The sequence below is a fragment of the Xyrauchen texanus genome, chromosome 6 (genome assembly GCF_025860055.1).
Source record: "Xyrauchen texanus isolate HMW12.3.18 chromosome 6, RBS_HiC_50CHRs, whole genome shotgun sequence".
Taxonomy (NCBI): Eukaryota; Metazoa; Chordata; class Actinopteri; order Cypriniformes; family Catostomidae; genus Xyrauchen; species Xyrauchen texanus.
Window position 1 is genome coordinate 16,212,736 of NC_068281.1, and position 70,357 is coordinate 16,283,092.

General features: G+C 38.6%; 1 protein-coding gene, 1 pseudogene and 5 gene segments (V, D, J or C); all 7 read left to right on the plus strand.

Moving 5' to 3' along the window:
- Window positions 1–173: 173 nt before the first annotated feature.
- Window positions 174–812, plus strand: LOC127645154 (T cell receptor alpha variable 18-like). The segment is given in 2 exon segments: window positions 174–372; window positions 505–812. Coding segments are annotated over 2 exon segments (354 nt in total).
- A 10,846-nt stretch (window positions 813–11,658) lies between these two features.
- LOC127645155 (T cell receptor alpha variable 18-like) lies at window positions 11,659–12,130 on the plus strand. The segment is given in 2 exon segments: window positions 11,659–11,704; window positions 11,817–12,130. Coding segments are annotated over 2 exon segments (360 nt in total).
- Window positions 12,131–16,748: 4,618 nt separating this feature from the next.
- On the plus strand, window positions 16,749–17,389 carry LOC127645156 (Ig kappa chain V-VI region NQ2-48.2.2-like). The segment is given in 2 exon segments: window positions 16,749–16,833; window positions 17,046–17,389. Coding segments are annotated over 2 exon segments (384 nt in total).
- A 2,786-nt stretch (window positions 17,390–20,175) lies between these two features.
- LOC127645158 (uncharacterized) lies at window positions 20,176–30,790 on the plus strand. Its single transcript, XM_052128677.1, has 4 exons — window positions 20,176–20,329; window positions 29,351–29,664; window positions 30,273–30,348; window positions 30,429–30,790. The coding sequence occupies exons 1-4, from the start codon at window positions 20,290–20,292 to the stop codon at window positions 30,788–30,790; spliced, it is 792 nt and encodes a 263-aa protein (XP_051984637.1). The 5' UTR covers window positions 20,176–20,289.
- Window positions 30,791–40,400: 9,610 nt separating this feature from the next.
- Window positions 40,401–41,962, plus strand: LOC127645159 (T cell receptor alpha variable 3-like; annotated as a pseudogene).
- Window positions 41,963–46,079: 4,117 nt separating this feature from the next.
- On the plus strand, window positions 46,080–46,561 carry LOC127645160 (T cell receptor alpha variable 9-2-like). The segment is given in 2 exon segments: window positions 46,080–46,119; window positions 46,200–46,561. Coding segments are annotated over 2 exon segments (402 nt in total).
- An 8,828-nt stretch (window positions 46,562–55,389) lies between these two features.
- Window positions 55,390–55,905, plus strand: LOC127645161 (T cell receptor alpha variable 18-like). The segment is given in 2 exon segments: window positions 55,390–55,429; window positions 55,592–55,905. Coding segments are annotated over 2 exon segments (354 nt in total).
- Window positions 55,906–70,357: the final 14,452 nt, after the last annotated feature.

Below are 70,357 nucleotides of genomic sequence, written 5' to 3' on the forward strand. Positions count from 1 at the left end.
TAAGGGAAAACAAGATTAGTTCAAAATACTAATTCTTAAACACAGCCAACCATTGCAATATAAAACATTGAGTGTTATCCCAATTTTACTAACCACACCCACAATTTGAGTACACAAAAGAGCTTTACTTAGTGCATTCATTCTTCCACCTCCAACTCACACAATTTCATTAATTTTATAAAGCACAATCAGCATGATTAATTAGTTACTATATATATATATAGTAAAATAAATATAAATAAAAAAAAAAAAAAAACTGTACATTTAATAGTGAACTAACATTGTGATCTTAAAAGATTTAAAGTCACTTCTTCTTGACAATTGACATGGAGGAGAGACACATTCTACTCATGATCCTCATCAGAGTTTCAGGTAAATGAACTTATGTCGTATCTAACTAATTGTTTATCTGACAGCAATTTAACTGAAGATTTATCTTACTTTTAATTCAAAAATATTTGTATTTGATCATGATATATTAAAATATGATAAATTGCATTTCAGGTGGATTTGCTGATAAAATTGGTCCAACAGGGGATACTAATCTAATCAGGAGCGAAGGAGAGTCTGTGACACTGAGTTGCTCATATGATACAAGCAGCAATTATGTTTATCTTTACTGGTTCAGACAGTATCATAACAGAGAACCTCAGTATTTATTGTTTAAAGCAGCTCGATCATACAGCACTGAGGATATACCAGATGGGTTTAAGTCAACTACATCCCAATCATCCACTGAACTCACTATTGTAAAAGCAGCTCTGTCAGATTCAGCTCTCTATTACTGTGCACTTAGGGTTGGAGCCCAGTGATACAAAGTGCCTGAGAGGCTTTACAAAAACTCATATGAAATGTTTTGCTTTGAACACTATTTAATCAAACCACATACATTTTTTTGTAAAACCCAAAGGCTCAGTAAATTAAGAGAATGTGGCAACACCTGTGCATTTGTGGGATTGAGAGGTTGCATGGGGGGTGATTATTTTTCAGCATTTATTTTCTCATGCTTCTGATGTTATCTCATGATATATACAGTAACAGATGTAATTTAAAGTTATCTGAAATCAGTAAACTATTAGAAACTATAGAAACACACACATTCTAAGAGCAATTATGCTAGGATGTTAATTATAAAGAATTTTCATTCTTTTGGTCTTAAAATCCAAAACTGTGAACATAAAGCACTACTGATCAGTCCAATGACCTTCAGAATCAAAATGAACTTTACTGACATGTATTCTTACACATACAAGGAATTTGTCTTGGTGACAGAAGCTTCCATTGCACAAACAATACAGCAACAAGACAAAGAAAAATAGAATAAAAATAAAATAGAAATACACAATAAGTGCAATTATATATATATATATATATATATATATATATATATATGTCACGATTCCCTGTTGTCTGCCCTGTGTTTCTCCCTTGCCATTTCTCCCGGACTACACTTCCCACAATTCCCTGCCCTCATCACTGCCAGCTTGATTGTTCTCACCTGTTAATCATTATCCCTGTGTATTTAAGCCCTGTTGTTTGTTCAGTCTTTGTTGGTTGTTAAATGTCTGTTCCTGCATGTACCCTTCGTGGATGTTCCGCTTGTTTATATTTTGGTTTCCCATCGTGGATGTTTTGTTTGTTCCTGTGTTTTCCAGTGGTTTGTCCTTGTAAAATTTTCAATAAACATATATATATATATATATTTTACACAAATCTGTTATATACAGATGCAAGGGAATGTATGTCAGAAGAGTTATGGTATGTTTGATGAAGGGAGGGCATGGGGTATCCAATAATCCTCTCAGCAGTCCGAACTGTCCTTTGTAGTCTTCTGATGTCCAATTTCTTAGCTGCACCAAATCAGACAGTTACTGAGGTGCAGAGGACAGACTCATTGACTGCTGAGTGGAACTGGATTAGCAGCACCTGTGGCAGGTTAAACTTCTTCAGCTGGTGAAGGAAATACAACCTCTGCTGGTCCTTTTTCACAATGTAGAGTCAATGTTGGTCTCCCTTTTCAGGTCCTGTGAGATGGTAGTGCCCAGGAACCTGAATGACTCCACTACTGCCACAGTGCTGTTTAGAATGGTGAGCGGAGTCTATGCTGGGGTTTTCCTCCTAAAATCCACAATCATTTCCACTGTTCACTGAGTGAGTGTTCAGCTCCAGGTTTTTTTGACTGAACCAGTGAGCCAAACACTTACACACACAGTATGTGTTTACTATAACAAGCCATCTCTGCCAAACAGCATTTATTCCTTGTGTCCATCTAAATTCATCCTCTTCATAAGCATTGTTACATTGTTCTTTGAAAATGTGCCCTGTACAAGGCATATTTTAATGTACAATAAACATACAATGCACTTCATTCCCTCTTGTACAATAAGACAATTACCGAACAGCAAAATTAACCTGAACCTTAATAACAGGAAAGCCTATCCCATTTGGTATACACACATCTCCACAAAACCATCAAGGAAAAAAAACGTAATACAGGCCAACATGACTCTGAACTGCACTTTGTGCTAGTGTCCACATTAAAAGGTAAGTATAGGTAAAAGTTTGCTGAATTCTGCCATTTAATTCAGAATCAGTATAATGGCATAAACAGAGGAGGACCTTAGAACAGACACTATACAGCAAAGAGCTGATAATGATCAACATTACACAGTCCTACGTGGAGCAGCTCTGTGTTTAGCTTGGGCATGTTTAGTGAGTGAACATGTTGATCCATATTATGATACTGCTGTCATCAACTCAAAGCTATGATGTTGCAAAATTAAGGAATGTATTTAATTATGCATATGTTTTTTTCATTGCATTCCCTTAATGTCACACATTATGTATATTTTACTTGAGTGAATATACAGTGTATCAGATAAAAGTCAGTTCAGATATCAGTGTGAGTTTGTAATGTTCTCTCAAGAGTGCAGCAGAAGTGTTTGTTTACTATTTAATGACACATTTATGTGCAGGTTCCAGAGCCACTGAATTTGAACTTGAGGTTGACAGTGCTACACTCTCTTGTAACATCAGTTCTGTTTCTGGTCTTCACTTCAATATTCAGGTTAACAACTACAATTCCTCATACAGGAAGATTCAGGGGCAAATATTTCTGCTAATCCACTAGTTACTGCTGATACTATCAATCACTGGAAAGAAACCAATAGTGTAGATCTGGAGATCTCCTCTGCTGCAGTAACAGACTCTGCTCTGAATTACTGTGCACTGCATCCCACAGTTACAGGACAATCATTGACACTAGTGGCGTAGTGGGCTAAAGCACATAACTGTTAATCAGAAGGTTGCTGGTTCAATCCCCACAGCCACCACCATTGTGTCCTTGAGCAAGGCACTTAACTCCAGGTTGCTCCGGGGGGATTGTCCCTGTAATAAATGCACTGTAAGTTGCTTTGGATAAAAGTGTCTGCCAAATGCATAAAAAAATAAAATAAAAAAATAAACGTATACCCTCAATAGAAATGCACAAGACACAACTGGAATCAGCAACTTGGCTACAAAAAAGGACAATCTGCTTCTGATAGCCTACTAATAGCATTATCAAGTTACAGGCCTATTGATAGTGCACCTTACTGCATTGTTAGCTTATACTTTGATGGTTGTGCTGGCTATATTGGTACAAAATGTATCAAAAAATGTATCCTTATAAAAAATATTATAAAAATAAAGACTGCATAAAATGCACCCCCTACTTTTCTTTATTCTTATTTGTATTGACAGTAACACGTAGAAATGGAATAAGGTGGTATTTTTCAGGTGAATATCATTACACCCGTCCAAATTAAGGACAATGACTAAAACTATAAAGAATATTACAAATAAATGATAAACATATTTATTGATTCCTACAGGGGGTAGTTTGATTAAACAGTATATTGGCCTTTGCCTAAATGTATAAAAGTTTAATATAATACAAATAATTTAATGGTAAATATTTTCATCATTAACACATGCCTTGGATGACCCGAGAGATGCTTTAGAAATTCTGGATTTCAGCTTTAAGGGGAGGCGCTAGCTTGAGACATCCTCTGCTGGTCAAAACATGAATGTTGACTTCAGAACAGTTTGTGCTGCAGATGAACTAGTAATTCATTCAGAAAAAAATTATGCTTAGTTATTTGGTTTCTAAATCAATAACATATCTTGCTGCAGTGTATAATGGGGCGAAGACTACACCTCTCTCACCTTTCTGTTCACTTCAATACATCTTTAACTCACAAAAAAGCAAACACTCTCTTAATAATAAAGCTGCGTATTGCCAATTTTATTCACGATAAGAATTCATGCACAGTGACACATTTATTATGATTCAATAGGTCGTGAGCCATCGCGTTATAATCTAGCTTTAGTAAGTGCGCGCTCGAGGGACGAGCGTCCCAGTGAAAGAGTGTGCATCGGCCGTGTGCAGTTTCAATCTCTCTTCCTTAGATAGGGACATTCGTGCAGCTCATAGAAGAGGCGCTGACCGCACAGAGAAATGCCATTTTCGGAGTTTGTAAGGCAAGGCAAGGCAAGTTTATTTATATAGCACATTTCATACACAATGGTAATTCAAAGTGCTTTACATAGAAGAGATTAAAATAAGAATAAAAAAATAAGAATAATTGAAACAGTTTAGAATAAAATAAAATCCAGTACAAACAGTCGGACACACAGTGGCACAGTGCTCATTCAGTAAATGCACAGCTAAACAGATGTGTTTTGAGTCTGGATTTGAATGTGACTACTGTAGGAGCACATCTGAAAGCTGGTTCCAGCTGCGGCTGGCATAAAAGCTAAAAGCAGACTCTCCTTGCTTAGAGTGAACCCTTGGTATTTCTAGCTGATGTGATCCTAATGATCTGAGTGATCTGTTGGGTTTATATTCAGTGAGCATATCTGCAATATATTGCGGTCCTAGCCCATTGAGTGATTTATATACCAGTAATAATACTTTAAAATCAATCCTAAATGTAACTGGGAGCCAGTGTAAAGACCTGAGGACTGGTGTGATATGTTCATGTTTTCTGGTTCTGCTCAGAATCCTGGCAGCAGCGTTCTGTATGAGCTGCAACTGTCTTATGGTCTTTTTGGGAAGGCCAGTGAGGAGTCCATTACAATAATCCACCCTGCTGGTGATGAAAGCATGCACAAGTTTCTCTAGGTCTTGACTGGAAACAAAGCATCTAATTCTTGCAATATTTTTCAGATGATAGTATGCTGATTTAGTTATTGCTTTGACATGACTACTGAAACTAAGGTCTGATTGTAGAGACACACCAAGATTCCTGACTTGATTTTTAGTTGTTTGACACCTAGCGTCAAGGTATGCATTCACCTTGAGAACGTCATCTTTGTTTCCAAACACAATGACTTCAGTTTTGTCTTTGTTTAACTGAAGAAAGTTTTGGCACATCCAACTGTTTACTTCATCAATGCATTGGCACAGGGAGTCAATGGGGCTGTAATCGTTAGGTGATAGGGCTAAGTAGATCTGTGTGTCGTCTGCATAGCTGTGGTAAGCAATTTGGTTCTTTCTCATAATTTGGCTCATTGGGAGCATATACAGGTTGAACAGGAATGGCGCAAGAATTGAGCCTTGAGGGACTCTGCATGTCATGGACGTCCACTCAGACTTATGGTCTCCTATACTCACATAATAACCTCTCCCTTCTAAGTATGACCTGAGCCATTTTAGGACCATCCCAGAAAGCCCCACCCAGTTTTCCAGCCTGTCAAGAAGTATGTTGTGATCGACAGTGTCAAATGCAGCACTGAGGTCGAGTAGCACCAGTACTGATAATTTGCCTGTATCAGTATTTAAGCGAATATCGTTTATTATCTTTATGAGCGCTGTCTCTGTGCTGTGATGCGATCGGAAACCAGATTGAAAATTGTCAAAGTATCCATTTGAGTTCAAGAATTTGTTCAGCTGATTGAAGACAACTTTTTCAATGATCTTGCCTATGAAAGGAAGATTTGAGATCGGTCTATAGTTGCTTAATATGGTCTTATCCAGATTACTCTTTTTCAAGAGGGGCTTGACAACTGCAGTTTTCAGGGAGTTTGGAAAACTCCCAGAGAGAAGTGAAGAGTTTATCACTTCTAGGAGATCTGCTTCTAAACAGTTGAACACACTTTTGAAAAAAGATGTGGGAAGTGCATCAAGGGCGCAGGTTGATGTTTTAAGGTGCTGTACGGTTTCTTCCAAAATTTTGCCATCAATTTCTTTGAAATCAGACATAGTAACTACTTTCTCAGGTTGTGGTTTGATTTGTCTGACCCAGCACAACTCAATGATGTGCTGATCACCTTTCTGATATTATTGATTTTTTCAGAGAAGAAAGAAGCAAACTCACTGCACTTGCTGTCTGAGAGCATTTCACTGGGAATCTGGCTTGGGGGGGTTTGTCAGTCTCTCTACAGTCGCAAAAAGAGTGCGTGTGTTGTTTAAGTTGCTGTTTATAATATTCGAGAAGAAAGTCTGTCTAGCTTTGCCTAGTTCCATATTAAAAGCATGGATGCTGTCTTTGTAGATGTTATAATGGACTACAAGTTTTGTCTTCCGCCACATGCGCTCTGCTTTTCTGCATTGTCTTTTCATATTTTGCACTGCTGTTGAGTTTCTCCAAGGCGCTTTTTGTCTGCCACTCTTCTTCCTGACTTTCACAGGAGCAATATCATCAATTACACTTTTAACTTTGAGTTAAAAGAATCAAGGAGAAAATCAACAGAGTCAGCAGATATACTTGGTGTTAAAGATATAGCCTTCATAAATAGTACAATAGTGTTCTCATTTAAGCATCTCTTCTTGACAGACACAAATCTAGCTTCAATGGCAGGAGAGATCAATATATCAAAGAAAACACAGAAATGATCAGACAGTGCTACATCCTTAATAACAATCTATGAAATGTTTAGACCCTTACTGATAAGTAAATCTAGAGTGTGTCCATGATTGTGTGTGGGTCCATGTACATGCTGAGTCAGATCAAAAGTTTTTAAAACAGTTATGATTTCTTTTGTCATATTGTTTTCTGCATTATCTATGTGAATGTTAAAGTCTCCAGCAATGGCAAAACAGTCAAACTCTGAGGTAATTGTTGATAACAGTTCTGTAAAGTCCTCAGCGAAGGCTGGAGAGTATTTTGGAGGCCTGTAAATAATGATAAGTAAAATGCGTGGAGCACCTTTTAACACACTACCCAGATATTCGAAAGACGGGTAATTCCCAAATGATATTTGCTTACATTGATAGACATCTTTAAAAAGAGCAGCTAAACCCCCACCTCGTCTACCTTCTCTGCAGACACTCAAATACGTAGTTAACTACAAGACCTGCTTCCGTATTATTTGAACTTTAATAAAGCTATAATGCATTAAATATAACTGCATTTAAGATGTAACGCCAGGGTGTTTCCTTTAAAGACCTCCGGCTCCACTTATTCCACAACGAGAGTGCTTCTGTATTTACTTATTGGATATTTCTGTTTAATTTTCCAATACTTTGGGATCTAAATCACCTGATGTGGGTGGGAAAGTTTAGAGTGCATCTGGACGGTGATCTGTGTAATTCTTACTCAGTCAGACATAGGCGTGAACTGCATTGCAGTTTATTGTGATCTCGTGTTATGTTAAATGAGATCCAACGACTATTCGACCACAAACATTTTTGTGGACAATTTTTTATTGTTGACGTTGTCGATAACGCAGACTAATCGTTCCAGCTCTACATCATACTCTTCATTAACATTAATTCTTCTAATTCTTATATTCACTCAATGACATATATAGCTGAAACAGCTTGCTGTGTAGCTGGATCCTTGACTTCCTGTCAGGCAGATGTCAGGTGTATAGATTTGGCAGCAACATCTCCTCATCACTGACCCTCAACACTGGAGCCCGCAGGGCTGTGTTCTCACCCCATTCCTGTATTCCCTGTACACACATGACTGTGTGGCAACACATAACTCCAATGCCATCATTAAGTTTGCTGACAATACGACTGTAGTAGGTCTGATCACTGACAATGATAAAACAGCCTATAGAGAGGAGGTGCACACTCTGACATGCTGGTGTCAGGAGCACAACCTCTCCCTCAATGTCAGTAAGTCCAAACAGCTTGTAGTGGACTTCGGGAGGAAAGACAGAGAACACAGCCCCATCACCATTAATGGAGCACCGGTGGAGAGAGTCAGCAGCTTCAAGTTCCTCGTATACGCATCACTGAGGAAGTTCACCGTTGTGAAGAAGGCTCACCGGTGCCTCTTCTTCCTGAGTTTGGAATGAACCACCACATCCTCATACGGTTCTACACCAGCACTGTAGAGAGCATCCTGACTGGCTGCATCACCGCATGGAACGGCAATAGCACCGCCCACAACCGCAAAGCCCTACAAAGGGTGGTGCGAACAGCCAGACACATCATCGGAGGTGAGCTTCCCTCCCTCCAGGACATATATACCAGGATGTGTTTGAAAAAAGTTCGGAGGATCATCAGAGACTCCAGCCAGCCGAGCCATGGGCTGCTCTCACTGCTACAATCAGGCAGGCAGTATCGCAGCATCAGGACCCGCACCAGCCGATTACATGACAGCAATCAGACTTATGAACACTTGATCTCTCATGATCAATAATCAGCACTGCACTTTATTAATCCTATTATCTCACACTGGACTGTCATAAATTATATTCTCTGTACAATACAACTACTGTATTTTTTTTATACACTTTATATACTTTTTTATTGTATGTGTATTCTATGTTGTGTGTATTGTTTACTGTACATTCTATATTATTATTGTGTTGTGTAATTATGTGTGCATTAATTATGTAAATTGTGTGGTGTAAATATGTTGTTTATTGTAAATTGGTATATGTCTCGTCACTGTCATGACTGCCATGTTGCTCGGAACTGCACACAAGACTTTCACCCACTGTTGCACTTGTGTATATAGTCATGTGACAATAAAGTGATTTGATTTGATTGATTTTGAGCAATAGAGCCTGCTGCTTCTGCTGAAGAACTACAAGAAAAAGTTTGATACATAAACATGTACGGTGGTTTGCAGACAACATTGTTTTGCACGACCGCTAGCATCTTGCACTGCTCCTAACTAGCTTAACGTTAGCTTACCGGCCCTCTCATCGCTCTTCATTTGGTGCGCTGGTGAAAAAGCTCAGTTTTGTACATTTGGCCACGTCAGTTTGAAGAGCTTTCTTTTTTAATCTTTCCTTTTAAGCGCCATCTTTGCGCATTCTATTGTCCATTTGAGCCTATCATCCATCAACCAAAACCAGCACTGACTGAAGTTTACAAGTGACGTTTTTTTTTAAAGCAAGGTGCCGCTGTCGGTGAAGTCAAAAGATAATTACGTCATTAACCTGCAGGCTGCACTCTGTGAGTGGGCTGCGAAAAAATTATAAATAAAAAAGAGTGGGCTACTGTAAGTGCAGGCAGCCTAGGGACAGTATCCATATTTCAACCTAGTGCCATGACATCACCGGCCCTCATGGCCATAAAAACAGATGCTCCCGATTAGCCAATCAGGGCCTGTTTACAGTAGATGTTAACATTTACAGAAGTTGCTGGAATATTGGAGTTTCATTTAATTAAATAATTAAATTCATTGTATTGAACATTTACTTGCAATAAACATTTTAATGTTGTATGCATACAGCAGCTGAGGTACTGCAACTCACTGTACAAAATCTTATTGTGGGGAAATTAACATATTCCTAAAGACATTTTCTTTTGTCAGTGGTTATAATGAAAAAAGGTACTCATGTGGTATTTCATTTAGAGATCATATTTTTTCTTATATCACGGAACGTGCAAACTCCACACAGAAAGGCCCAGTTGAGTCAGGATTTAAACTCTGGATCTTTTGCTGTGAGGTGACAGTGCTACCCACTGAGCCATCATGCCACCCTTTGCTTAATAATAATAATAATAATAATAATAATAATAATAATAATAATAATAATAATAATAATAATAAAACAAATAACACAAATAATAGTTTTGGTGCTCATTGTGAACTGAGGAAACTTTTCAAATATAGCAATATACATAAGCAAATTTCATGATATAAACACATTTTCCATTTTAGACATCACAATAGCATTGGGATGAGCAGAACATGGTATTCTGAGCTTTAACAGACAGGGGTACTATAATCTAACAAGTTATTACAAGTTAAGCAGTTGTAGACAAGTGTGTTAGACTAGCCCTGATGTCAAATCATGCTTACTCTAGGAGCGTGACATTAGCTCAAAAAGTCATTTCAAGCACTGAATGTAGTTAACGTACACCAAAGTCTTTCTAGCAATGAATACACTGTCAGCATCTTTGGAACGCTCTTGTGAGGGTATTTCCAGTCATGCCAGTCTTCTTGAATGGGGAAAGACCAAAGTCTAAAATATGGTTCATCAAGATTAAGATCAAAGAAAATATTTCAAATCAGCAATACAATTTGATAATATTGGAATCATAAATTGTGCTTCTTTACCTCATATTACTCTAAAACACATTATCCTGGCTTGTACAGCTTGTATAGTTGATTGACAGGTCACAGGTGATGTCTATATGTAAAAGGTTATTGGCTCTTTTACCTGTAAGGCAGAACTTCCTCTCTACATCTATTGATGATTGGGTGCTAGAGCTTCTCGGTTGGGCGTTCCAATGTCTCCCATTCATTTAAATAGAAGTGGCCTGTCTCTGTTAAATATTCTCTGATGTCAACTTATGGCTATAAAAGCAACAGACTATAGTCTGGTGACAGACTATAATTTATTTTGCTCTATGATATTTTGGTACATTTTAATTATAAATAAGATGTAGATGGGATCTGTTTTGAAATTTCATGAATGTTATACCATTTATTGTATCCTGTCAGAAATTACAGTGCAGGAAATTGTTTCTCTGTTTTCTGAAGCTGTAAATATATGAATGCGACATGGACACTGAGCTGTAAATATTACACTGATTTGTATTATAAGTGTTCTGTAACAACAAGTAGTTTACACCCCAAAATAGACACAATGATGAGGACTAAAATGCATGGTTTATTAATCATTTTAGATTTGAGCTTCATTTCTGAAAATTCTGAATAAGTATGTGATTTTACTGTTGTGTACTACTACACTCTGAGGCCTATGGAGTAGGCTTTGCAAGCTTTCAATTGAAATAGCTGTATTGATTTGTCGTGCCATGTCTATTGTACTAAAGTTGTTGAAAAGAAACCTGTCATTTGATCTTTTCTATCAGTTAAAAAAGTTGCATCTTCTGATGAATAAAAGATTAGTTCAGAATACTAATTCATGTCTATTAAGCACTGCCCAGCATTCATTTTAAAGCATTGAGTGTGCTCCTAATTTTACTAACCACACTCACAATATAAGAAGACATCAGAGCTTCACTCAGTACATGCATTCATACACCCACCACTCACATACTTTCATTCATTTTATAAAGCCACATTCAGCATAATTCCTTAGTGATCATTTCAAAATAAATCAATAGAATAGTATTGGAAACTAACATTTTGAGGACATCTGTATAATTTGTCAACATTATTAACCTTTTGTGGTCTAGAATATATAGTAAAACACAAAGTGACTTCAGTTCTTGAGTTGGGATTAGCATCAACAGTTAACATGGAGGAGAATCACATACTACTCATGATTCTCATCACAGTTTCAGGTGAGTATTTTATCACAACTAACTCATTTTTTACCTGAAAGAAATTTTTAATGGGGAAAACATCCTTACTAGAACATGCTACTATATTAAAATATAATGAATTACATTTCAGGTGGATTTGCTGATAGAATTGGAGCAAAAGAAGGGGATACTTCTATAATCAGGATTGAAGGAGAAGCTGTGACACTGAGTTGCTCATATGATACAAGCAGCAGTAATGTTTTGCTATACTGGTACAGACAGTATCCTAACAGAGAACCTCAATATTTACTGTATAAAGGTGCTCGATCATACAGCAGTGAGGAGGATATACCAGATGGGTTTAAGTCAGCTACATCCCAATCATCCACTGAACTCACTATTGTAAAAGCAGCTCTGTCAGATTCAGCTCTTTATTACTGTGCACTTAGAGTTGGAGCCCAGTGATACAACATGCCTGAGAGGCTTTACAAAAACTCACAAAATTTGTTTTGCTTTGAACATTATTTAATCAAACCACATACATTTTTTTGTAAAACACAAAGGCTCTGTAAAGAGAATGTGGTTACACCTGTGAATAGGGGGGAATGTTAGATTATTATTCAAAATTTATTGTCTCATAATTCTCACGTTATCTCATGTTATATACATTTCTACAGTTTAATCAGAAATCAATAAAACGACAAGAAACGCACACATTCTTGTAGAAAAATGTCTTCTGGATGTTAATTATAAAGAAATTCTTTAGCATTGAAATGCAAATCTGTGAACCTTACTGATCAGTCCTATCACTTTCAAACACTTTTTACAGTATATGAGTGCCATCTACACCAAAGAGCATTTATTCCTGCCAGGAGCCCATCTAAATACATCCCCTTTACTAGATAGGTAATGGGTCAAGTTTGTCAATCATAGGCATGTAACAAGGGCCAAATTAACTCAGAAAAACTCTGCCCACAATAAAGATAAAATGGACAGTGACATTTTTGCTGAATTCAGCCTTTCTAATAGATAATCAATGTAGCAGCATGACAAGAGCAGGAGCTGAGCACAGAAATTATAGCACAGAGCTGGTAAAGTTCAGCATTACACAATTCTATGTGGAGCATCTCTGTATTTAGCTTGGGCCTGCCAGTTTAGTGATTAAACATGTTGATCCAAATTATTATACAGCTGTCATCAACTGAAGGTATTATATTACCATGTCACCCATTATGTATATTTCATTTAAATAAATACAGCATCTAGTCAATGTCAAATTCAGATATCCGTGTATCTTCAATATCATTAACACATGCATTGTTGGATCAGAAAGATGGTTCTTTAGTAATTCTGGATTGCGGCTTTAAGGGCTTTACCCACGGAAGGCTGCTGGACCAGACAACATTCCTGGCAGAGTGCTCAGAGGATGTGCAGACCAGCTAGCAGATGTTCTTACCGACATCTTCAACATCTCTCTGAGCAGCGCCGTCGTTCCAACGTGCTTCAAGGCCACCACCATCATCCCCATGCCAAAGAAGTCTTCAGTGTCCTGCCTCAACGACTACCGTCCCGTCGCACTTACACCCATCATCATGAAGTGCTTCGAGAGGCTCGTCATGAGGCAGATTAAGACCCAGCTGCCCCCCGCACTAGACCCACTGCAGTTTGCGTATCGTTCAAACCGTTCAACGGACGATGCCATCACCACAACCCTCCATCTGGCCCTCACCCACCTAGACAATAAGGACTCATACGTTCGAATGCTGTTCATAGATTTCAGCTCAGCATTCAACACAATCATTCCCCAGCACCTGATTGGAAAGCTGAACCTGCTGAGCCTGGACACCTCCCTCTGCAACTGGATCCTGGACTTCCTGACTGGGAGACCTCAGTCAGTCCGGATCGGGAACAGCATCTCCACCACCACCACACTGAGCACTGGGGCCCCCCATGGCTGTGTGCTCAGTCCACTGCTGTTCACTCTGCTGACTCACGACTGTGCAGCAATGCACAGCTCGAATCACATCATCAAGTTCGCCGATGACACGACCGTGGTGGGTCTCATCAGCAAGAACAACGAGTCAGCATACAGAGAGGAGGTGCAGCGGCTGACGAACTGGTGTAGAGCCAACAACCTGTCTCTGAATGTCGACAAAACAAAAGAGATGGTTGTTGACTTTAGGAGAGCACAAGGTGAACACACTCCGCTGAACATCGACGGCTCCTCTGTGGAGATCGTCAAGAGCACCAAATTTCTTGGTGTTCACCTGGCGGAGAACCTCACCTGGTCCCTCAACACCAGCTCAATCACCAAGAAAGCCCAGCAGCGTCTCTACTTTCTTCGAAGGCTGAGGAAAGCACATCTCCCAACCCCCATCCTCACTACATTCTATAGAGGGACTATTGAGAGCATCCTGAGCAGCTGCATCACTGCTTGGTTTGGGACTTGCACCGTTTCGGACCGCAAAGCCCTGCAGAGGATAGTGAGGACAGCTGAGAAGATCATTGGGGTCTCTCTTCCCTCCATCAAAGACATTTACAAAAAACACTGTATCCGCAAAGCAACCAGCATTGTGGACGACCCCACACACCCCACACACAAACTCTTTACCCTCCTTCCGTCTGGCAAGAGGTACCGAAGCATCCGGGCCCTCACGGCCAGACTGTGTAACAGCTTCTTCCCCCAAGCCATCAGACTTCTCAATACTCAGAGACTGGTTTGACACACACGTGTCCTGAGTTGCACTTTAATAACTGTCGCTTTATAACTGTCTGCTACCTCAATAACTGCTATGTGCATAGAACACTATCTCATAGTATGTTATGTTTACATTTTTAGAAACTGTCATCTTTTTGCACTACTGAGTACTGGTCGGCGCTGCACTGTCTATTGTCCTGTTCATTGTCAGTAATTTGTTGTACTGTCCTGTACTTTTTGCACATGTTTGCACGTGCACTTTATATAGGTATATATAGGTAGTTTATATAGGTATTTTATTTCGTTGTGTTGTCTCATGTGGTCCTATGATGGTCCTTTGTTGTTTTTATGTAGCACCATGGTCCTGGAGGAACGTTGTCTCGTTTTGCTGTGTACTGTACTAACTGTATATGGTTGAAACGACAATAAAAACCACTTGACTTGACTTGACTTGAAGGGGAGGTGCTAGCTGGAGATATCCTATGCTAGACACACAAAAAAAGAAAATCAGTTATAGTTTGTGCTGCAGATGAACTAATACTACATTCTGAAAAACAAATGATGCTTTGTTATTTTGTTTTTCTATGTTCTCTTGCATGTAATTATTCTATTCCTAACACTCATATTGTATTTTTTTATTTTTTTTTTTGCACATTTGTTTTTGTTTTTCTTGATGAGATTTACAAGTATTGACAACCTTTTTTTCTGCAGGTGACAGCTTTGGAAATGTCATCATACCAGTTCAATCTCAGATGTATGAAGCAGAGGGGGAAAACATAATTATTTCCTGTAGCTACTCTTCAGCAAGCAGTCTATTTTGGTATCGGCAATATCCTAAATCAGCTCCTGAATTTTTTTTTGTCATTCTACATGCCACTGGGAAAGTTTTACAGAAGTCTAAAGTTGTGGATCTAGATCCTCGGTTTTCTGCAAATGTGAACGAAAAGAGAACCCACGTGGATCTGGAGATATCCTCAGCTAAAATGACAGACTCTGCAATGTACTACTGTGCCCTGGAGCCCACAGTGACAGGAAAACAAACTACACTGTACAAAAACATCACTAATTGTGGGAAAATGTTAAAAGATTTAGCATAATTCTACAGACATTTCCATTGTTTTTTATAGAATTACCAATAAGTGATAAGAAAACCTTGTAAACTCTTACATTTTTTCCATGGTATGATTAAATATAATTTATTTAATGAAGCCCTTTACAAAATAAATGATATGTAAGTAACAAAAATATTTATAAAATAAAAATAAATAAATACATTTATTTGCAGAAGAAACGAGTCCCTGAAATTGTCTCACTGGATACTAAATTAAAAACATATATATAATTTTTTTCTCAATTACCTATATTTATTTGGGTCCTACATATCTGTCTGAAAATATTCAGGTTTGAGGGGAGTTAATTCTTTTACAAATTTTACTAAATATTAACAATAAGTTTTTTAGCATAGTATCATTGCACAAATGTAATAATGAAACACAAAAATAATAAACACATGGAGCTCCAGTAACTCCAAAACATATAATCGATAGCATCATATTAAAGTCAGGCATATGAATCAAACATGCTGTTCTCCGTTTTAACAGAGGGGGGCATTAGAATCTCACAATATTTATGGTTGGTTCTCTAGCAGTCAATTGCTAGATTTGCCTTACTCTTCTGTAAACTTCAGTGCAAACGTCAGGCCTGGTGCGTTAACTGGAAACCTATTATTATTATTAGGGGACCTATTATGCAAAATTCCCTTTTACATGGTGTTTGAATATAAATGTGTGTTGGGAGTGTGTGTACACAACCACCCTATAATGATAAAAATCCACCCAGTCCATTTTTTTAATCCCTATTAATCATAAGCATGGTCTCAGAACAAGCCGTTCACAGAATCTGTACAAAGTGACATCACTTCTACAAGCCCTGCCCACGACTGTTGACGGACACTGGCATCAATGAATGAAATCTGGTTGCAGAAATTAACAACTATATACAACTATAATTGAAGTCAGGGCTGGACTAACCAAAAGTTGTTGAGTGGGGTGTGGGTGTTCGCTGTCCTTTTGTGCATATTGGGGTGTCGGTTTGTGGTCTGTTCTGCATAACGTGGTGGCTCATTTTGTTCGTTTTCACTGTTGATGGGTTTTCGAGTGGGGATCGCCAAACTGGATCAAGCAACCTTAAAGCCCAGGGCCCCTGCGGGCAATCAAGGGCCCCTGATAGTCAAGGGCCCCTGGGCACTGTCCCCATTGGTCCTGTCAGTAATCCATCCCTGATTATGCGAGCACAGCTGTCATGTACATAACTGGCAAAAGGAGGAGCTTAGCAAAGACACTATACAGCACAGAGCTGCGTAAAACATTAAACCTTCTGTGGAGTAGCAAATCCATGCTTAGCTTGTTTCTGCCAGTTTATTGAGTGAACATGTTTATTTATATTATGTTCCTGCTGTCATCAGCTGAAGGTATAAATTTGCATTATGTTGAGAAATACTGTTTGGCATTAAGGGCATTCAATGACATGTATCATTTAAAAGTCAATTTTGTTTTATTTTTCTTAAATAATTTAAGACTTTTTGCTCTAATTTGAAATGCATTAGGCAGTTAAAAGGATACATATATCAATGTAAGATATTAAATGTGTGTGTACTTCGCTGAAATACATTGTAATATGCAGATTCCAGAGCCATAGAAGCCATCACACCACACAGCGACAGAAAATCTGCACAGGAGGGTGACAGTGTTACACTCTCTTGTAACTACAGCGGTTCTGTCCGTGGTCTTCATTGGTATCGCCAATATGCAGGTTCACCTCCAGAGTTCCTCATACTGGAAGATTCAGGGGCAACTATTCCAGCTAGTCCACCAGTTCCTGGAATAAACATCAATAACAGGAAAGAAGCCAATAGTGTGGCTCTAGAGATCTCCTCTGCTGCTGTCACAGACTCTGCTCTGTACTACTGCGCTTTGAGGCCCACAGTGACAGGAAACCCAATAACACTATACAAAAATACTAACTGAGAAGCGGTTGAGATTGGCAACTGTAATGTTTGCATGTTAACAGAAGAAAAAAGAAGAAATAGCAAAGTAAAAAGTCTAATTGTGGTGATATTAATCTCAACAACAGACAGGAAGTTATAAGATATGGTTTTGTTGTACCAGAAAGATACATGTACCTCTATATGGAAGCAAATATGGAGCTATGTTGTACAGTCACTCTTATGCCTTGCCATCTAATTCATGTTAACATTAACTTTTGTTTATGATTGTTTATCTTTTTTTACTTTAAATTATTTATTTATCTTTTTATTTTTATTTCTTGCTAGGTTGATTTCTTGCAAGTTGTAGCTCAAGTCTTAGGTAAGCACCATTCTCTGCAAACTGCACATGGACAGCAAATGCAAATTAATTTGGCCTGCTCAACCATTTTAATAAACTAGGCCACATAAGTTGACAAGCTCAACAATCAAAACCCTGCCACTACACTAGAATTATTTTGAAGCCACATTAAACCATCAAAACCTGTCATCAGGCTTATCATCATAAAAAAATCACCCTGATGACAGGATTTTGTGATTAGCTTATAATATGCCAAACAAATAATTATCTTTGTAAATATGACTAATTGCTTTGAACAAGATGGCAAAAACACCATGCATTTTAGAATTGGGGAAATTGGAATGTATGTGTGTGTTTTGATTGGGTAATGTCACTAACCACACCCACTTTACAAATACATGCAAGCTTCAGTGTCAACGAAATTTAGAGAGTGTTGATCATACATCATTAATACAGGTTTTCCCTAAGTGCTTCTTTGCAATGTCTCCAATCTCGGTGATCATGATTTGGCTTAAAACATCATAAATGACCTGCATTATCAAGATGTATATATGCAAACTGCTCATTCTCATAACAGGTACATTTTTTTTGTCTTATATACAATAATGTAGATTCAAAATGTGCTCATAATCATCAACTGAACCTTTTAAGCATAATCAATTTCCTTTTAGGTGTATTTGCTGACAGCATTGTGCCAAAAGAAGAGGGTAATAAAACCAGGAAAGAAGGAGAGTCTGTGACACTGAGTTGTACATACAGTACAAGCAGCAATGATGTTTGGCTTTACTGGTACAGACAGTATCCAAACAGAGAACCTCAGTATTTGCTGTTTAAAGGTGCTCGCTATAAGGCTGGTGAAGGGAATGTTTCAGACAATAGTTTTCAGGCAACTTCATCCCACACATCCACTTCACTTACTATTAAAAATGCTGGACTGTCAGATTCAGCTCTCTATTACTGTGCTCTTAAAGTAGTTGCCCAGTGATACAAAGTCCACAGACGCTTTACAAAAACGCATACAGAATTAGTGTGTCAGTGATCCATTTTGTGGCAAACCACAATTATGCTTCTTGAAAAATGCAACAGGATGTGGTAACACCTGCTCAGGAACTAATGGCTCTGTGTGTAAGCAGACTAAAAATGTTCTTATTCACCCCTCTTCTTCATATTTGTTCCTTCCATTAGACCCCACCTGTACAGTTTTCTCAATTTTGTTTGAAAAAATTGTACTTGGTCTGAAGATTTTAGCTGTGATATGCAAATGGAAGTGTCAGAATTTGGCATAAACAACAGCCTGAACTCATGAAAATTATGTGGCCATGGCGACATTTCTGCAAAAGAATATTACATGGTTCATTACTTATCAAGCCAGTTCCAGGGTTAAATGTCCACTGTGTGGTGCTAAAAGAGACTATTTTCCTCAAAATAAGAGGCTTCAAGGTTAATGCTCTATCAAGTTTTAAAACAACAAAACCTACCTCCCCACCCAAAACATAAAACCTGTCAGTTTGTGGTGCTTCTATGACACTTTTGGCTCATTTTGTCACCTTGCATGCTCTTCAGGACTAAAACCTTGGTCCTTTGTATCACAAGTGCAATGGTCTGTTTGCACAATTTGAACAAGCTTGTAAATGTAGTTGCTTATATAATAAAAACAATAAAAATGTGTCAGCTAAAGTCATTAATTATAAAAGGTTATAAGGGATTTGATGCCCTAAAGAGGCATGAGGCCGCATAAGGGCCAGAGAGGCACTAGTCCATCCAGATTGATGGCTGGTCTGGTCCACACAATAAAAACTGCAGGAATATAAGAACAGTTTGCAAAAACTGCATTTTGTTGTATGCAAAATAGCTCACATGCAAGACAATTAACATATTCCTGCTATAAATATAGTTAGAATTGTTTTTTTTTATTTTAACTAAAAAGTAAAAAGTGTGTGGATATCATAAAATAGCAGGGTCTGAGTAACAGCGAGAAAAATAAGTAATTATAAAGACATAATAACCCATGAAAGTCATGATTTGAGTGAAAGTGAATAAAACACAGTTGTTGTAGCACCTCTAGTGTTCATTTCACCTGGAAACTGCAGGAAATTGTACCTGGATAACAAGTTCTTCAAAAATTTATATAGAGTCACATTTTAACTATGAAACCAGGTTGTCTCCGCTCTGTTGGACCTCACAACTTGATTATCCTTATTAGGGGCCGGGTGTGCGGAATCACGACCCGGCCCCACCCTCCACCCTGTCACATTGCTCCCTCGTTCTCTCAGGCCGGGGAGCTTGCATGCATCCTTTATATCATTTGTGGACCTTCTGAGTTCTGATCAACATTCACTTGCATTGTGAGGACCAACAGAGCAGAAATATTCTTTAAAAAATCTTTGTTTGTGTTTTGTAGAAGAATGAAAGTCTTACACATCTGGGATGGCATTAGGATGAGAAAACAACAAGAGAATTTTCAATTTTGAAAACGATTCCTTTAAGGGGAGGTGCTAACTGGAGACATCCTCTGCTAGTCAAAAAATTAATGTTGGCTTCCGTTACAGTTTGTGCTGCAAATGAAGTAATACATTCTGCAAATGATGCTTTTGGCTTTTCTTTTGTTCTTTTGGCTTGCAGGTATGAATTAAACTCTATACTGTCTGGATTTTTGTTTATTTATTTATTTTTTCTCCTGAGATCAATGTGTTAATAAACGTACATTTTATTTTTCCATTTTCAGATGACAGTCTTGGGAGTGTCATCACACCAGTCCAAACTGAGGTATATCAGACAGAAGGGGAAAATATAACACTATCCTGCAACATCTCCTCAGCAGTGACTTTATTTTGGTATCACCAATATCCCAGATCGGCTCCAGAATTTCTTTTCAACTTTCTACATGCTACAGGGAACATTTTACAAAAGTCTAAAGTTATGGATCTAGATACTCGATTCTCTGGAGAACTAAATGAGAAGAAAACCAGTATGATTCTGGAAATCTCTTCTGCTAAATTAACAGACTCTGCAATGTACTACTGTGCCCTGCAGCCCACAGTGACAGGAAAAACACTTTACACCATAAAAAACACGACTCAGCAGTTAACAACACATAATCACTATACATTCTATGTTTAATATCTGATTTTAGATTAAAAGCTTTCTGGCTGTGGTTGTTGTATGCACTAAATGTACTATTAAAATGTTAATAAAACAGAATTATTCATTTTGTTTTCATGAATTATTATATTGATATTATTGAATAAGTTGATACAAATTAACATTGATAGTCCATCAGACTTTGTTCTGAAGCATGCATTCATGTATGGTAAAATATCAAGAATTAAAATGCTTTCGTCACAGTTCAGATTTGACTATTCAGTGTACAGACATGGGGAAACAATATCAGAAAAAATGTCATGAAGATTCCCCAAGGTAAAAGTAGCTTAATAATTTTGTATCAGTTTATTTTTAATACTTATAGATTTAGATTATATATTAGACTGTAATTATCATTCAGTTTTACAAATTTGTCTATTGTCAGTGCAGATGTTGCCTGAGAAATCTTAATTTCACAGCACCACTACGGGGGGGAAATTCTATCAGAGATATTCAAACATTTTAGATAGACCACACCATTTTATCTGAATGAATTCACATGTTCAGTACGCATCAGCAGATGGCCATATTGCTCTATAAATTCTTTATAAAGAATTGAAAATGCATGATCATAAAGTTAGTTGAAATGTAAACACATGGTTCTGTTTTTGAACTCATATAGAATATTGATCCTTTACTTGGGTAAAAAAAATAACTATATTAATTGTCATGAAAAAAAATCTTATACTGCACAAAATATTAATGAGGTACGTATAGATTATTGGACAATGATGAATTATCTGCTGACCTTAAACTGAGTGAAATTGTTCCTTAAAATCAGCTGCCTCGTCTTCATCTCCATCAGGAAATGAAGCTTATTTGTAGGAGCATTAAGATTTTGTGCAATATGAGATTTTTTCATGACAGTTAATCCTTTTTTTATTTTCTTCTTGATGTGTGGCACATTAAGACACAAATATGAGACAGTAATATTAGGATGTGAACACAATGCCACAAGTTCAAGCCCCACTCTCCGGATACAGACATCAACATTATAACTTTCAAAAATATATTCAATATTTTATCTGGAAAAGCAGATAAAGTACAAAAGCTCATCTCAAAGATATTTCACTGCAAACCCGTAAACCTAAAATGTAGTTTTGGGAGAAATAACAACACAGCATGAGATTCAACTTTTCTTATAAGCTGAAAACATCATTATTACCACATGTGCAAATAAAATTGGACCAGCGGAGGAGGATACATATATGTAGTGACAAGAAGACGTTTGACACTGAGTTTCTTTTATAACATCAACAGGAAGCTGAGTGTTGACTTACTATCTCAGTATTTGTGTGGAAGAAGAGAGGCTGGTCTAAATGTTAGAAACCACACCCATATTACAGCTTCACATCAAGTCATCTCTCCTCTGCATACATTTATCTACTTTAATTCACCAAGACATTAATTATATATATATGTATACTAAAATGAACATGGAGAGATATGTTCCACTCATTCTTATAATAGTACCAGGTAAAGTGCATTTAAAATCTCAGTGTCAAACTCTAATATGTGAACTACCAGATCTTTGAATATAGAATCACAGAATGTCATATTTTGATATATTTGTTATATTTTTTAATGTACCAATAAAAAGAGAGATATTTGATTGAAGTCTTCTGAAATATAACCAATCCCTTGCAGGTGTATTTGCTGACAGCATTGGACCAAAAGACAAGGATTATAAAATAATCAGGAGTGAAGGAGAGTCTGTGACACTGAGCTGCACATATGATACAAGCAGCAGTGATGTTATGCTATACTGGTTCAGACAGTATCCTAACAGAGAACCTCAATATTTACTGTATAAAGGTGCTCGATCATACAGATATGAGGATATACCAGATGGATTTAAGTCAGCTACATCCCAATCATCCACTGAACTCACTATTGTAAAAGCAGCTCTGTCAGATTCAGCTCTCTATTACTGTGCACTTAGAGTTGGAGCCCAGTGATACAAAGTGCCTGAGAGGCTTTACAAAAACTCACAAAATTTGTTTTGCTTTGAACATTATTTATTCAAACCACATACATTTTTTTGTAAAACACAAAGGGTCTGTAAAGAGAATGTGGTTACACCTGTGAATAGGGGGGAATGTAAGATTATTATTCAGCATTTATTGTCTCATAATTCTCACGTTATCTCATGTTATATACATTTCTACAGTTTAATCAGAAATCAATAAAACGACAAGAAACGCACACATTCTTGTAGAAAAATGTCTTCTGGATGTTAATTATAAAGAAATTCTTTAGCATTGAAATGCAAATCTGTGAACCTTACTGATCAGCCTATCACTTTCAAACACTTTTTACAGTATATGAGTGCCATCTACACCAAAGAGCATTTATTCCTGCCAGGAGCCCATCTAAATACATCCCCTTTACTAGATAGGTAATGGGTCAAGTTTGTCAATCATAGGCATGTAACAAGGGCCAAATTAACTCAGAAAAACTCTGCCCACAATAAAGATAAAATGGATAGTGACATTTTTGCTGAATTCAGCCTTTCTAATAGATAATCAATGTAGCAGCATGACAAGAGCAGGAGCTGAGCACAGAAATTATAGCACAGAGCTGGTAAAGTTCAGCATTACACAATTCTATGTGGAGCATCTCTGTATTTAGCTTGGGCCTGCCAGTTTAGTGATTAAACATGTTGATCCAAATTATTATACAGCTGTCATCAACTGAAGGTATTATATTACCATGTCACCCATTATGTATATTTCATTTAAATAAATACAGCATCTAGTCAATGTCAAATTCAGATATCCGTGTTCTTCAATATCATTAACACATGCATTGTTGGATCAGAAAGATGGTTCTTTAGTAATTCTGGATTGCGGCTTTAAGGGGAGGTGCTAGCTGGAGATATCCTATTTTTTGGCTAGACCCAAAAAAAAAGAAAATCAGTTATAGTTTGTGCTGCAGATGAACTAATACTACATTCTGAAAAACAAATGATGCTTTGTTATTTTGTTTTTCTATGTTCTCTTGCATGTAATTATTCTATTCCTAACACTCATATTGTATTTTTTTATTTTTTTTTTGCACATTTGTTTTTGTTTTTCTTGATGAGATTTACAAGTATTGACAACCTTTTTTTTTCTGCAGGTGACAGCTTTGGAAATGTCATCATACCAGTTCAATCTCAGATGTATGAAGCAGAGGGGGAAAACATAATTATTTCCTGTAGCTACTCTTCAGCAAGCAGTCTATTTTGGTATCGGCAATATCCTGAATCAGCTCCTGAATTTTTTTTTGTCATTCTACATGCCACTGGGAAAGTTTTACAGAAGTCTAAAGTTGTGGATCTAGATCCTCGGTTTTCTGCAAATGTGAACGAAAAGAGAACCCACGTGGATCTGGAGATATCCTCAGCTAAAATGACAGACTCTGCAATGTACTACTGTGCCCTGGAGCCCACAGTGACAGGAAAACAAACTACACTGTACAAAAACATCACTAATTGTGGGAAAATGTTAAAAGATTTAGCATAATTCTACAGACATTTCCATTGTTTTTTATAGAATTACCAATAAGTGATAAGAAAACCTTGTAAACTCTTACATTTTTTCCATGGTATGATTAAATATAATTTATTTAATGAAGCCCTTTACAAAATAAATGATATGTAAGTAACAAAAATATTTATAAAATAAAAATAAATAAATACATTTATTTGCAGAAGAAACGAGTCCCTGAAATTGTCTCACTGGATACTAAATTAAAAACATATATATAATTTTTTTCTCAATTACCTATATTTATTTGGGTCCTACATATCTGTCTGAAAATATTCAGGTTTGAGGGAGTTAATTCTTTTACAAATTTTACTAAATATTAACAATAAGTTTTTTAGCATAGTATCATTGCACAAATGTAATAATGAAACACAAAAATAATAAACACATGGAGCTCCAGTAACTCCAAAACATATAATCGATAGCATCATATTAAAGTCAGGCATATGAATCAAACATGCTGTTCTCCGTTTTAACAGAGGGGGCATTAGAATCTCACAATATTTATGGTTGGTTCTCTAGCAGTCAATTGCTAGATTTGCCTTACTCTTCTGTAAACTTCAGTGCAAACGTCAGGCCTGGTGCGTTAACTGGAAACCTATTATTATTATTAGGGGACCTATTATGCAAAATTCCCTTTTACATGGTGTTTGAATATAAATGTGTGTTGGGAGTGTGTGTACACAACCACCCTATAATGATAAAAATCCACCCAGTCCATTTTTTTAATCCCTATTAATCATAAGCATGGTCTCAGAACAAGCCGTTCACAGAATCTGTACAAAGTGACATCACTTCTACAAGCCCTGCCCACGACTGTTGACGGACACTGGCATCAATGAATGAAATCTGGTTGCAGAAATTAACAACTATATACAACTATAATTGAAGTCAGGGCTGGACTAACCAAAAGTTGTTGAGTGGGGTGTGGGTGTTCGCTGTCCTTTTGTGCATATTGGGGTGTCGGTTTGTGGTCTGTTCTGCATAACGTGGTGGCTCATTTTGTTCGTTTTCACTGTTGATGGGTTTTCGAGTGGGGATCGCCAAACTGGATCAAGCAACCTTAAAGCCCAGGGCCCCTGCGGGCAATCAAGGGCCCCTGATAGTCAAGGGCCCCTGGGCACTGTCCCCATTGGTCCTGTCAGTAATCCATCCCTGATTATGCGAGCACAGCTGTCATGTACATAACTGGCAAAAGGAGGAGCTTAGCAAAGACACTATACAGCACAGAGCTGCGTAAAACATTAAACCTTCTGTGGAGTAGCAAATCCATGCTTAGCTTGTTTCTGCCAGTTTATTGAGTGAACATGTTTATTTATATTATGTTCCTGCTGTCATCAGCTGAAGGTATAAATTTGCATTATGTTGAGAAATACTGTTTGGCATTAAGGGCATTCAATGACATGTATCATTTAAAAGTCAATTTTGTTTTATTTTTCTTAAATAATTTAAGACTTTTTGCTCTAATTTGAAATGCATTAGGCAGTTAGAAGGATTCATATATCAATGTAAGATATTAAATGTGTGTGTACTTCACTGAAATACATTGTAATATGCAGATTCCAGAGCCATAGAAGCCATCACACCACACAGCGACAGAAAATCTGCACAGGAGGGTGACAGTGTTACACTCTCTTGTAACTACAGCGGTTCTGTCCGTGGTCTTCATTGGTATCGCCAATATGCAGGTTCACCTCCACAGTTCCTCATACTGGAAGATTCAGGGGCAACTATTCCAGCTATTCCACCAGTTCCTGGAATAAAAATCAATAACAGGAAAGAAGCCAATAGTGTGGCTCTAGAGATCTCCTCTGCTGCTGTCACAGACTCTGCTCTGTACTACTGCGCTTTGAGGCCCACAGTGACAGGAAACCCAATAACACTATACAAAAATACTAACTGAGAAGTGGTTGAGATTGGCAACTGTAATGTTTGCATGTTAACAGAAGAAAAAAGAAGAAATAGCAAAGTAAAAAGTCTAATTGTGGTGATATTAATCTCAACAACAGACAGGAAGTTATAAGATATGGTTTTGTTGTACCAGAAAGATACATGTACCTCTATATGGAAGCAAATATGGAGTTATGTTGTACAGTCACTCTTATGCCTTGCCATCTAATTCATGCTAACATTAACTTTTGTTTGTGATTGTTTATCTTTTTTACTTTGTAAATGTATGTTTATAATTTATTTATCTTTTTATTTTTATTTTTTGCTAGGTTGATTTCTTGCAAGTTCTATCTCAAGTCTTAGGTACGCACCATTCTCTGCAAACTGCACATGTTGTTTTGGACAGCAAATGCAAATTCCAACCTAATTTGGCCTGCTCAACCATTTTAATAAACTAGGCCACATAAGTTGACAAGCTCAACAATCAAAACCCTGCCACTACACTATAATTATTTTGAAGCCACATTAAACCATCAAAACCTGTCATCAGGCATATCATCATAAAAAAATCACCCTCATGACAGGATTTTGTGATTAGCTTATAATGTGCCAAACAAATAATTATCTTTGTAAATATGACTAATTGCTTTGAACAAGATGGCAAAAACACCATGCATTTTATAATTGGGGGAATTGGAATGTATGTGTGTGTTTTGATTGGGTAATGTCACTAACCACACCCACTTTACAAATACATGCGAGCTTCAGCGTCAATGAAATTTAGAGAGTGTTGATCATACATCATTAATACAGGTTTTCCCTAAGTGCTTCTTTGCAATGTCTCCAATCTCGGTGATCATGATTTGGCTTAAAACATCATAAATGACCTGCATTATCAACATGTATATATGCAAACTGCTCATTCTCATAACAGGTAAATTGTTTTGTCTTATATACAATAATGTAGATTCAAAATGTGCTCATAATCATCAACTGAACCTTTGAAGCATAATCCGTTTCCTTTTAGGTCTAATTGCTGACAGCATTGTGCCAAAAGAAGAGGGTAATAAAACCAGGAAAGAAGGAGAGTCTGTGACACTGAGTTGTACATACAGTACAAGCAGCAATGATGTTTGGCTTTACTGGTACAGACAGTATCCAAACAGAGAACCTCAGTATTTGCTGTTTAAAGGTGCTCGCTATAAGGCTGGTGAAGGGAATGTTTCAGACAATAGTTTTCAGGCAACTTCATCCCACACATCCACTTCACTTACTATTAAAAATGCTGGACTGTCAGATTCAGCTCTCTATTACTGTGCTCTTAAAGTAGTTGCCCAGTGATACAAAGTCCACAGACGCTTTACAAAAACGCATACAGAATTAGTGTGTCAGTGATCCATTTTGTGGCAAACCACAATTATGCTTCTTGAAAAATGCAACAGGATGTGGTAACACCTGCTCAGGAACTAATGGCTCTGTGTGTAAGCAGACTAAAAATGTTCTTATTCACCCCTCTTCTTCATATTTGTTCCTTCCATTAGACCCCACCTGTACAGTTTTCTCAATTTTGTTTGAAAAAATTGTACTTGGTCTGAAGATTTTAGCTGTGATATGCAAATGGAAGTGTCAGAATTTGGCATAAACAACAGCCTGAACTCATGAAAATTATGTGGCCATGGCGACATTTCTGCAAAAGAATATTACATGGTTCATTACTTATCAAGCCAGTTCCAGGGTTAAATGTCCACTGTGTGGTGCTAAAAGAGACTATTTTCCTCAAAATAAGAGGCTTCAAGGTTAATGCTCTATCAAGTTTTAAAACAACAAAACCTACCTCCCCACCCAAAACATAAAACCTGTCAGTTTGTGGTGCTTCTATGACACTTTTGGCTCATTTTGTCACCTTGCATGCTCTTCAGGACTAAAACCTTGGTCCTTTGTATCACAAGTGCAATGGTCTGTTTGCACAATTTGAACAAGCTTGTAAATGTAGTTGCTTATATAATAAAAACAATAAAAATGTGTCAGCTAAAGTCATTAATTATAAAAGGTTATAAGGGATTTGATGCCCTAAAGAGGCATGAGGCCGCATAAGGGCCAGAGAGGCACTAGTCCATCCAGATTGATGGCTGGTCTGGTCCACACAATAAAAACTGCAGGAATATAAGAACAGTTTGCAAAAACTGCATTTTGTTGTATGCAAAATAGCTCACATGCAAGACAATTAACATATTCCTGCTATAAATATAGTTAGAATTGTTTTTTTTTTATTTTAACTAAAAAGTAAAAAGTGTGTGGATATCATAAAATAGCAGGGTCTGAGTAACAGCGAGAAAAATAAGTAATTATAAAGACATAATAACCCATGAAAGTCATGATTTGAGTGAAAGTGAATAAAACACAGTTGTTGTAGCACCTCTAGTGTTCATTTCACCTGGAAACTGCAGGAAATTGTACCTGGATAACAAGTTCTTCAAAAATTTATATAGAGTCACATTTTAACTATGAAACCAGGTTGTCTCCGCTCTGTTGGACCTCACAACTTGATTATCCTTATTAGGGGCCGGGTGTGCGGAATCACGACCCGGCCCCACCCTCCACCCTGTCACATTGCTCCCTCGTTCTCTCAGGCCGGGAGCTTGCATGCATCCTTTATATCATTTGTGGACCTTCTGAGTTCTGATCAACATTCACTTGCATTGTGAGGACCAACAGAGCAGAAATATTCTTTAAAAAATCTTTGTTTGTGTTTTGTAGAAGAATGAAAGTCTTACACATCTGGGATGGCATTAGGATGAGAAAACAACAAGAGAATTTCCAATTTTGAAAACGATTCCTTTAAGGGGAGGTGCTAACTGGAGACATCCTCTGCTAGTCAAAAAATTAATGTTGGCTTCCGTTACAGTTTGTGCTGCAAATGAAGTAATACATTCTGCAAATGATGCTTTTGGCTTTTCTTTTGTTCTTTTGGCTTGCAGGTATGAATTAAACTCTATACTGTCTGGATTTTTGTTTATTTATTTATTTTTTTCTCCTGAGATCAATGTGTTAATAAACGTACATTTTATTTTTCCATTTTCAGATGACAGTCTTGGGAGTGTCATCACACCAGTCCAAACTGAGGTATATCAGACAGAAGGGGAAAATATAACACTATCCTGCAACATCTCCTCAGCAGTGACTTTATTTTGGTATCACCAATATCCCAGATCGGCTCCAGAATTTATTTTCAACTTTCTACATGCTACAGGGAACATTTTACAAAAGTCTAAAGTTATGGATCTAGATACTCGATTCTCTGGAGAACTAAATGAGAAGAAAACCAGTATGATTCTGGAAATCTCTTCTGCTAAATTAACAGACTCTGCAATGTACTACTGTGCCCTGGAGCCCACAGTGACAGGAAAATGAACTACACTGTACAAAAACCCACGCATGCATAAAAAGAGTCTGAAGCACACGTCACTGTCAAGTGCGTTCACATGTACAAAAAAAAAGAAACCTTTCATTCTACATTGACAAAAGGAACAAACAAACATTGTCTTTCAAGTGTTTATGAAATAGAGATACCATATACTATATTTTCAGAATGGAATAGTTACAATTCAAGTAGTCCTCTTCCAATAAGATTTGATTGCCATCTGGTGGTCACTAAGTAAGATAAATAAAAAAATTACAATTAAAACATTCCAATGTCTTTTCACTGAAATATTATTACTGTTTTTATTGCTGTTGTTCAAACATTTCTCATTTTAAAAAGAATTAGCCTAAATTGATTGATTGCACATTGGTGCTATGTTTGTACTTTCTCGGGACCACAATCCTTGTTTTAAGTACACTTCTTGGTTGTGTTTATTTTCTTTAAGTTTTAACCTAGTTAACCCATGTTGGTTTCTATTGGCATTTAATCTCTAACTATACCTACTGTGTTCCTTCCTGTCATTTACATTTTGTGAGAGTTATGTTCAGGGGTGGAGCTCATCATCACAGATCACTGAGGCAAGCAGCAGAGGCACACTATGCCTTTTTCTTTTACCACAATGTTGACTTTTGTTCTTTTATTACTGATATTAACTGAAGGTAAAATTAAACATATATCATCACAGTATTCTCATTATTTAAATATGCTGAATCTTTCAAATATGTTTTTTCTTTTTTAGGTAACAGTGTTAAAGAAGGCATCACCCCATATAGTGATGCAGCATTTGCCACTGAACGTGAGAGTGTGACTCTGTCTTGTAACTACACTGGTTCTGTTGATAGTCTTCACTGGTATCGGCAATACACCGGTTCATCTCCACAGTTCCTCATATTGGAATACTATGGCAAATCTAGATACGCTGATCCTCCAGTTCCTGGAATCTCCATTAATCACAGAAAAGAAAGCACTAGTGTGGATCTAGAGATCTCCTCTGCTGCAGTATCAGACTCTGCTCTATACTACTGCGCCCTGCAGCCCACAGTGACAGGAAAACTCTGCACACCATACAAAAACCTGACTGACAGTCTTAACGCAAGATAGCAAATAATTGCAAATGTGCCTATTTTGAATATCTAATGCTAGTTTTCTCTTTGATTACAAATTACTCTGCTCTGAGAGTAACAATGTTACAATGTTAAATTTGCATTAATGTTTGTTCAAATTAAATTATTTATAAAAAAAGGACTGTTCAATGGCTATGTCTGCAGAAGACCAAACTTTATTTTGAAATGTGCCGTCATGCTTTTTAACCATGATTTTAAATCCACAAATATGTTACCAAAGCAAAAAAGGTAAAGACTTATGAGATTATTTATTTATAAATAAAAATATATTATTTATCACACTGGTTTTACAATTATAAAATTGTTTTAGTGGCAATGATAAATGTTGTTAAAGTCATACATTTAAATTATTGTACCATTTCTAGCTCCTGTAATGGCTGCTTAGTTGGAACAGTTTTGCTCCATTATAATTGATCCATTATGAATCAATGAATTCATCGATTTTTGTAAAAGCAAAATAAAAAAAATTATGTTTGAAATCTGCCACTAGGGGAAGCAATTACAACAAAAACTGTAGCTGAAGTCGATTGTTGATTTGATACAAAATATACAAATGGTGGTCTAAATGTCCAACCACTACCATATTTACTCACACTATAGCTGAAGAATAGGTCATTTCCCCTTTACATTTATACATTTAAATTCCTAAAGCCAATAATGATAATGTTTATTAGTAAATCTTCTCACCATGTTGAGATACTTCACATTATACTGATTCTTATAATAGTACAAGGTAAAGTGTCCTTAATGTATCATATTCACGCTCAATTATGATGTTGGTTTTGACTTCAAACCATGTTAATGTTAAACTAGATTATAGAATATTGACATAACATATTGTAAAATATTTTGTATCATTGTTTATGTTGTTCATTCATAACACTGATATTTACTGTTCCAATGTAAATGACAGGTTTAACTGAACTTTTGCGAAATTTCATTTTATGCCCTTACGGGTGTACTTGTTGACAACACTGGACCAAAAGACATGGATATCACTATAATCAGGAGTGAAGGAGAGTCTGACACTAGCAGCAACCATGTTTGGCTTTGCTGGTACAGTGTCCTAACAAGGGACCTCAGTATTTATTGGATAAAGGTGCTCAATCATACAGCAGTTATATCGATATACGTACAAGGCCATCAGTTTTAGTCATCTACAAAGCAAACAAAACAAAACAAAACAAAAAAACCAAGCACCGTGTAGCTATTATATGGAAACACCTGCTGAAAATGAGTTGAGGTGAATAAAGAAATATTTAAAAAAGGTTTCAATTACTTCTTCTGTATGAAGTGACAGTTATTCAGTATGTATGCTCTAGTGGTAGTACTGTACAGGATTTCAAAAAGTGGTCATTTAATTTCTTTCTGAAGATTTATGAAGAATTGGACAACTGCAAAAATGTATCAGTTCACTTTACTCTTACTCGTTTGCTTTTACTCTTTATTGTTGTATTATTATTATTTATTAAAGACAATTTACCACACCACATGACTTGTGAATCTTTCCTTTGTACCATATTATTGTATTCTGAATAATAGCTTAGAGGAAAGCAAAACTTACATTTTAGTTAATGTTATGGGAAATTCTTACATTCACAGATCAATTTGTTACACGTTGAAGTCTGTCTACAAAACCTTTAGTGGGTAAAATTTATAAATAATGGTAGCTCCCATCTTAAAATCCTTGAACCAGCATTTCATTACTTATATCACATAAACAATGAACACCGGATGATGTTCTTGTGCTATATAAGTGCATATTAATGAGTCTCACAGCATGTTGAGGTAAGAATACATTTTATTAATAAACAAAGCAGTCAGTCATTTTGGAGAGTGTTTATGTACTGAAATACAATCATGTGTCTTGATCTAAATCTGAATTTATTCACTGCATATTTTAAGATCATATTTAGTAAAATAATGGGCTTTCTTTCCAATTAGATCAAGATAAAATTAAACATCATATTGAAAGGATGTTTACTGATCTGAACTGGACCACCGAGTTCCTCATGTATAACATCAAGAGGGAGTACTTTACTGTGAAAAAACAGAGGGTGTTCTAAATGCCAGAGACCACACCCACAGTCATCCACATCAATGCTACACAACAGGCTATCACTCAACTGCATTTACCTTTCCGAATTCAATTAATAAAGCCAGTTATGACATGGTTTAAAAGCTAATGTTCTCATCATGGAAATATTTACTCTACTGATTCTTTTAATAATACCAGGTACCAAGAAAGATTTTAATCTGCATGGGACTCAAATATGCTGTAGATTCAAATGTTTTGACCATGCGCATATTTAATTATGTTGGATTAGAATACTGAAACATATGGCTTTGGAAAGAAAACTACATTTGTTGATTATGTTTTTCAATGATAACCCTGATATCTCGAGTTGATAATACAGATATTTAAAATCTGACCTTTTCTCTTTCAGATGTTTGTTCTGACAGTATTCAACCTACAGACAAAGAGACTAATATTTACAGGAACGAAGAGCGTGTGACACTGAGTTGTTCATATGATACACTTAGCAATTATGTTTATCTTTATTGGTATAGACAGTATCCAAAAAGAGAACCTGAATATTTACTGTACAAAGGTGCTCGATACCGGAGCAGCAATCAGGCTACAATAAACAAACGATTTCAGTCGACTACTTCTGATACATCCACTTCACTCACTATTGATGAAGCAGTTCTGTCAGATTCAGCTCTCTATTACTGTGCCCTAAGAGTAGAAGCACAGTGAAGTAAAGTGCCTGGGAGGCTTTACAAAAACTCACACACATGTTGCTTTGAAATTGCTATAATCAAATTTGATTAAAACCACAGGTATATGAGCCACAAAACTTCTGAACATAAGATATGACAACACCAGCTGAAAATAAATGTAAAAAAGGATAGGGAAACAAAAGCACTATTATTCAATAAATGTGACATTCACATGACTTCCCTATTGGCATTGCTTAAGATCTAAGAAAGTGGTCGAAAGTGATCCAATATTTAAATTGCAGAATGTGCACTTGGTCAGGACTGACTGAGTGGAATTGAGACTTTATTATTGGGTTTTTCAGTTGAATCTGCGCTGTACAAACTATAATGTGTGTGAACCTAAAACATTGGGTATAAAATCACATATATCTTGTGTCAACTTTGGACTTGGCACAATCTCTACGTATCTCCAATGTGTTTACAAACAACTGAAGGAGCAACAGATACAGGTGCTGGTCATATAATTAGAATATCATCAAAAAGATGATTTATTTCAGGAATTCCATTCAAAAAGTGAAACTTGGATAATGTATACATTCATTCCACACAGACTGATATATTTCAAGTGTTCATTCCTTTTAATTTTGATGATTATAACTGACAACTAATGAAAAACCCCAAAATCAGTATCTCCAAAAATTAGAATATTGTGAAAAGGTTCAATATTGAAGACACCGGGTGCCACACTCTAATCAGCTAATTAACTCAAAACACCTGCAAAGGCCTTTAAATGGTCTCTCAGTCTAGTTCTGTAGGCTACACAATCATGGGGAAGACTGCTGACTTGACAGCTGTCCAAAAGACGACCATTGACACCTTGCACAAGGAGGCCAAGACACAAAAGGTCTGTATGTGTGACCCACACACACACACACACAAGACGAGACAGTCACAATGAGAATCAAAACTGCTTTATTTGCAAAAAAAGCAGGCGAAGGTACAGTGGGGAAAATCCAGATGGAGAGTAGTCAACGAGAAGCGTGAGGTCGGAGCCGGGGAATCAGAGCAGAACAAAGGGGCAAATCCGGGAGCGAGTGGTCAACGAGAGCGGGAGGTCGAAGCCAGGAAACAAGCAGAACTAGACGGGACTAGCGGGATGAAAAAACAAGGGAACTAGGGGAACACTAGCGGTGGCAAAGCGAAGGGGTAAACTAGAACAATAACCAACAAGATACAAACGGAAGGATAGTGTAATTTATAGGGGCGAGTGCAGGTGCAAACAATGACAGGTGACGAGACGAGTGCAGGTGAATCCAATGTGTGGGGATTGGATGCGCGTGAGTGTAGGTGGTCATAATGTTCAGGCTGATAGCGAGTGCGAACATGAGTCAGAGGGGGGAGAGAGTTTACGAGCGAGAGCTCGTAATAGCATAAAGAGCGTGAGTGCTCGAGGGAGGAAAAAAAGAGCGTACGCGCTCAAGGGGGCGGAGCGAGGGAGCGGGAAGTGTATGTGTGCGTGTGTGAGGAAGCTGAGATGGGGCAGAGGAAAGGGGTTCGTGACAGTACTCCCCCCTCTGAATAGGACGGCTCCTGACGGCCGCGCTCGGCTGCGAGGAGCGTGAGGGAACGGAACGAGCGTGTGAGCCCGAGGGGACAGAACGAGCGTGTGAGCCCGAGGGGACAGAAAGCACAAAAAGGGAAATTAAACAGTCCATGGGGGTCAATGGGCAGTTCAAGGCAAGGTCAGGGGGAACATAGTGGACAGGCGGGTGGTCGGGAGATCTAGGGGGCAGCCATAGGGCAGAGACTGGGTCAGGAGGTCTGGAAGGACACTGGAGGACAGGGACTGGGTCCGGGGGTCTGGAAGGTGACCACAGGACAGGAATAGGGTCCGGAGGCCAGGGAAGAGGCCACAGGACAGGTAGAGGGTCAGGAAGACCGGGCTGAGCCGTGAAAGGCGGAGTCGTCAGAGGCGGCCCCGTAGTTGGCTCTGGAGGTGGAGCCGACGGAGGCTTTAGGGGCGAAGGCCTGGAAGGCTCTGGAGATGGAGCCGACGGAGGCTTTAGGGGCGAAGGCCTGGAAGGCTCTGGAGGTGGAGCCGAAGGAGGCTTTAGGGGCGAAGGCCTGGAAGACTCAGGAAGTGGAGCCCATGGAGGTGGCGCCGTAGGAGGCTCCAGAGGTGAGGTCCTGGAAGGCTCTGGAGGCAGAGCCGAGGGAGGTGACGCTGTGGGAGGTGGCGCCGTAGAAGGCTCCAGGAGCGAAGCCCGGGTAGGCTCTAGAGGCAGAGCCGGGGGAGGTGACGCCGTGGGAGGTGGCGCCGTAGAAGGCTCCAGGAGTGAAGCCCTGGTAGGCTCTGGAGGCGGAGCCGGGGGAGGTGGCGCCGTAGGAGGCTTGGGAGGTGGAGCCGCAGGAGGCTCGGGAGGCGAATCTCTAGAAGGCTCTGGCATCTTAGGGAGCAGAGCCGTAGGAGGCTCGGGTGGTGGAGCCATGGAAGGCTCGAGAGGCGGAGCCCTGGGAAGCTCTGGAGTCTTTGGGAGCAGAGCCATGAGAGGCTCGGGAGGTGGAGCCGTAGGAGGCTCTGGAGGGGGAGCCGTAGGAGGCTTGGGAGGCAGAGCCATAGGAGCCTCTAGTGGCTGAGCCCTGGGAGGCTCGAGAGGCTTGAGGGGGGGGGAGCCTTGAAAGACTCGAGAGACGAAGCCGTGAGAGGCTGGAGGGGTGGAGCCATGAAAGACTCGAGGGATGGAGCCCTGAGAGACTCGAGAGGCGAAGCCGTGAGAGGCTTGAGGGGTGGAGCCGTGAAAGACTCGAGGGATGGAGCCCTGAGGGACTTGAGGGGTAGAACTCTGGGAGGCTCGTGAGGAGGAGCCCTAGGAGGCTCGAGAGGAGGGGCCCTGGGAGGCTCGAGAGGAGGAGCCCTGGGAGGCTCGAGAGGAGGAGCCCTGGGAGGCTCGAGAGGAGGAGCCCTGGGAGGCTCGTGAGGAGGGGCCCTCGGAGGCTCGAGAGGAGGAGCCCTGGGAGGCTCGAGAGGAGGAGCCCTGGGAGGCTCGTGAGGAGGGGCCCTCGGAGGCTCGAGAGGAGGAGCCCTGGGAGGCTCGAGAGGAGGAGCCCTGGGAGGCTCGAGAGGAGGAGCCCTGGGAGGCTCGAGAGGAGGAGCCCTGGGAGGCTCGTGAGGAGGGGCCCTCGGAGGCTCGAGAGGAGGAGCCCTGGGAGGCTCGAGAGGAGGAGCCCTGGGAGGCTCGTGAGGAGGGGCCCTCGGAGGCTCGAGAGGAGGAGCCCTGGGAGGCTCGAGAGGAGGAGCCCTGGGAGGCTCGAGAGGCGGAGCCCGGGAGGGCTCTGAGGGGCGAGCAGAGGCTGACAGAGCCGTGGTAGATACTGGGGGCGGAGCAGAACCCGGCAGAGCCGTGGAAGACTCTGGGGGCGGAGCAGAACCCGGCAGAGCCGTGGAAGACTCTGGGGGCGGAGCAGAGGTCGGCAGAGCCGTGGAAGACTCTGGGGGCGGAGCAGAGGTCGGCAGAGCCGTGGAAGACTCTGGGGGCGGAGCAGAGGTCGGCAGAGCCGTGGAAGACTCTGGGGGCGGAGCAGAGGTCGGCAGAGCCGTGGAAGACTCTGGGGGAACCTCTGTGGTCTTGAGCACAAGACGAGACTGGGAAGAAGGGGCCCTCTTCCTTCTCTTACGTCTTCGGCCCATAGGGGATGTGGCCATGGGGACGGTCGAGGCTACAGGCGCTGGCTCTGGGGCGGTCGAGGCTACAGGCGCTGGCTCGCTGACCGTGGCGGACATGGGCGCTGGCTCGTTGGCCGTGGCGGGCATGGGCGCTGGCTCGTTGGCCGTGGCGGGCATGGGCGCTGGCTCGTTGGCCGTGGCGGGCATGGGCGCTGGCTCGTTGGCCGTGGCGGGCTTAGGGACTGGGGCCGTGTCAGGCTTAGGGACTGGGGCCGTGTCAGGCTTAGGGACTGGGGCCGTGTCAGGCTTAGGGACTGGGGCCGTGGTAGGCTTCGAAGCGGGGGCCGTGGTAGGCTTCGAAGCGGGGGCCGTGGTAGGCTTCGAAGCGGGGGCCGTGGTGTGGAGCGCTGGTTCAGTATCTGCCTCCCCCACAGTAAACGAGGAACCAGCATACAGTAGGGCGAGGTCAATAAACTGAGCCAGGTTGAGAGCGCAGCGACCACCTGGCATGAATGATGAGGCTGGCTCATTCAGTCCAAATTGAAAAATGTCTTTTAGAGCCACCTCATCAAAATTCACCTGGTTAGCCAGGGCACAAATCCACAACATAAGCCTCCAAGGGTTGACTCCCCTGACGCAAAACCAAGAGTTGGGCCGCTGGGTCCATAATGTTAAGGGCACGGCTATTAGTTCTATAACCGCTGCCCAGCATAACAAACTCTTGGTAAGCGCCCGAAGAGCCGTCAAACCTCTCAGGGGGTTGAAGGCTCACGGCGCTCAGAAATGCATTGGGAGCATAAACGGGCTCAGGGACAGACACAGGTAGACCAGGGTGACAAAAATCGCACGTACCTGCTGTCCCTGGGCTGTGAGCGCGCGATCATGACTCCCAACAGTAGATCCTGTTGCAGAGCGTGCAGAAAAAATCCGCTCTAGTGAGCTGCGTACATCCACTGCGTGATGCATTGTGACTGTCTTCGGTGCGGTTGGTTATTCTGTGACCCACACACACACACACACACACAAGACGAGACAGTCACAATGAGAATCAAAACTGCTTTATTTGCAAAAAAAGCAGGCGAAGGTACAGTGGGGAAAATCCAGATGGAGAGTAGTCAACGAGAAGCGTGAGGTCGGAGCCGGGGAATCAGAGCAGAACAAAGGGGCAAATCCGGGAGAGAGTGGTCAACGAGAGCGGGAGGTCGAAGCCAGGAAACAAGCAGAACTAGACGGGACTAGCGGGATGAAAAAACAAGGGAACTAGGGGAACACTAGCGGTGGCAAAGCGAAGGGGTAAACTAGAACAATAACCAACAAGATACAAACGGAAGGATAGTGTAATTTATAGGGGCGAGTGCAGGTGCAAACAATGACAGGTGACGAGACGAGTGCAGGTGAATCCAATGTGTGGGGATTGGATGCGCGTGAGTGTAGGTGGTCATAATGTTCAGGCTGATAGCGAGTGCGAACATGAGTCAGAGGGGGGAGAGAGTTTACGAGCGAGAGCTCGTAATAGCATAAAGAGCGTGAGTGCTCGAGGGAGGAAAAAAAGAGCGTACGCGCTCAAGGGGGCGGAGCGAGGGAGCGGGAAGTGTATGTGTGCGTGTGTGAGGAAGCTGAGATGGGGCAGAGGAAAGGGGTTCGTGACAGTATGCAAGACATGGGTTTCAGCTGTCGCATTCCTTGTGTCAAGCCACTCTTGAACAAGACACAGCGTCAGAACACAAAAAGGACTGGACTGCTGCTGAGTGGTCCAAAGTTATGTTCTCTGATGAAAGAAAATTTTGCATTTCCTTTGGAAATCAAGGTCCCAGAGTCTGGAGGAAGAGAGGAGAGGCACAGAATCCACGTTGCTTGAAGTCCAGTGTAAAGTTTCCACAGTCAGTGATGGTTTGGGGTGCCATGTCATCTGCTGATGTTGGTCCACTCTGTTTTCTGAGGTCCAAGGTCAATGCAGCCGTCTACCAGGAAGTTTTAGAGCACTTCATGCTTCCTGCTGCTGACCAACTTTATGGAGATGCAGATTTCACTTTCCAACAGGACTTGGCACCTGCATACAGTGCCAAAGCTACCAGTACCTGGTTTAAGGACCATGGTATCCCTGTTCTTAATTGACCAGCAAACTCGCCTGACCTTAACCCTATAGAAAATCTATGGGGTATTGTGAAGAGGAAGATACGATACGCCAGACCCAACAATGCAGAAGAGCTGAAGGCCACTATCAGAGCAACCTGGGCTCTCATAACACCCGAGCAGTGCCACAGACTGATCGACTCCATGCCACGCCGCATTGCTGCAGTAATTCAGGCAAAAGGAGACCCAACTAAGTATTGAGTGCTGTACATGCTCATACTTTTCATGTTCATACTTTTCAGTTGGCCAACATTTCTAAAAATCCTTTTTTGTATTGGTCTTAAGTAATATTCTAATTTTCGGAGATACTGAATTTGGGATTTTCATTAGTTGTCAGTTTTAATCATCACAATTAAATGAAATAAACATTTGAAATATAACAGTCTGTGTGTAATGAATGAATATAATATCCAAGTTTCACTTTTGAATGGAATTACTGAAATAAATCAACTTTTTGATGATATTCTAATTATGTGACCAGCACATGTAGATAAAGATGCAAATTTATCTGACCCCTTGTCCAGCTAATATCCACCACAGCACTGGAAGAAAGTTACTGATACCATTAAAATACAGTTGGTAATTTATAGGCACTGGTTGTCATTGTTACTCATCACTGCTGCCATACATACTGATTTCTGTACCCGTAGCCTCATACTGGTTTTACAGTATGTATATAATTTTATATATACTGGTAGGAGAGATGTTAAGATTCTATATTTTCTTTTTTAACACCACTGTGGTGATCTGCTTTAAAAATTATGTATTGCAGTTTTAAGGGAGGAGCTACTGTAACTTGAAACGCCACTTATAGACACATGAATTAATGTTTACTTCATTACCAGTTTGTGCAGCAGCTGAACGAATACATAATCCTGAAAAATAATGTGCTTTGATTTGCCTTTAATTTGTTCTTTAGCATGTAAGCATTTAATTCCTGAATGTCACAATTGTGTTCCTTTCTTTCTTTGCTCTTCCTTCAGAATATTAAGAAAATGTAATATAAAATGCCATGAATTTGTTATTTATCTTCCTGCTTGCAGATGACAGCTTTGGTAATGTCATCATGCCAGTTCAAACTCAGGTGTCTGGGGAAGAGGGAGAAAATATAATTCTGTCCTGTAACTACACCTCAGCAATTAGTCTGCAGTTATCGTCAATATCCAGGATCAGCTCCAGAATTTCTTTTAATCATACTACATGCAACAGGGAAAGTTTCACAACATTCCAAAATTGTAGATTTAGATCCTCGATTCTTTGAAAAGTTAATGAAAAGAATACCTATGTGGATCTGGTGCTCTCAGTGACAGGAAAATCATGAACACAAAAAGCCACTGTAGAAATCCCTTATAATTTTCCAGTATTTCCAGCATTTTTCATACTGGTAGTATCAATAATGCTGTATGCTTTGGATGCACTACTGCTCAAGCAATTGGGATCAATTTATTATATTACCTATATCTACTCTGTGCAAGGGATAGCTGATAACTAACAAATTACAATCAGGCTTTAGCTAATGATCACTACACATTTTACTCATGCAAAACACTTAAGAGAAGCTTTTTAGGGGAATATTATTTAAAATAATCATATAAAATACAATCACAAAGAGGGTCTTCAGACATGACCAAAAAACACACAGACATATATTTTAGCATATCTTCAGTTGGCTATATGTAAAGAAGCCAAGTGCAGATATGTTCAAATACATAAATTATTTAAGTTGGTACTCTGATTAGGGGTCCAGGTTGAGATAATATGGCTGTCACACATTCAATCACTGTTTGTCTATTTATATAAATGTGGCATTTTCAGTGTTTCTGCCATCACAGGCCTGAGAGACCTAAACTTGCTTTTCCTAAAGATAATCCTAAATATCTAGATGATTTGGATATGGAATATTGATCCATCAGTCACTTTTTCCTGTCTAACTGTACCTAATGTATGTTAATTTCTGTCATTTTAGAAGGCTACATATATATTATGAGGTGGAGCTTAATACAGGCAGGTAAAACATTATCAGTTAAACTAGGAATCCACATCACAGATCACTGGGAGAAGCAGCAGATGTTTGATTTAACCTGTACTTTATCTACTGCCATGTTGGCTTTTATACTTATATTGCTGACTTTAACTGAATGTAAAATATTACAAGTATCATTACATCACAATATTACATACATGTGCAATACTGTAACAAATGTATTATATATTTAGAATATTGTAATTATGCTCAAATGTTATTTTTGTAGGAAACGGAGCCAGAGATGTTATCATGCCGTATAGCGATGCAATAATTGCCACTGAGAGTGAGAATGTGACACTCTCTTGTAACTACACTGGTTCTGTTGATAGTCTTCACTGGAATCGGCAATACACAGGTTTGCCTCCACAGTTCCTTGTACTGGATTACTCAGGATTTATTACTGAAGCTCAGTTTCTGGAATCTCCATCAAACACAGAAAAGAAAGCACTAGTGTGGATCTAGAGATCTCCTCTGCTGCAGTATCAGACTCTGCTCTATACTACTGCGCCCTGCAGCCCACAGTGACAGGAAAAACTCTTCACACCATAAAAAACACGACTCAGCAGTTAACAACACATAATCACTATACATTCTATGTTTAATATCTGATATTAGATTTAAAGCTTTCTGGCTGTGGTTGTTGTATGCACTAAATTTACTTTTAAAATGTTAATAAAACAGAATTATTCATTTTGTTTTCATTAATTAGTATATTGATATTATTGAATAAGTTGATACAAATTAGCATTGATAGACCATCAGACTTTGTTCTGAAGCATGCAGTCATGTATGGTAAAATATCAGTAATTAAAATGCTTTCGTAACAGTTCAGATTTGACTATTCAGTGTACAGACATGGGGAAACAATATCAGAAAAAATGTCATGAAGATTCCCCAAGGTAAAAGTAGCTTAATAATTTTGTATCAGTTTATTTTTAATACTTATAGATTTAGATTATATATTAGACTATAATTATCATTTCTGATCAGTTTTACAAATTTGTCTATTGTCAGTGCAGATGTTGTCTGAGAAATCTTAATTTCACAGCACCACTAGGGGGGGGGGGAAATTCTATCAGAGATATTCAAACATTTTAGATAGACCACACCATTTTATCTGTACGAATTCACATGTTCAGTACGCATCAGCAGATGGCCATATTGCTCTATAAATTCTTTATAAAGAATTGAAAATGCATGATCATAAAGTTAGTTGAAATGTAAACACATGGTTCTGTTTTTGAACTCATATAGAATATTGATCCTTTACTTGGGTAAAAAAAAAAACTATATTAATTGTCATGAAATAAATCTTATACTGCACAAAATATTAATGATGTACGTATAGATTATTGGACCATGATGAATTTTCTGCTGACCTAAAACTGAGTGAAATTGTTCCTTAAACTCAGCTGCCTCGTCTTCATCTCCATCAGGAAATGAAGCGTATATGTAGGAGCATAAAGATTTTGTGCAATATGAGATTTTTTCATGACAATGAATCCTTTTTTATTTTCTTCTTGATGTGTGGTAAAATAAGACACAGATATGAGACAGTAATATTAGGATGTGAACACAATGCCTCAAGTTCAAGCCCCACTCTCCTGGATACAGACATCAACATTATAACTTTCAAAATATATATTCAATATTTTATCAAAACACCAATCTGGAAAAGCAGATAAAGTACAAAAGCTCATCTCAAAGATATTTCACTGTAAACCCGTAAACCTAAAATGTAGTTTTAGGAGAAATGACAACACAGCATGAGCTTCAACTTTTCTTATTTATCTAAGCTGAAAACATCATTATTACCACATGTGCAAATAAAATTGGACCAGCGGAGGAGGATATATATATGTAGTGACAAGAAGACGTTTGACACTGAGTTTCTTGTATAATCATCAACAGGAAGCTGAGTGTTGACTTACTATCTCAGTATTTGTGAGGAAGAAGAGAGGGTGGTCTAAAAAACCACACCCATATTACAGCTTCACATCAAGTCATCTCTCCTCTGCATACATTTATCTACTTTAATTCACCAAGACAGTAATTATATATATATCTATACTAAAATGAACATGGAGAGATATGTTCCACTCATTCTTATAATAGTACCAGGTAAAGTGCATTTAAAATCTCAGTGTCAAACTCTAATATGTGAACTACCAGATCTTAGAATATAGAATCACAGAATGTCATATTTTGATATATTTGTTATATTTTTTAATGTACCAATAAAAAGAGAGATATTTGATTGAAGTCTTCTGAAATATAACCAATCCCTTGCAGGTGTATTTGCTGACAGCATCGGACCAAAAGACAAGGATTCTAAAATAATCAGGAGCGAAGGAGAGTCTGTGACACTGAGCTGCACATATGATACAAGCAGCAGTAATGTTATGCTATACTGGTTCAGACAGTATCCTAACAGAGAACCTCAATATTTACTGTATAAAGGTGCTCGATCATACAGAAATGAGGATATACCAGATGGATTTAAGTCAGCTACATCCCAATCATCCACTGAACTCACTATTGTAAAAGCAGCTCTGTCAGATTCAGCTCTCTATTACTGTGCACTTAGAGTTGGAGCCCAGTGATACAACATGCCTGAGAGGCTTTACAAAAACTCACAAAATTTGTTTTGCTTTGAACATTATTTAATCAAACCACATACATTTTTTTGTAAAACACAAAGGGTCTGTAAAGAGAATGTGGTTACACCTGTGAATAGGGGGGAATGTAAGATTATTATTCAGCATTTATTGTCTCATAATTCTCACGTTATCTCATGTTATATACATTTCTACAGTTTAATCAGAAATCAATAAAACGACAAGAAACAAAAGATACGCACACATTCTTGTAGAAAAATGTCTTCTGGATGTTAATTATAAAGAAATTCTTTAGCATTGAAATGCAAAACTGTGAACCTTACTGATCAGTCCTATCACTTTCAAACACTTTTTACAGTATATGAGTGCCATCTACACCAAAGAGCATTTATTCCTGCCAGGAGCCCATCTAAATACATCCCCTTTACTAGATAGGTAATGGGTCAAGTTTGTCAATCATAGGCATGTAACAAGGGCCAGATTAACTCAGAAAACCTCTGCCCACAATACAGATAAAATGGATAGTGACATTTTTGCTGAATTCAGCCTTTCTAATAGATAATCAATGTAGCAGCATGACAAGAGCAGGAGCTGAGCACAGAAATTATAGCACAGAGCTGGTAAAGTTCAGCATTACACAATTCTATGTGGAGCATCTCTGTATTTAGCTTGGGCCTGCCAGTTTAGTGATTAAACATGTTGATCCAAATTATTATACAGCTGTCATCAACTGAAGGTATTATATTACCATGTCACCCATTATGTATATTTCATTTAAATAAATACAGCTTCTAGTCAATGTCAAATTCAGATATCCGTGTTCTTCAATATCATTAACACATGCATTGTTGGATAAGAAAGATGGTTCTTTAGTAATTCTGGATTGCGGCTTTAAGGGGAGGTGCTAGCTGGAGATATCCTATGCTAGACACACAAAAAAAGAAAATCAGTTATAGTTTGTGCTGCAGATGAACTAATACTACATTCTGAAAAACAAATGATGCTTTGTTATTTTGTTTTTCTATGTTCTCTTGCATGTAATTATTCTATTCCTAACACTCATATTGTATTTTTTATTTTTTTTGCACATTTGTTTTTGTTTTTCTTGATGAGATTTACAAGTATTGACAACCTTTTTTTCTGCAGGTGACAGCTTTGGAAATGTCATCATACCAGTTCAAACTCAGATGCATGAAGCAGAGGGGGAAAACATAATTATTTCCTGTAGCTACTCTTCAGCAAGCAGTCTATTTTGGTATCGGCAATAACCTGAATCATCTCCTGAATTTTTTTTGTCATTCTACATGCCACTGGGAAAGTTTTACAGAAGTCTAAAGTTGTGGATCTAGATCCTCGGTTTTCTGCAAATGTGAACGAAAAGAGAACCCACGTGGATCTGGAGATATCCTCAGCTAAAATGACAGACTCTGCAATGTACTACTGTGCCCTGGAGCCCACAGTGACAGGAAAATGAACTACACTGTACAAAAACCCACGCATGCATAAAAAGAGTCTGAAGCACAATTCACTGTCAAGTGCGTTCACATGTACAAAAAAAAAAGAAACCTTTCATTCTACATTGACAAAAGGAACAAACAAACATTGTCTTTCAAGTGTCTATAAAATAGAGATACCATATATATTTTCAGAATGGAATAGTTACAATTCAAGTAGTCCTCTTCCAATAAGATTTGATTGCCATCTGGTGGGCACTAAGTAAGATAAATAAAAAAATTACAATTAAAACATTCCAATGTCTTTTCACTGAAATATTATTACTGTTTTTATTGCTGTTGTTCAAACATTTCTCATTTTAAAAAGAATTAGCCTAAATTGATTGATTGCACATTGGTGCTATGTTTGTACTTTCTCGGGACCACAATCCTTGTTTTAAGTACACTTCTTGGTTGTGTTTATTTTCTTTACGTTTTAACCTAGTTAACCCATGTTGGTTTCTATTGGTATTTAATCTCTAACTATACCTAGTGTGTTCCTTCCTGTCATTTACATTTTGTGAGAGTTATGTTCAGGGGTGGAGCTCATCATCACAGATCACTGAGGCAAGCAGCAGAGGCACACTATGCCTTTTTCTTTTACCACAATGTTGACTTTTGTTCTTTTATTACTGATATTAACTGAAGGTAAAATTAAACATATATCATCACAGTATTCTCATTATTTAAATATGCTGAATCTTTCAAATATGTTTTTTCTTTTTTAGGTAACAGTGTTAAAGAAGTCATCACCCCATATAGTGATGCAGCATTTGCCACTGAACGTGAGAGTGTGACTCTGTCTTGTAACTACACTGGTTCTGTTGATAGTCTTCACTGGTATCGGCAATACACCGGTTCATCTCCACAGTTCCTCATACTGGAATACTATGGCAAATCTAGATATGCTGATCCTCCAGTTCCTGGAATCTCCATCAAACACAGAAAAGAAAGCACTAGTGTGGATCTAGAGATCTCCTCTGCTGCAGTATCAGACTCTGCTCTATACTACTGCGCCCTGAAGCCCACAGTGACAGGAAAACTCTGCACACCATACAAAAACCTGACTGACAGTCTTAACGCAATATAGCAAATAATTGCAAATGTGCCTATTTTGAATATCTAATGCTAGTTTTCTCTTTGATTACAAATTACTCTGCTCTGAGAGTAACAATGTTACAATGTTAAATTTGCATTAATGTTTGTTCAAATTAAATTATTTATAAAAAAGGACTGTTCAATGTTATGTCTGCAGAAGACCAAACTTTATTTTGAAATGTGCCGTCATGCTTTTTAACCATGATTTTAAATCCACAAATATGTTACCAAAGTAAAAAAAGATAAAGACTTATGAGATTATTTATTTATAAATAAAAATATATTATTTATCACACTGGTTTTACAATTATAAAATTGTTTTAGTGGCAATGATAAATGTTGTTAAAGTCATACATTTAAATTATTGTACCATTTCTAGCTCCTGTAATGGCTGCTTAGTTGGAACAGTTTTGCTCCATTATAATTGATCCATTATGAATCAATGAATTCATCGATTTTTGTAAAAGCAAAATAAAAAAAAATTATATTTGAAATCTGCCACTAGGGGAAGCAATTACAACAAAAACTGTAGCTGAAGTCGATTGTTGATTTGATACAAAATATACAAAAGGTGGTCTAAATGTCCAACCACTACCATATTTACTCACACTATAGCTGAAGAATAGGTCATTTCCCCTTTACATTTATACATTTATATTTCAACCTAAATTCCTAAAGCCAATAATGATAATGTTTATTAGTAAATCTTCTCACCATGTAGAGATACTGCACATTATACTGATTCTTATAATAGTACAAGGTAAAGTGTCCTTAATGTATCATATTCACGCTCAATTATGATGTTGGTTTTGACTTCAAACCATGTTAATGTTAAACTAGATTATAGAATATTGACATAACATATTGTAAAATATTTTGTATCATTGTTTATGTTGTTCATTCATAACACTGATATTTACTGTTCCAATGTAAATGACAGGTTTAACTGAACTTTTGCGAAATTTCATTTTATGCCCTTACGGGTGTACTTGTTGACAACACTGGACCAAAAGACATGGATGTCACTATAATCAGGAGTGAAGGAGAGTCTGTCACACTGAGTTGCTTACATGACACTAGCAGCAACCATGTTTGGCTTTGCTGGTACATTGTCCTAACAAGGGACCTCAGTATTTATTGGATAAAGGTGCTCAATCATACAGCAGTTATATCGATATACAAGGCCATCAGTTTTAGTCATCTACAAAGCAAACAAAACAAAAAATAAACATGCACCGTGTAGCTATTATATGGAAACACCTGCTGAAAATGAGTTGAGGTGAATAAAGAAATATTTAAAAAAGGTTTCAAATACTACTACTGTATGAAGTGAAAGTTATTCAGTATGTATGCTCTAGTGGTAGTACTGTACAGGATTTCAAAAAGTGGTCATTTAATTTCTTTCTGAAGATTTATGAAGAATTGGACAACTGCAAAAATTTATCAGTTATACATTGCATGATACCTTCACTTTACTCTTACTCTTTTGCTTTTACTCTTCATTGTTGTATTATTATTTATTAAAGACAATTTACCACACCACATGACTTGTGAATCTTATTTCCTTTGTACCATATTATTGTATTCTGAATAGTAGCTTATAGTAAAGCAAAACTTACATTTTAGTTAATGTTATTATGGGAAATTCTTACATTCACAGATCAATTTGTTATACATTCAAGTCTGCCTACAAAACCTTTAGTGGGTAAAATTTATAAAAAATGGTAGCTCCCATCTTAAAATCCTTGAACCAGCATTTCATTACTTATATCACATAAACAATGAACACCGGATGATGTTCTTGTGCTATAGAAGTGCATATTAATGAGTCTCACAGCATGTTGAGGTAAGAATACATTTTATTAATAAGCAAAGCAGTCAGTTATTTTGCAGAGTGTTTATGTACTGAAATACAATCATGTGTCTTGATCTAAATCTGAATTTATTCACTGCATATTTTAAGATCATATTTAGTAAAATAATGGGCTTTCTTTCCAATTAGATCAAGATAAAATTAAACATCATATTGAAAGGATGTTTACTGATCTGAACTGGACCACCGAGTTCCTCATGTATAACATCAAGAGGGAGTACTTTACTGTGAAAAAACAGAGGGTGTTCTAAATGCCAGAGACCACACCCACAGTCATCCACATCAATGCTACACAACAGGCTATCACTCAACTGCATTTACCTTTCCGAATTCAATTAATAAAGCCAGTTATGACATGGTTTAAAAGCTAATGTTCTCATCATGGAAATATTTACTCTACTGATTCTTTTAATAATACCAGGTACCAAGAAAGATTTTAATCTGCATGGGACTCAAATATGCTGTAGATTAAAATGTTTTGACCATGCGCATATTTAATTATGTTGGATTAGAATACTGAAATCATATGGCTTTGGAAAGAAAACTACATTTGTTGATTATGTTTTTCAATGATAACCCTGATATCTCGAGTTGATAATACAGATATTTAAAATCTGACCTTTTCTCTTTCAGATGTCTGTTCTGACAGTATTCAACCTACAGACAAAGAGACTAATATTTACAGGAACGAAGAGCGTGTGACACTGAGTTGTTCATATGATACACTTAGCAATTATGTTTATCTTTATTGGTATAGACAGTATCCAAAAAGAGAACCTGAATATTTACTGTACAAAGGTGCTCGATACCGGAGCAGCAATCAGGCTACAATAAACAAACGATTTCAGTCGACTACTTCTGATACATCCACTTCACTCACTATTGATGAAGCAGTTCTGTCAGATTCAGCTCTCTATTACTGTGCCCTAAGAGTAGAAGCACAGTGAAGTAAAGTGCCTGGGAGGCTTTACAAAAACTCACACACATGTTGCTTTGAAATTGCTATAATCAAATTTGATTAAAACCACAGGTATATGAGCCACAAAACTTCTGAACATAAGATATGACAACACCAGCTGAAAATAAATGTAAAAAAGGATAGGGGAAACAAAAGCACTATTATTCAATAAATGTGACATTCACATGACTTCCCTATTGGCATTGCTTAAGATCTAAGAAAGTGGTCGAAAGTGATCCAATATTTAAATTGCAGAATGTGCACTTGGTCGGGACTGACTGAGTGGAATTGAGACTTTATTATTGGGTTTTTCAGTTGAATCTGCGCTGTACAAACTATAATGTGTGTGAACCTAAAACATTGGGTATAAAATCACATATATCTTGTGTCAACTTTGGACTTGGCACAATCTCTACGTATCTCCAATGTGTTTACAAACAACTGAAGGAGCAACAGATACAGGTGCTGGTCATATAATTAGAATATCATCAAAAAGTTTGATTTATTTCTGGAATTCCATTCAAAAAGTGAAACTTGGATAATGTATACATTCATTCCACACAGACTGATATATTTCAAGTGTTCATTCCTTTTAATTTTAATGATTATAACTGACAACTAATGAAAAACCCCAAAATCAGTATCTCCAAAAATTAGAATATTGTGAAAAGGTTCAATATTGAAGACACCGGGTGCCACGCTCTAATCAGCTAATTAACTCAAAACACCTGCAAAGGCCTTTAAATGGTCTCTCAGTCTAGTTCTGTAGGCTACACAATCATGGGGAAGACTGCTGACTTGACAGCTGTCCAAAAGACAACCATTGACACCTTGCACAAGGAGGCCAAGACACAAAAGGTCATTGCTAAAGAGGCTGGCTGTTCAGCGAAGGGAAGGAAAAGATGTGGTAGAAAAAAGTGTACAAGCAACAGGGATAACTGCACCCTGGAGAGGATTGTGAAACAAAACCCATTCAAAAATGTGGGGTAGATTCACAAAGAGTGGACTGCAGCTGGAGTCAGTGCTTCAAGAACCACCACGCACAGACGTATGCAAGACATGGGTTTCAGCTGTCGCATTCCTTGTGTCAAGCCACTCTTGAACAAGACACAGCGTCAGAACACAAAAATGACTGGACTGCTGCTGAGTGGTCCAAAGTTATGTTCTCTAATGAAAGTAAATTTTGCATTTCCTTTGGAAATCAAGGTCCCAGAGTCTGGAGGAAGAGAGGAGAGGCACAGAATCCACGTTGCTTGAAGTCCAGTGTAAAGTTTCCACAGTCAGTGATGGTTTGGTGTGCCATGTCATCTGCTGGATTTGGTCCACTGTGTTTTCTGAGGTCCAAGGTCAATGCAGCCATCTACCAGGAAGTTTTAGAGCACTTCATGCTTCCTGCTGCTGACCAACTTTATGGAGATGCAGATTTCATTTTCCAACAGGACTTGGCACCTGCACACAGTGCCAAAGCTACCAGTACCTGGTTTAAGGACAACGGTATCCCTGTTCTTAACTGGCCTGACCTTAACCCTATAGAAAACATATGGGGTATTTTGAAGAGGAAGATGCGATACGCCAGACCCAGCAATGCAGAAGAGCTGAAGGCCACTATCAGAGCAACCTGGGCTCTCATAACACCCGAGCAGTGCCACAGACTGATCGACACCATGCCACGCCACATTGCTGCAGTAATTCAGGCAAAAGGAGCCCCAACTAAGTATTGAGTGCTGTACATGCTCATAATTTTCATGTTCATACTTTTCAGTTGGCCAACATTTCTAAAAATCCTTTTTTTGTATTGGTCTTAAGTAATATTCTAATTTTCGGAGATACTGAATTTGGGATTTTCATTAGTTGTCAGTTTTAATCATCACAATTAAATGAAATAAACATTTGAAATATAACAGTCTGTGTGTAATTAATGAATATAATATCCAAGTTTCACTTTTTGAATGGAATTACGGAAAAAAATCAACTTTTTGATGATATTCTATATTATATGACCAGCGCATGTAGATAAAGATGCAAATTTATCTGACCCCTTGTCCAGCTAATATCCACCACAGCACTGGAAGAAAGTTATTGATACCATTAAAATACAGTTGGTAATTTATAGGCACTGGTTGTCATTGTTACTCATCACTGCTGCCATACATACTGATTTCTGTACCCCGTAGCCTCATACTGGTTTTACAGTATGTATATAATTTTATATATACTGGTAGGAGAGATGTTAAGATTCTATATTTTCTTTTTTAACACCACTGTGGTGATCTGCTTTAAAAATTATGTATTGCAGTTTTAAGGGGAGGAGCTACTGTAACTTGAAACGTCCACTGATAGACACATGAATTAATGTTTACTTCATTATCAGTTTGTGCAGCAGCTGAACGAATACATAATCCTGAAAAATAATGTGCTTTGATTTGCCTTTAATTTGTTCTTTAGCATGTAAGCATTTAATTCCTGAATGTCACAACTGTGTTCCTTTCTTTCTTTGCTCTTCCTTCAGAATATTAAGAAAATGTAATATAAAATGCCATGAATTTGTTATTTATCTTCCTGCTTGCAGATGACAGCTTTGGTAATGTCATCATGCCAGTTCAAACTCAGGTGTCTGGGGAAGAGGGAGAAAATATAATTCTGTCCTGTAACTACACCTCAGCAATTAGTCTGCAGTTATCGTCAATATCCAGGATCAGCTCCAGAATTTCTTTTAATCATACTACATGCAACAGGGAAAGTTTCACAACATTCCAAAATTGTAGATTTAGATCCTCGATTCTTTGAAAAGTTAATGAAAAGAATACCTATGGGGATCTGGTGCTCTCAGTGACAGGAAAATCATTAACACAATAAGCCACTGTAGAAATCCCTTATAATTTTCCAGTATTTCCAGCATTTTTCATACTGGTAGTATCAATAATGCTGTATGCTTTGGATGCACTACTGCTCAAGCAATTGGGATCAATTTATTATATTACCTATATCTACTCTGTGCAAGGGATAGCTGATAACTAACAATTTACAATCAGGCTTTAGCTAATGACCACTACAAATTTTACTCATGCAAAACACTTAAGAGAAGCTTTTAGGGGAATATTATTTAAAATAATCATAGAAAATACAATCACAAAGAGGGTCTTCAGACATGACCAAAAAACACACAGACATATATTTTAGCATATCTTCAGTTGGCTACATGTAAAGAAGCCAAGTGCAGATATGTTCAAATACATAAATTATTTAAGTTGGTACTCTGATTAGGGGTCCAGGTTGAGATAACATGGCTGTCACACATTCAATCACTGTTTGTCTATTTATATAAATTTGGCATTTTCAGTGTTTCTGCAACCACAGGCCTGAGAGACCTAAACTTGCTTTTCCTAAAGATAATCCTAAATATCTAGATGATTTGGATATGGAATATTGATCCATCAGTCACTTTTTCCTGTCTAACTGTACCTAATGTATGTTCATTTCTGTCATTTTAGAAGGCTACATATATATTATAAGATGGAGCTTAATACAGGCAGGTAAAACATTATCAGTTAAACTAGGAATCCACATCACATCCACATCCACCCATAGCCAGAGGGGAACTGGCCCCCACAGTGAGTCTGGTTTCTCCCAAGGTTATTTTTCTCCATTAATCTACATCTTATGGAGTTTTGTGTTCCTTGCCACAGTCGCCTACAGCTTGCTCATTGGGGTTATTAATACAATTATCATTTAATTATTTATAAACACTATTAAAATTCGTATTTTATCTAAATTACACAATGATGATTAATCGACTTTATAGATATTACAGTTCTTATCGTCTGTTAATGCTAATATTCTGTAAAGCTGCTTTGAAACGATGTGTGTTGTGAAAGGCGCTATACAAATAAAATTGACTTGATTTGACTTGACATCACAGATCACTGGGAGAAGCAGCAGATGTTTGATTTAACCTGTACTTTATCTACTGCCATGTTGGCTTTTATACTTATATTACTGACTTTAACTGAAGGTAAAATATTACAAGTATCATTACATCACAATATTACATACATTTGCAATACTGTAAATAAATGTATTATATATACAGAATATTGTAATTATGCTCGATTGTTTTTTTGTAGGAAACAGAGCCAGAGATGTTATCATGCCGTATAGCGATGCAATAATTGCCACTGAGAGTGAGAATGTGACACTCTCTTGTAACTACACTGGTTCTGTTGATAGTCTTCACTGGTATCGGCAATACACAGGTTTGCCTCCACAGTTCCTTATACTGGATTACTCAGGATTTATTAATGAAGCTCAGTTTCTGGAATCTCCATCAAACACAGAAAAGAAAGCACTAGTGTGGATCTAGAGATCTGCTCTGCTGCAGTATCAGACTCTGCTCTATACTACTGCGCCCTGCAGCCCACAGTGACAGGAAAAACTCTTCACACCATAAAAAACACGACTCAGCAGTTAACAACACATAATCACTATACATTCTATGTTTAATATCTGATTTTAGATTAAAAGCTTTCTGGCTGTGGTTGTTGTATGCACTAAATGTACTTCTAAATTGTTAATAAACCAGAATTATTCATTTTGTTTTCATTAATTAGTATATTGATATTATTGAATAAGTTGATACAAATTAGCATTGATAGACCATCAGACTTTGTTCTGAAGCATGCAGTCATGTATGGTAAATTATCAGTAATTAAAATGCTTTCGTCACAGTTCATGTTCTTGTTCAGATTTGACTATACAGTGTACAGACATGGGGAAACAATATCAGAAAAAATGTCATGAGGATTTCCCAAGGTAAATGTAGCTGAATAATTTTTTATCAGTTTATTTTTAATACTTATAGATTTAGATTATATATTAGACTATAATTATCATTTCTGATCAGTTTTACAAATTTGTCTATTTTCAGTGCAGATGTTGCCTGAGAAATCTTAATTTCACAGCAACACTAGGGGGGGAAATTCTATCAGAGATATTCAAACACTTTAGATAGACCACACCATTTTATCTGTATGAATTCACATGTTCAGTACGCATCAGCAGATGGCCATATTGCTCTATAAATTCTTAATAAAGAATTGAAAATGCATAATCATAAAGTTAGTTGAAATGTAAACACATGGTTCTCTTTTTGAACTCCTATAGAATATTGATCCTTTACTTGGGTAAAAAAAATATATATTAATTGTCATGAAAAAAATCTTACACTACACAAAATATTTATGATGTACGTATAGATTATTGTACCATGATGCATTTTCTGCTGACCTTAAAACTGAGTGAAATTGCTCCTTAAAATCAGCTGCCTCGTCTTCATCTCCATCAGGAAATGAAGCTTATTTGTAGGAGCATTAAGATTTTGTGCAATATGAGATTTTTTTCATGACAATGAATCCTTTTTTATTTTCTTCTTGATATGTGGTACAATAAGACACAAATATGAGACAGTAATATTAGGATGTGAACACAATGCCACAAGTTCAAGCCCCAATCTCCTGGATACAGACATCAACATTATAACTTTCAAAAATATATTCAATATTTTATCAAAAAACCAATCTGGAAAAGCAGATAAAGTACAAAAGCTCATCTCAAAGATATTTCACTGTAAACCCGTAAACCTAAAATTTAGTTTTTGGAGAAATGACAACACAGCATGAGCTTCAACTTTTCTTATTTATCTAAGCAGAAAACATCATTATTACCACATGTGCCAATAAAATTGGACCAGTGGAGGAGGATATTTATATGTAGTGACAAGAAGACATTTGACACTGAGTTTCTTGTATAATAAATACATCAACAGGAAGCTGAGTGTTGACTTACTATCTCAGTATTTGTGAGGAAGACGAGAGGGTGGTCTAAAAAACCACACCCATATTACAACTTCACATCAAGTCATCTCTCCTCTGCATACATTTATCAACTTTAATTCACCAAGACAGTAATTATATATATGTATACTAAAATTAACATGGAGAGATATGTTCCACTCATTCTTATAATAGTACCAGGTAAAGTGCATTTAAAATCTCAGTGTCAAACTCTAATATGTGAACTACCAGATCTTTGAATATAGAATCACAGAATGTCATATTTTGATATATTTTTTAATGTACCAATAAAAAGAGACATATTTGATTAAAGTCTTCTGAAATATAACCAATTCCTTGCAGGTGTATTTGCTGACAGCATCGGACCAAAAGACAAGGATTCTAAAATAATCAGGAGTGAAGGAGAGTCTGTGACACTGAGCTGCACATATGATACAAGCAGCAGTAATGTTATGCTTTACTGGTATCGAGAATATCCCAACAAAGTACCTCATTGTTTATTGCGGAAAGGTGCTCGATCATTGACCAGTTATGATAAAATTCTAGATCCTCACTTTCAGGCAACTACATCCTATTCATCCACTGAACTCATTATTGAAACAGCAGCTCTGTCAGATTCAGCTCTCTATTACTGTGCTCTTAGAGCAGCACAATGATACAAAATGATTGAGAGGCTTTACAAAAACTCACAAAATTATTGCTTTGAACAGTCTTTAATCATCAAGTAAGAATCAAACCACGGTTATGTTACGCACACTGCAAAACCCCTGTTCATGGCAAGATATGAAACACCTGCTAAAAGTTACCAAATTACAAATTATTTTGCTGAAAAATTACTACTTTATGTCAGTTTATTCAGTGTTTATGCTGTAAGACTGCTGTAATAGTGCCGCAGACAATCATATCCACATTAATCCACATAACACAAAATGGGCCATCTCTCCACTACATACATCTCCTTTTTCAACATGGCACAATCTAGTTTCATAGAATTACACTATTACTGTATCCCTGCTCCTGGTTGCCTTTCACTGTAGGCTGTATACTCAAAGATTTTAAATAAGCTTTCCAGTTTATTCACCAGCGCATTTGGCAGCAGCAATTGGTTTAGTCCCCTATAAAGATGAGCAGCATTCCTTTGTTGAGGTTGAGCACTTAGGTTGGCATTTTTCTTTTCGCAGGGTCACATGTGAGAGTATGTTTCCCATTATTTATTGGATCAATAAAGGTAATCATCTTATTATGTGACGACATGTTACTATACAAACAGCTTAATACCTACATGCTAAGTCTTGCCTTAAGAACTGCAGTTGCATCCAAATTAGCACTGACTGGGTTACAAACTTACTAGGAGTTTCTAAGCCCTTAGTTTTATTTTTACATCCTAATTTACGCACAGTTGGCTCAACCCTACCCTTAGGTCAAATCAGAAGGCAAAAGAGTCATAGAAGCACCACAAAAATATGTGGTAGCTTCACTTTTTATTTTGACTAAATCTGAATACAGAAATCACATGGTATATTTAGGCGTTACTAACTCAATGCAGTGAGAAGAAAAACGGCATCACTGATTTGAACGTACTGTACAATGCATGAAGATGAATTGCTGGTTTGATATTGGCACAGTCATCTCAGTTTCCATATGGAGGTCTAATTGTCACAAACCACTCCCACAATTACCACCTACATTATAGTTACACAACAGGCCATACTATAGATATAATACAGTCTATAAGGGAAAAAAAAAATAACATGTAAAGATATATTCTACTAATTCTTATAACAACGGCAGGTAAATGTGTTGCGTTAATATGCGTTATTAATACAAAATTGTATATCCTTTCTTGTATGCTAAAATGAGAACATTCCTGACACATGACTTACATCATTTATATGTAAAATTTATATTACTTTTATTTTTTTCGATTATTTGTCTCATTTATGTATACATTTTGGAAGGTTTCTACATATGTTTTTATTTTATTATAATTTTTTTTTCTTCACCTGTACTTGTCTTTATTATTTTAATCATACATTTTGTGATCTTATTGAACATTTATATAGAACAAAACTCCACAGGTTTAACACCATTTGTGGACTGTGGCAGGGCCGGGTCGTGATTCTACACACCCTGTCCTTTACCAGGCTAATCAAGCCTCCGAAAGGGATAAATGCCTGCTGCGGAGCAGTGGCGGAACTAGAGTTTTATATTTGGGGTTGCCAGGGGGTCCACACACTCACGTGCGCGCGCACACGCAATGTCGGTTTTCCATGTTTTATGGGGAATTTCCATAATGATTTTTATACTGTACAAACTGTATTTTCTATCCCCTAAACCTATCCATCACTTAAATACATAAATGTAAAAAAATGTGGTATGTATGATTTACAAGCTGTTTTTCTGGTATTGATAGTAATAACACACACACACACACACACACTCACACTCACACACACACACACACACACACACACACACACACACACACTCACACACACAGTATTCACATAGAGGAAAGTATTGTGTCACTCTGTTTGTGTCTACAAGTGTTGAACATCCTAAATATTTTCAGAAAATAAAGCTTAAGTACCAAGGAGAGAAGGTAGAGTAGCATGTGTCTGTTACATTAAATGCTGGGTTTAGTTACAAAAAACCTCACATTTACAAAAAAATACATAAAATAATTTCACACAGTACTTACAGAGAGGAAATAATTTACAAGTGTTTATAAGTGTTGAACATCTCCTGGCAGCTCTGGCTCCCTGTCTTTCTCAGAACAAGAGGTCTCTGTGTCATCCCTTGATACATCTTTTTATAACACAAGAACAATTCGTGTATAATCACAATATAAATGCCACAGCCATCAACAGCAAGAACACACATGAACCAACATTTTAAACGTCCAAACCTGTATGACTGACTTTCTTCTGATGAACACAAAATATTATATTTTGAAGCATGCTGGTAACCAAACAGTTTTGGTTCCCAATAACTTACATAGTCGACGGGAACCCAAAACTATTTGGTTACCAACATGCTTCAAAATATAATATTTTGTGTTCAGCAGAAGAAGGTCATACAGGTTTGGAATGGCATGAGGGTGAGTAAATGATTATTATATTATTTTTGGGTGAACTACCCTTTTAATCTGACAAAATCATCTCAACGTAAATTCCTGGCATGTGACTGACTGCCTGTGTCTGGTAGATGCTCTGACCTGTTGGTGGTCCTGAAGTCTGACCACACTGATTCTGACTAGCCTCAGCTAGGAGCTGCTCTGGGGTCCAGTGGTGATGCAGGTATGGGGTCTGTTTGTACCTGATCTGCCTGTTTGTGCTTCTTTAAAAGAACTCTCCCTTTAAAAACATATCTCTCCATTTCTTTTCATGTTTAATTGATCCTGTGCAAAAATTTGTCAGCCTATGGTTACATCTAATCATCCAAATACCAAAATTTTTATCTTAATTACAAATCCTCATTTTCATATCTGTACATTAAAATCAACTACCAGTCTAAGTTACCAGTTTGATCATTGCTAGCCCTCCTCTGAACTGAAGTAACTGAACTAGCTAATCGATTTCAAACTGTTAAATGTTTACTCACTGAAGCTGTATCCTACTTCCCCACATTAGCATACTGTAACTACCATACTGCACGATATATGCATGTATTACTAGCGCAGATGTAATCGTAAGGATTGTTATGCTAAATTGCAAAACGATCTCTCTAATCTGATTAACCTGTAGCCTATTGGAGCCTTATTAACTCACACAGCATCTCATAAAATGTATTCAGCAAACAAACATGATGCTAAACCTTAACTTACTTCAAATATGACGTTCTCTTATTCTTCTGTATCTTGCAACTATATTCTCTCGTCCTCGGCTCGTTGTCCATTTGAAAACTGTGCGCGCTGCCAGCGAATAAAAAGTTGTGATGGCACCCGCCTCTGCTGCGGAGGATGGTGCGGGAGAGAGAGATCGTTTATGGACATGTCTGTCATATATATGTATGTATGTGTGTCGGAGCCATTCCCTGTTCACCTTGGAGTGCGACAGGGATGTCCTCTGGCCCCCACATTATTTAATATCTATTTTGACCATGTGGTTCGTGAAGCCTTCGATGGCTGTACTGGAGGAATTTCCATCTGGTACAGATATAATGGGAGGTTGATCGATGCCCGGGTGCGGTCAAGGGATGGCTCCCTATTGGTCAACCACATTATGTATGCTGATGATCTGGTGATTGCTGCTCACTCAGAGGAGGAGTTGGAGGCGCTGCTGATGAACCTGGAGCTTGCCACTAAGAGATGGGGCCTGACCATCAGCCCAACCAAAACTAAGCACCTTCCTGGGTATTATGTACCAACGGACACTACACCCCCACAGCTCCCAATTGGTGATGGGGCAGTTGTGGAGAGAGTGGAGTGTTTTCCATACCTGGGAAGTGTGCTTATGACCAGCTCCGGTTTGACAGCAGAGGTCTCACTCCGAATCAGTCGAGCGGCATTATCTTTTCATCGGCTGCGTAATGCTGTGTGGAAGCTACCCGGTTTGTCGCTCCGCACAAAGCTTCAAGTATTCTCGACCACGGTCATTCCCTCCCTTCTCTATGCTTGCGAAACGTGGACCCCCTAATGGAACATCATCGCCGGCTAGAAACATTTAGGCTGGCCTGCCTAAGATCCATCCTGGGTTTAACCAGGCTGGATTGTGTGAGGAGCTCACAAGTCTTTGAAAGATGTGGACAAAGTCCCATCGGTGAGCTCCTCCGGCAGGCAAGGTTGCGTTGGCTGGGTCATGTAGCCCGCATGCCCGGCCACCGCATGCCTAAACAGTTATTGTTTGGCCGGATAGAGGGGGCTAAGCGGGCGCGGCACGGGCTGGAGAAGAGATGGGGTGATGTGGTACAGGAGGATCTGGAGCTGAGTGGACTTGCCAATGACTGGTACCAGCAGTGTCAAGATCGGCCTCTTTGGAGGAGGCTTGTGAAGGATGCTGCTGGCCAGTTGGAGGCAGTCGCCCTCCAACAACAACGGAGGGCAGAGGAGCGACGCTTACAACAACGAGCAGAGCGCAGGGTGGCTAAAGCACAGCAAGTTGGCACAGTAGGGGGCACAGGTGGTGCATCAACCAGTCATCTCAGTTATTCGACCCATGTCACCGGTTGGATCTGTCCCGTGACCTCCTGCCAGCGGGTGTTCGACACTTCACGTGGCCTTAACGTGCACATAGCCTGGCACAAGCGTCGTGGTGACGTCACCGCCACTTAGTGGCGAATGGCGGTTGTTTGTTTGTTTTTTGTTTGTATGTGTGTGTGTGTCTTTGGTTTCAGTTTTATATTAAACTATTATTTATATTATCAAGCCAGTTCTCGCCTCCTCCTTGCCCATTGAACTAAGTTACACTGGTGCCGAAGCCCGGAAGGAGGAGGGATGCCCGCTGCAGAGTCCTCGACACTGCCGCCCACGCAGGGGAGCCGCTGCTATCCACTGGGGAGGGAGTAGACAAACCGCCCGGACGCAAGGCGAGTGGGGACTGGACTCCCGACCTGCCAGGGTCGGAGAAGAGCCCTGCCATCCCCAGAAACGTGGAGGGGTCGAAGGAAGACCGCTGTCCACGAGGGAGGAGGCAATTGTCTCCCGACCACCTGGAGCGGTAGGGCCGCTGCCAGGGGCGGAGGAGTGTCCCCACTGGTCGCTGAGAACGCGGAGGGGTGTTCTGACCGCCGGGGTCGTGGAGTCTGACTCGGTCCACCCAAGAAGGAGCGGCTGTCGTCTGCCTGAGAGGCTGGAGGAGTGATCGAGGACCATGCGACAGTGTTTCAGAGAACCGGCGAGTAAGTTTTTCATCTCTCTCTCCTCTCTCTCTCCCACTGCCGCTCCGCATTGGCCTTTTCCCTCTCATTTAAATTTTACAATTTTTTGGGGGTACTACACTGGGGATGGGGCCGGGTCGTGATTATACACACCGGTCCCATATCAGGCTAATTAAGCTTCGAAAGGGATAAAGGCCGATTAGGGCGGTGGTACGGAAGAGAGAGATCGTTTACGGACATGTGATTTATAATCACGACCCGGCCCCACCCTCCACCCTGCCACATTCCTCCCTCGTTCTTTCAGTCAGGGAGCACCTGGCATGACGTACACCCCCCCACCCCTCTTTTCCTGGGGAGGGTGTGCCTTTGCCCCTTCTGCCGGCAGGTGTAGTACCCCCCAAAAAAACACTGTAAAATCCTCCCTCGCCACATAATGACTTTTCAGACAGTTGCTTACCACACCCTCCACAGCAACAACACATTTTAGCATTATGTGTGGACATTTCACACGGTCCCTTATCCACCATAGGCAATTTTTCCAACAAATATCAATGTTAAATTGCCGATCTGGAACAGTTTCACTGTGACACCATCCAACCAGCTTAAACGTGGGACAGATTGATTCAATACGGGACGCATCATTTTATCTTGAAATACGGGACCCTATGCTCGATCATTCAGTGGTCTGCATATACCAGACCACCGTTTTCAGGCATCTACATCCCAATCATCCACTGAACTCACTATTGTAAAAGCAGTTCTGTCAGATTCAGCTCTCAATTTGCTTTTAGAGTAGGAGCCTAGAGAGAAAATGTTTTCTTTACATAAAACTAGTGCTGTCAATCAATAAAAATATGGGCAGTGATTAATCACGATTAATCGCAAATTTAAATACTTGGATTTACTTTTAAACGTGCAGTGTTGAAATAAATAAATGCATGAAAAACTGTTTTAAGGAAACAGATTTTTCAGTTTTATTATCTCAACAATTAACATTTATTTAACAAGTGTTCAATAACAATCTCTTAATTTGTTGAAGCATCCACATGAACTGCAGACATATTTAGCAGAAACAAACTTCTGTTACGAAGTAATGTCTGCTACAAAATCACAAATATCTTACCTGTAAATTTTTTGCGTAGTAAAGTCAACTGAAATGAATGCAAGTATAATAGGCCTGTTTTTGTAATGGAATGCCATAATGTCTGTGAAGAGACAGAGGGAACAGTCTCTACATTCTTGGTTAAAGAGAATTATTCAAACAGTGTGCATCTGTGCAACATGCCTCCTGTCAACCAATCATACAGTCTACTCTTATTTCAATCATTTGCTCAGGCAGAATAGCTTGTTCACATTTTCAGATGATAGCGCTGACATCTTTTCCAGAATGTAGCCTGCCAAAGAGAACAGGCTCTCACATGTTACTGTTGAGGCAGGTGTAGCCAAGTACCTTTGGGACAACTTACAATATGCACCTGCTTGTGACGACCACCACTGTTGTGGACATGTTTCTATGCTGACACAGGGCTCTGCCTTGTACCTCTCAAGCGATTTATCTGTGGACAGTACCTCATCATCAGACTCTGACCTCATCAGTAAGAGGCCCATCTTCTTCTTTGATGGCTCTGACTCCACTTTTTCTCCAGAGGTCTGTGGCACATGGTTCTCTATCCTTCAGCATCTCACCCAGATTTTGCCACACCTCAACAATAGTTCCCCTCGAAGGTAGCTTGAATGATGGTTTGCCTGTGGTGATCTGAATGATGTCTTGAAGCCCCGGTCCTGAACTATGTTGATGGGCCTGCAGTCTGTGGCGATCCATTTAGCGATTGCTGTTGTTGTTTTGTTTACAAACTTGCCCCGGCTGCACTCCGCCAGTGTCGTTTGACGAGCACGGCTTGTTAACCTTGACTCAGCACTAGCATCTTTGCTAACATCAGAAAAAATGCGTTTCGTCCGAAGATAGTACCTCAAACATGTCGTGCTTCGGTGGAAGGACAGTTCATCACTTCATTGCCATGCCCTTATCACACAAAGCTTTGTAACCATCCACGCTGCGATCACATGAAGAAGTTGGGGTCATACTTGATCAAATGATTAATTTGCTTTAAAAAAAATAATAACGCTTAAAATGTTTAGATTATTGGCATGCGTTAATGCGTTAACATTGACAGCCCTACAAAAAACATAAACACAATTATTGCTGTAACGCCCCCTACCTGTCTCTAGTAATCAAGTAGGACAGCGCTCCAGATTCATTAACTATATGCCTACAGATGTTGAAGTTAGGCCCCTCTGGTGTCACTAAATTAATTAATTTACCTGAATGAAAATTATAATAAAAATCTATACTCAATTACTCTTAAATGGTTCAGTATAAACTCTTTGTGAAAGAATACATCTCTTTGAAAGTAACAATTTAAAGAATTTAATTTGTATAAAATAAAAAAAATATCAAATGCGTTCATACACAAAGTAACAGTATGTGATTAAAACACGCAGTCACTTTTATCTCAAATCACCAATGGACACAATATCACACCAAATATGCAATAAATCAGTTTTTAAGTGCACTGAATAACCACATATGAATGATAACCAAAACCCACCCACCCACACCCACACACACACACACACACACACACACACACACACACACACGATAATAGGCCTCCAGGATATCGTCCTCCGGTGCGCGGCCGGCAAACTCTCGATTCTCGCGTTAAACTGAGCACTATCTGTTCCTCACAGACATCAACAAACAACAACTAAAGTGTGTAACTTCAGTCTTTGAGTCTGTCACAAGTTATCTTTAGAATAACTTGAAACACTGTCGGTAATTGTGCGGAAGAGGATTAGGGCCAAGCAATAATAAAAAAAAATAAAGCCATCTCGAGATTAAAGTCATTATAATGCGAGATTAAACTAGTTAAATTTCGAGAAAAAGTCGAAATACAATCTTGAGAATAAACTCATTAAATATCGAGAATAAAGTCATTATAATGCGAGATTAAACTCGTTAAATTTCGAGAAAAAGTCGAAATACAATCTTAAGAATAAACTCATTAAATATCGAGAATGACTTTAATCTCGAGATGGTTTTATTTTTTTATTATTGCTTGGCCCTAATCCTCTTCCGTACTAATCCTCTTCCGTATCTAACATCACAAGACAATGCGCATGCACAGACTGTGCTGCGTATGCAAGATTAAGGTACGGATCCTGCAATCATTAAAGTGTATCCCTTTAAGTAAAATTTGTGTACATAGCAATTTTGTGCATCGTGGTTCCTTTTCAAAATGTCATATCATACAGTATACTTACTGCCTTGTTATCATTAAATGTCCTGCTGTATCCCTGAGAGTTAATGTCAAAGTCAACTTTGTTCCCCCACACAAAGTTAATGTGATGGGGGGAATGGAAAAAATGTCAGTGGGCATTCTTAAGTGTGAAGATCCTATACATTGCCTAAATTTAGGTCAGACAATAGGGGGTTAAGTTGGCCATTTTTTTTCAAGTTACTACAAAGCATGTGTGTATTTGGCACTTGTGCAAGTCTACATATACCTTTTCCTTAGTTCCGTGGTTCTCCAATTTTTTAGAGTGCCGTACCCCTCTTCCACTTAGACTGCAGTCACACCTTTTCCATTAAGGGACAATATTTGCTCCCTTTAATCAATTTTCCCATTTCATTTTTTACCTTTGTAATACCTTTAAAAAAAATAACTAATGCCTTAAATAAAACAATTTTCAATAAATAGGCAATGTTAAAATCGTTTAATATTAATAAAAATATTATATAAATATAAATATATATAAATAATATACGTTTATATATTAAAAAATATTATATAAAAGTATATTAAAATCGCCAGTAGGTGGCGGTAACTCATTGTCTTTATCTGTGAGTCATCGAGTCATTCATTGAATCTCACGATTCGTTCAAAGCCACAGATTTAATTGCAAAATAGAGCAATAAGCCTGACTATACTGTTTTAAATGTAGTAAATCACTTAATGTTAGCCTTTTGTTTTGTTTTTTTAACTGTTGTATAAAATCAATGTCACATTTGAAATCGTGTGGATATTCGGGAAACATTGCATCAACATTAAAAACACTGCTGGGATATCAGCCTGCATTTTGTTCGCACAAACAGCGCAAGCGGCTCGTGACAGAACACAGGCCGACTGAATGACACTTCAATTTAAGTTGACAATCTCAAATGAAGATTGCTGAACTCCAGCTCGTCTGTGTTTTCAGATCATCCGCGCTTCTTGCGTTAGAGAGCGCGCGCGCATGATTGCCAGATACTATTGAAAAGACCGGGTAGAAAACATGTTCTTTTAACAGAAAAGCTCTGATTTGGGGTTTAAATTATTGAATTCTGGCATTAAACTGAAACGTTCCCACTTCAGACGACAAACTACGCTTGGCTACTATCTTGTTCTGCAATTCGCTTGCCTAGTAACCATAGTAACGGTGCGCACGCTTTCGCGCTTTCTGCTATGACGTGGAGTGCGGGATGCACTCAACGTTGCATGAATTTTTAATTAGCCTGCATTAGTAACAATCCAAGGCTTTTAAGGCCTTAATTTGAGATTATTTTTCAATGCTTTTAAGATCCTGCGGGTACGCTGGTTAATGTGTCTTGTCCCCTCACAATGACAGTAAATTAATTATTAGGCTACATTACATCACTCACGTCACATAGTGGTCTATTTTCAGTTCAAAATGGCGAAAATCGACAAAAGTTTATTAATTTGTCTGATTATTTTTGTGATTCATTTAACATTTATGACCTAAAAAAACTGTCAAATAGCAAATGTTTAGTTTAGCAACTTACATCTTATCTCGCACTTGACCGACCAAGCGCGTCGAGTCGCTCATGTCGAGTCGCTCTGCTAAAACTCGCGCTGTGAACATAAAGCCCGCCTACTTTGATTTGATTGGTCATCTCAAATATTCTGACATTGACGAGCAGTGACAGACCAATGAGGCTCAGATGAACACACACACACACACACACACACACACACACACACACACACACACACACACACACACACGCTCGGCGCCGCTGCGGAAGAACGCGAGCAAGACTGAAGCGAACACGAAGGCTTATCACATATTTAAAGATGGAAAGGGAGAAAACAGGACAGAGTAACACGGCGAATATTGCTCATATATATATTTTTGACAACGTAGTTAAGGCGGCAGGCGTGTGTTGCTTAGGCGGCCGCCTTAGTTTCAAAGTGCTGCGGGAAACCCTGTACTGCTGTAGAAATCTGTAGGCTTGTTTCTCAGCTGGAGTAACTGGACTTGCTTCAATCATCTTCAGGACTTTCCTGCAAGTTGGTCTTTTGTCTTCACACATGACCTGTATTTTTGCTGTTGTGGTTATGCTGGTCCTCAGGAGTTGTCCTACAACTGCGGACATGTTGTCAAGAGCATACTTTGGTTGCTGAATTATTTGTTTGTGTGTTACTTGGAGGACTGCTTTAAGCTTATCTTGTGATGGAACCATTTTGACTCCCAGCCGATCCAGTAGATCCAATAACTCATCCTGGCCATCCCTGTCAATGTCTTCCTGTAAAGCAGTGGCTATAAGAGCTCTCTCACACTGACTCCGGTACAACAGCAAAAAGATTCAAACAGCAAATCAGGAGACACAGCATGCTCCCCAAATATCAGTGCTGTGGTAAATGCTGGGGCAAGGCACAATGGAAAGTATCCTCGGTCCAGAAATCCCTTGGCTAATATTCGTCCCACAGCCTTCCATTCCTCTTCCTGCCACTTTAGTGACAGGCATACTCTCTTTTCTGCCCCCTCTGCTGCACAATCCAAAAATTCAGTCCAAAAAGCTGCATACATATCCCTGGCCATGCCATCTGCATCTGTGCCCTTTTCATTAATAAAGCTATACTTTAATGGGTTGTTAGAATCAACTCATCTTTGAACTGACAAATCATTTCCTCTAACATATTAACTCTGTGGAGTTTGATACTTACTGTTACTCATAGGCGGAAATCGCGGGGTGGTCAGGACCCCTATCTGAGGGTTTCCCCCCCTAAAATATCATTAAAATATGTGTATTGTAAATAATATAATGATATATTCTTAAAATAATTGTTTAAGAAATAAGATAATACAAATGCAAACGGGGCAACAACAAAAAAAACCTTGGTGTCCCCTTCAAAAATTGCTCTTGAGAATTGTTATGTTTATTGTCCCCCCCAATATTTTGCTGAAATTTTTGCCCCTGCTGTTACTAGCTCGTAGCCTGCATCAAAACTTGAATGTTCAGTATGTTCAACATGGCCCTCTGAGACAGGAGTGGATGTGAAGGGGGCAACACTGATGACTTCCTCTGTTGAATTGAAAACTGAAACAGTGTCATCCTTTTGGATCTCTGAGAGTGGGTCATAGTGTTCATTACCACTTAAATAGACAGCATGGTCAGACAGCAATCTCCTAAAACAGGAGTGGATGCAGTAAGGGCAACACTGGTGATTTCTTCTGTGGAAAGGAGCACTGGAAGAGTGTCATCCAGGTGGCTTTCAGAGGATAGAGCTTACAGGCTACCTATGAAGACCCCTGAATCATGAGACAGGGAGGTAAGATCAGTTAGGTCCACGACAGCTGAATGGGCACTGGAGCTCCCATGATTTAGTTCTCATATCACTCAACTGAAGAATAAACTGAAAATTAAGCTTGGGTTTTATTACAGGAACAAGTTTTGCTTCTCTTTTAATGTAAAAAAGAAATTAGTCTCTGCTACTTTTCTCCCTGTCCTTGATTATGGTGATGTTGTATATCAGTTTGCACCTTCTTATCTTCTTTCTTCTTTAGATGCCGTTTATCATGGTGCTTTAAGGTTCATATCAAATTGTAAATCTTCAACCCATCATTGCACCTTGTACCATAGAGTAGGTTGGCCTTCTCTGTCTACCAGAAGAAAAATGCACTGGTACTTAATTATTTACAAAGCTATCTTGGGGTTGTTGCCTTCCTATCTCTGTTGTTTTATGCAGCAGAAAATTATCAAGAATTATTCTCTTCGTTCGCAAAACTTCTATACTCTTTCTGTTCCTTTTACTCGAACTGAGTTAGGTAAGAAGTCTTTTATGTACGCAGCGCCGTTTGATTGGAATCTTTTCCAATCTAAATTAAAATTAGAAAATCTGCTGACTCTAGACCGTTTTAAATCAGTTATCCGGCGAATAGAAGCTGACCTAACATTATGCAATTGCTTTTAAGTGTTTTTAGTCTGTCTGTGTGATGTTTATCTGTGATGGAACTGATTGTACTGCTGCACATTTTGGCCAGGACACTCCTGTGAAAGAGATTTTTAATCTCAGAGAGCTCTTCTGGTTAAATAATGGTTAAATAAAAAAAAATAAAAAATAGTTAAAATGTTTCTAAAAACTTTTAATGACGAATACCTTAGCTATTATAATAATTCCAAGGGAAGTATAGTCTACGTTATTGCAATGAAAATGGAATTACCTTGTCTTGTTGCATCTGGTTGATGTTTTGTTCAGCAACACCTCGCTTTCAGAGAAAATCCCACAGACCATTATGTTGGTGTGGCATTTGGTCCGCCATTCCGCTTCCCACTGCCGTTACCGAATAGTTAAGAGAGGCATAACTTTAACAGGTTAAACTGACGTTACATCAAAGACTCTCTTGTAGCTAGGCTACTTACTAGGCTATATGCTAACGTCAACATCGACTCAGTCATGCCTGTTAGCTAAAGTTAGTCATCTCTGTTGCCCACGGACCACGTCGACCAAAGGTAACAAAAAGCACAATCATAAAACCGTTATCTACAAACCTTAAATCTACGAGCAAAGACATGTCCATTAACTAATACTATAAAGTTACATTATAAGTATCACGCTAATTTAAGCCAGCTGAATTTAATGTTACCTTTCGGTGGTACAGTTGATCACTGAACCGTGCCCTACTGACAACTAGCTTGATATGCCGCCTTCCAGGTGTTTAAAATTATCTCATAATTACGAGATCTTTTCTCGTAATTACAAGATCTTTTCTCAAAATTACGAGATCTTTTCTCAGTATTACGAGATATGGTGTCAGCATTTTGTTTTCAATGGTGAATGTAATACGCTTCCGTAGAATATTGATCCATCGGTCACTTTTTCCTGTCTAACTGTACCTAATGTATGTTAAGGCTAATAACATAAGGCTACATATATATTATTTTATATTATATATATGTAATACAGGCAGGTAAAACATTACCAGCAAAAATAGCAATCCACATCACAGATCACTGGGAGAAGCAGCAGATGTTTGATTTAACCTGTACTTTATCTACTGCCATGTTGGCTTTCATACTTATATTGCTGACTTTAACTGAAGGTAAAATATTGCAAGTATCATTACATCACATGTGCAATACTGTAACAAATGTATTATACATACTGTATATTTTAAATATGCTCAATAATTTTTTGTAGAAAACAGAGCCAGAGATGTTATCATGCCGTATTGCGATCCAGTAATTGCCACTGAGAGTGAGAATGTGACAATCACTTGTAACTACAATGGTTCTGTTGATAGTCTTCACTGGTATCGGCAAAACACAGGTTTGCCTCCACAGTTGCTTATACTGGATTACTCAGGATTTATTACTGAACCTCGTCCTCCAGTTTCTGGAATCTCCATCAAACACAGAAAAGAAAGCACTAGTGTGGCTCTAGAGATCTGCTCTGCTGCAGTATCAGACTCTGCTCTATACTACTGCGCCCTGCAGCCCACAGTGACAGAACTCTTCTTACCATGCAAAAAACACGACTCAGCAGTTAACAACACATAATCACTATACATTCTATGTTTAATATCTGATTTTAGATTAAAAGCTTTCTGGCTGTGGTTGTTGTATGCACTAAATGTACTTTTAAATTGTTAATAAAACAGAATTATTCATTTTGTTTTCATTAATTAGTGTATTGATATTATTGAATAAGTTGATACAAATTAGCATTGATAGACCATCAGACTTTGTTCTGAAACATGCAGTCATGTATGGTAAAATATCAGTAATTAAAATGCTTTCGTCACAGTTCATGTTCTTGTTCAGATTTGACTATACAGTGTACAGACATGGGGAAACAATATCAGAAAAAATATCAAGCTGATTTCCCAAGGTAAAAGTAGCTGAAGTATTTTTTTATCGGTTCATTTTTAATACTTATAGATTTACATTATATATTAGACTATAATTATCATTTCTGATCAGTTTTACAAATTTGTCTATTGTCAGTG

Bases quoted from the DNA above. Each gene is read 5' to 3' on its own strand.
- LOC127645158 (XM_052128677.1), top strand. From the start codon at position 20,290: ATGATGCTTTTGGCTTTTCTTTTGTTCTTTTGGCTTGCAG. The intron at 20,330-29,350 runs GTATGAATTAAA...TTCCATTTTCAG, and splicing joins TTTGTTCTTTTGGCTTGCAG to ATGACAGTCTTGGGAGTGTC. The intron at 30,349-30,428 runs GTAAAATTAAAC...TTTCTTTTTTAG, and splicing joins ATTACTGATATTAACTGAAG to GTAACAGTGTTAAAGAAGGC.